This window comes from Polypterus senegalus, chromosome 12 (genome assembly GCF_016835505.1).
Source record: "Polypterus senegalus isolate Bchr_013 chromosome 12, ASM1683550v1, whole genome shotgun sequence".
Taxonomy (NCBI): domain Eukaryota; kingdom Metazoa; phylum Chordata; class Cladistia; order Polypteriformes; family Polypteridae; genus Polypterus; species Polypterus senegalus.
In genome coordinates this window covers 133,849,142-133,921,230 of record NC_053165.1, presented here as the reverse complement: position 1 = coordinate 133,921,230, position 72,089 = coordinate 133,849,142, and the positions used below count along the sequence as shown (strand labels likewise).

General features: G+C 38.2%; 1 protein-coding gene across 1 annotated transcript; it reads left to right on the top strand.

Annotated features, from left to right (window-relative positions):
* The first annotated feature begins 19,572 nt into the window (after positions 1–19,572).
* On the top strand, positions 19,573–60,987 carry snx22 (sorting nexin 22). The gene is made up of 6 exons (XM_039773487.1): positions 19,573–19,880; positions 26,740–26,823; positions 31,004–31,108; positions 43,100–43,194; positions 46,089–46,156; positions 55,746–60,987. Exons 1-6 carry the CDS (start codon positions 19,815–19,817, stop codon positions 55,856–55,858), a joined length of 531 nt encoding a protein of 176 aa, XP_039629421.1. The 5' UTR covers positions 19,573–19,814; the 3' UTR covers positions 55,859–60,987.
* The last annotated feature ends 11,102 nt before the right edge of the window (positions 60,988–72,089 follow it).

Sequence of the window (72,089 nt, the reverse complement as noted above, 5' to 3'; positions counted from 1 at the left end):
ATGCTGTAACAATACATTTCTAAAGTCAACCATTCACTGTAGATATTTAACTGAAGAAGAAAACCCCCAAAGTTACTATTTGCCTAAGTATTTAAACTTTTGTGCTTTGGAAGCTCCAGGTTTACACAAATGACAAATTAATCACAAATGACACAAAGGTGACAGTCATAATTAAATATAATTAGGTACAACTTGTGAATTCTTTATATTTCTCTGGATATAAAAAGCCCCCTTTATAAGGCCCGTAGTCTTGGCAAAAATGCAGACAAAGAGCAGGATAGATACACAGTCACTGACATGCACAAGGCAGGACATGGCTACAAAAAAATATCAAAGAGTTTGAATGTCCCGTTAAGCACTATGGGCTCTGTTATCAGAAGGTGGAAGGTTCATCACAGCACCCAGACTCTTACTGGAACATGCTGTCCCTTAAAACTTAACATCAGAACAAGACATTGACTGGTGAGAGAGGCCACTAAAAATCCAAACCGTTATTCTCAGAAGTCTGCAGTGCTCTTTGGCTAAAACTGGAGTAAAGGTGCAGTGGTCCACATTTTCAAAGGCACTCCATAAAACAGGCCTCTATGGGAGGATAGCAAGAAAGAAACCCTTCCTTAAAAAGGTCTACATAAAGCTCACATAGCATTTGCTACAAAGCTTGAGAAAGGCCCAGTTAAGAGGTGGCAGAAGGTTTTATGGTCAGATGAGACCAAAACAGAACTTTTTGGCTAGACTTCAAAGAGGTATGTGTGCTGTAAAACTAACACTGCCTATGCCTCAAGAAACACCATACCTATGGTGAAAAATGTTGGTGGTAACATCATGCTGTGGGGATGCTTGTCATGTGCTGGCACTGGGAATCTTGTCAGAGTTGAAGTGACACAGGATGGACACAAATTCCACACAATATTGCAGGAGAACTTGTTGCAGTCTGCTGTGAACCTTCAGCTCAGGAGAAGATTCATCTTTTAACATGACGATGACCAAAGGCATAAGGCCAAAGAAACACTGTAATGGTTCAGAAACAGAAAGGTGAATGTTTAAGAATGGCCAAGTCAAAGCCCTGATCTTAACCATACTGAGAATCTGTGGCACTTTCTGAAAAACTGTTCTGAAGTGCCATCCCACCAGCCTATAAGATCTTTAGTAATTAAGCCAAGAAGAATGTAGAAGAATTCTTCCTGAACAATGTGCAGAACTGGCACATACATACCCCAAACGAATTAGATAGATAGATAGATAGATAGTGTCACATGCGGCTGGGGGTGGAGCTCAGCCGGGACGCCCAGGAGGACCGGAGAAGGGCTTCTGCCTCCTCCAGACCGCGAGGGGGCGACCGCCCTGGTTTTGTTGGGGTTCACGGGTAGAGGGCTTGGAAGCCCAACCCTGTAGGGGCCCGTGGCCACCGCCAGGCGGCACCCCGGTGCCTGAAGAAACCTGGAGCCCGGCACTTCCGCCACACGGCGGTGTGTCCGCGGAGGATTTCCGGGAAAGCAGCTGGAGCTCATCTGGGTTGCTATTTAAGGGGCCGCCTCACTTCCGTCAGCAGCAAGAGTCAGGTGGAGAGCTCAAAAGTGGAGAGGAGGCGGCCAGAAGGAAGGCAAATTGTGACTGTGAGGCCTGGACTTTGGGGGATCAGTGCTGGAGGCACTGGGACGTGCATTGATAAAACTGTAAATATAATCTGTAAATAAACATGTGTTGGGTGCAAAAATGATGTCCGCCTGTCTGTGTCCGGGTCACGTTCCACAATAGATAGATAGATAGATAGATAGATAGATAGATAGATAGATAGATAGATAGATAGATAGATAGATAGATAGATAGATAGATAGATACTTCCCAAGGGGAAATTCACAGAATTAAGGCTGTTATTGCAGAAAAAGCGTTCTTGACAAAGTATTAATGTGTAGGGCTTGGATACTTAGGCAAACACTCACTTTGGAGTTTTCTTCTTCAGTTAAATATCTACAGTGAATAGTTTATTTGGACTTTGGAAATGTATTGTTACAGCATATGTGAAATGTATTGTTACAGCATATGTGAAATGTATTGTTACAGCATATGTGAAATGTATTGTAGACAGCACTGTACATGAGTTACCAAATCTAATGACATGGAAGTCCTATGCAAACAATCTTTTTAGAAAAGGTTAATGACCTAAGGAATGCTGAAGTGGCAGATCAAGAAGGCTTGTGATCTCAAGTGGCCCAACCGTAGCCTGGGCTTGACCTCACTGAAGAGCTGAGCAAAGAGCTGAAGATTGTGCTTTACCAGCAACCCTCACTCAGCATGACAAAGCTTCAGGAAAGATGTCTGTATGAACTGAGTTTATTTTTAAGTATCACTCAACAAATTTACAAATATACCCAACACATATATAACACATGGATTCTGGACTTTTTAACTAACAGAACACAAAGAGTGAGCATTAAAGGTTACTTCACTGATAGTCTTAACTAATCCACGAGATAATCACCTCTAGACTGCTGTCTGTGTATTTTATTCTGTTTTTCTTATACACAAAAGACTGACAGAATATCATGCCATTTGCAGAAGAACCTGATACTGTTCAATGGTGTGATTGCTCATTTCTATTTCTAAATATCTGTAAGACTGAAGATATGGCTGTAGATTTATTTTATGTGTTCCCCTTCTCCCACTCGCTCAATGATAATTAAAGGGAAGAGTGTGGACACTACAAATATCTGGGGACAATCACGGATGACAGGCTAAACAAAAGCCTAAGGCCTCAGGGGGCATTGTAACTGACCAAAGCGGGCCCTGACTGCCCCCACATTTACACACTCCTGTACAGCTTTCTGTTGCTCACCTTTGGATTTTCTTCTGCCAGCTCCCCACTCCAAGTTCCCCGTGAAAGTGGCCAGAAGGACATTTAAGCCTGAGCCCACAAATATTTCTGGATTACTTTGTCTATTCAAAAACCTTGCTGGCCCAAGATATTCCTGAGAATATTAAAAAGCAATATATAAGATAGACAGATAGTACTTTATTGATTCCCAAGAGCAATTTTACAACAACCATCTTATCATCTCCAATTGTAAATGTGATCTTCTGCCAAGAGTCCCTGTGGGTTGTCATAATTTGAGTCACTATTATTGGTAATCATCTGAACTTTTCCTGCACATTGTGATCCAAGATGGATAAAAATAAACATGCTTACTAAAATGAAAAACAAACTTACTGTGATTAGTCAGTTGCTGTATTTCACAATGCTAGTAGTGAACCCATCTATCTACTTTGATAAAAAGTCTTGCCAACAGGTCTTAGTTTTTGTTTTATGAATTTCTGTTTTTGTGAATAATGCAATGTATTGTAGTTTCCAAGGTATAAAAATACTGCATTCTTGTTTTGAGTGTTACTCCTAATTTTAAAGTTTTACAATTGAGTTTTTCAGTTTGAAACTGTATTGCTTGTAATTTTATTTTCTCTTAAAGGTTATTTGTGAAGATGCATGCTTTGAATGGCACTGCATACCTGTTGTGATGTTGAGATTTTGCATATAACTTGATAAATATTTTGTATGTCTTTATATGTAACTTAGGCAAAGCAATGTAATGTTAGTGTTACATTATTAATAATAACAGCAATGGTTTGATGGTTTAATAACCTCGTCCCCCTTTTACAACTGAGTCTCTTTGTAATTTTATGACAGGATTTGTGGGAAGTGCCTTAAACCAGTTTGGCAAGTGTTTCTCTGCTAAAGTCTTTCAACCCCTGCAGGAAAGCCAGGCTGCCTAACTGCCAAGCTTTACCTTAACATATGGTCTTGGGGGGTGGCAGGTGTTAAGATGTTCTATCCCCGCCCCATTGGTCTGATGTATGGCTGTTTGGAACTGGCTCTTATCAGAAGCCTTTAAGTACCATGACATCCTATTGGCTCTAGGGGTAGACAGAACATCTATAAATTTATTCACTCCCTTACTCTCTCTCTTTCCAAACTGATGACCATCACACACCATGAATTGAAAAGTGTAACACAATAAATAGCACATCTCGGCAGCCATATCGAGACAGGCATATGGCCTGTTCTAAAGAAAGCTGACCACAAATGATGCCTTAACTAGAGAGATTTTTAAGTAACTAACAAGTCTGTGTGCTGTCTGAAACTACACATCACCATTTAATCAAGTTATATGGTTGCCAATATTCAAATGTACTTTGCATATTGTTATTATTTATGAATATTATCAATAATACATTGTTTAAATTGTAACGTAACTCCTGCTTGTCTTTTACTACACCTAATTGCCTGAGGTTATAGATGTAGGAGGGAAGGTGGGGAAAAGTTCTATACTATAATATCTTATAAACAGTGGTAACCCTGTGAGATTTGAGGCGTTCTGACAGAGGCTACATATTAATAATACAAAAGGGGAAAGTAGAGTAAAATACATTACTCTACCAAGAAAAAACAATACACAACAATTAAAAAATAAAAAATGAATCTCAATCTTTTTTATGCTTAGACTAAACTAGTATAAATAAAAGTGTAAAAACTGCAAAAAAACTTGTGAGTAAGAATGAATTAAGGATATGCAGCACTTTCACATTTGATTTGATTTAGGCCAGGAAGTTCAGGTTTAGTGTTCTTCTTTTACTTCCCTAAAGCAATTTCCCTTATGTGGAATAGGATCTGGTTTTCTGATATACAGTGATACCCACATTGTACATTTCAGCTTTATCCAGAGCCCAGCCTAAAAACACCTCTTGTTTAATCAGCCATCTCTTTCTTTGTTCCTCTTCAATCATTTACTGACTCTGTACACATAATGGAAAAAATGGATTGTGTATTGAAAAGGTGACTAGGTGGGTGTGCCACAAAATGGCTGTGTCAGATCCGGGGACAAAGCTTGATAACTGGCAAGTGTGCCACAGCATGACATTGTGAGGGGTAGATACCTTTCAGTGGCATAGACATCAGCAAACAAAAGAAATCAAAGCAGCAGGAATGTGCTGAGCAGCACAGCAACCACAGACAAAAGGCTTTGAGAGCTCAGGAGCTGTGCAAACTCAGATGAGTCCTTACTAATCTCACTCTCACACCCCATCACATCTGCCTAAACAAACTGCTCAAACAGTTTACTGCTACTTGCAAGTGAAATTAAATGTAAAAACTTGTAAAGCCAAGGATTAGGTAACATTATTTTATATAGTGTTTTTTTTATAATTTGCACGGTTTGGATCAGTTAATAAATATTTTTCAAAGCGGTTAGAGATGACCTGGTTCTGCATCGAGGCTGTTTCTGACATATCAGGTGGGTAGTGTGCTACAATGCCTCTTTGACACAATGGCAAGCTTGCACCACCTCCTTTAACTTAGCTTCTCGGGAGAGGAGAGCAGACCGAAAGAGCTTTAGACATTGCTCATAATATGCTTTATATTTATATGTTAATTACTGTATTATATTGCTATGCTACAGCATCATGAAACGTCTAACATATAATATATCATTTAAATGTTATTGATTTTCCACAGATGCTGTACATATAATATTTAAGAAGAAATTCAACACTGGCCACTTCAGACAAACAACCCTTTACATACCACTAAGGATTATAGAAGAGCTAAAGATATCAAAAATGGCTACAAAAAGCAAGTCATTGTTTTATTTTTGTGGTTTCTGTGGGCTGATTTTGAGTTTTTTTTTCCTTTAGAGAAGGACCCCTTATGCAAGGAAAAAAATGAAAAGATAAACATAAAATTTCATGGCTAGTTAAGTTTTATAGCAGATGCCATGTGACACTTATTGTACTACAGAATAAAGTTCATTTTAACTATAGAACCTAAAGTTAAACCAATTAAAATGTTACAATCATTGTGATTAATAGCGGCTCACATAAAGCGATGTCATATCACAGTACTCAAGAAGTGCTCTTTTAATATTTCTTAATAAATATGGCCTTTATGGTACAATAGTTTGGCACTTAGCCCTTGTTCTTTAGGACAGATAGATAAAACTTTACTTGTCCCCAAAGGGAAATTAAGACTTTACATAAGCTCAAAAAATATACATATAGTAACAAACATCAACCCCCAAAACACACACAAGAACGTCTTCCCTGGATAATGATAGGAGAGCTGTTGCCGTTGTTGTGGATGGCCAGGATCCCTGCCCGGTCGGGACACCTCTGCCATGGAAGGACCAGGGGAGCAAGTGTGGACAGAGCGCTACCTCCTCCAGAACGCTAGATGGCAGCCCCCCTGGGTGTCAGCCGTGCCTCAGACTCCCGCAGGGCTTCATGGGAGATGGAGTTGGATGCAGCCCTGTTAGGATCCGGGGATGCCACCTGGGGGCACTGCAGCTGTTCCTGAGCCTGTGTGGGTGGTTCTTCCACCACACCCGGAATTGCTGCCGGAATTGGGGCAACGAGCACCTGAAGCACTTCCGGGTGCCTTATATAAGGGGCCAGTGGACAGTACTCGAGGAGCCAGAGTCAGGAGGAGGGAGACAAAGCTTGCTGAGATGGAGTGGAAAAGTTAAAGAGAAAGAGAAGAAGAATTGTGGGGAACTATGCTGTGTGAGAGAAGAAAAATAAAAAAAAAATGTGTGTATTATAAGTGAGCCTCCTGCGTCTGTCTGTGTCGGGTCGGGTGGCTGGCACACCCCTAGTGGTTCTGTCACACCATCTAATAACAGGCTTGTCGGTGGGAGTAAGATAGATGAGACTGTGGTCAAATGTGCCCTGTAGTGCCACAGATTTACATTTAAAGATGTTTAACATCTGTGATGGGTTGGCACCCTACCCAGGATTGGTTCCTGCCTTGTGCCCTGTGTTGGCTGGGATTAGCTCCAGCAGACCCCCGTGACCCTGTGTTCGGATTCAGCGGGTTGGAAAATGGATGGATGGCTATTTAACATTTAAATAAAGAAACTTGTATCCAAAAATAGAATGTGATACATATTGATGGAGGTTTGTCGTTCTTTCTTCCAGAGTTTCCCTGGTTGAACTAACTACCATTCCATGGTCGGAATGAGTTTTTAACGTCAGTAAAAATGGTCTTAATCATGGTCTTATTGTGTCTTTTGAGCCAATAGTTCTATATTAGAACATTAGATTAGATAAACTTTATTAATCCCATGAGGATATTCAAATGGATACAGCAGCAGAAACATGAAAAACAAGAATATAGACTCACAAGACAGATAATGTATACAATCAATCAATCAAAAAGAAACTTAAAGAGTACATTGGGTATTGAATTGTCTGATAGCAGTGGGCAGAAAAGACCCCGGGGCGTTTCTTAGCACACCTTGGTGGAATGAGCCTGTGGCTAAAAGTGCTCCAAGAGAGCGCCACCTGGAATGAATGGAGGAGCTTTTTCATGATGGCTTCCAATTTTGCCACCATCCTCTTTTTCACAGCAGCTTCCAGTGTGTCCAGAGTTGGCCCTGCGATGGAGCAGACATTCCTGATAAGTTTGTTCAGCCATTGTGTTTCTTTTGTGCTCAGGTGTATTTCCCCAGGAGACTGCAGTGTAGAGCACCACACTGGCTACTTTGGGCTTACAGAACATTCCCAGCAGCGTCCTGCACATATGAAAACACCCGAGTCTCCTTAGCAAGTCCAGTCTATTCTGTCCCCCCTTCTTCACTGCCACTGTGTTGTCAGACCAGTCCAGAACCCCCAGGTACTTCCATGTCCTCCCCTGGATGGTGACTGATTTCAGAGGCATCTTGGCTTGTCGGAAGTCCACCACCAGTTCTTTTACATTGCTGATGTTGAGAATAAGGATCCCCATCAAGGAGATCCAGCACAAATTTCAAAACAGGGTTCCTCTATTCAAGCTTCAATGCTAGACGTGACCCCATTATACAGGTGTCTCTCCCACGGGTGAGCTTTCCTCAATTTGATACTGTCTTTCATTTCCAACTGACCTTTTTGGACATACAGTAGCTCTAGCTGATGTCTCCTGGAATTAATTACCGAGCAGTTTTTAACGTTATGACTGGCCTGTGCCCCTGAAGAAAAAGACAAATGCACATAAGAGTCCTCTTTACACTCTCTCAAGGGTGCTCTCTGACCTCAGGAAAATTTGAATGGAATAACAAGAAGAATATGGCAAGCCAAGCAGCCTCTATCCATCTCTCCATTGATTTTTGTGACAAGCTTATGACATGATAGGTTTACAGCACAGAGAACACCATCTCCAGATTGCACACTTTATTACAGAGCACATTGGTGCCTACACTCATTCTCATTTTTTTGCATTAAGCTTGCCAGTTTATCTAAAGTGAACCAGAGAATCCTAATGAAATGTACAGTACATGAATAAAAGGAGACTGTGCAAACATAACACAAATAATGGTTATGACTTCCAAAATATCCCACACCAAATAGTATTCATCATGCATTAAGAGAGAAATAAGTGACACCTCCACAACAAAGTGAAATACATCAAGGTGGACACCCCATCCACCGTACACTTCCTAAATTGTGATTCTATATTTGGAAGTGCTAATGAGTAATATCACACCAAGACTGACTAGAAAGACCCACACTGAAGTGAAAATTGATGATTTGTGTGCAAAAAGTATTGAGCAGCAGGAAAAAAATTAAAGACCACATGAAAGTATGCAAAATGGCTTCACAATTAAGCAAAGATTGAAGGTAAAGTTCTTATTTAAACTGTAGACTTATGATAATGAAGTAAAAAAACAAAAGGGGGTTTATCAAGAACAAAAAAAATAATCATAATAGGTAACAAGGTGCAGGAGCACAAACTGGCAAAAATAACAAAACCTGTGCCCTCAGGCCCCAAGTACAGAATAGATGAACTTGACCACCCTGTGAGATGGCCAGACCTCCCACCCTCGTCTGCATACTGATCTCTGGCCACCTTCTCTCACCAAATCACTCACTTGTTTCCTGAGAGCACTACAGTCCAACATCAGTCTTTCCTTGGAACCCATTCTCTTACAGATACAGTTGTTAGGCGCACATCAAGCAAAACTTCACACATCATTTTTATAAGACGTAAATGATACACATTTTGCAGAACTGGTAGTTCATAGTGAAGTTCAGCCCAGCAGGTGAAAATGATGGGAAAAGTGGACCTTTGCGTGGTATAAGAAAAGGATCTTATTGAAAGTAAAATCTACAATATCAACATGAATACTGTTGCAGTAGGGGGCACTATTGCTCCCTTGAACCCTCAGGTACCACGCCAAACACCAGGTAAAAGGGCTACAATAATTATTTTTATTATAATAATGTGCACTAAGCACCCTCCACTCCACACTATTCATTAACCACAATACAATAATAATAATCACAATACCAATCCTCCGACTCGTCTGGGAGTTCCCAAAGTCCTTTTATACCCCATGAACCGGAGGTGTTCCTGCCCCACAGTCCACCAGTCCTTATCACTTCCGGGTCAGGGTAAAAAGTCTTTCTCTTCAAGCTGGAAGTACGTCATTTCTCCTGTTCACGTGACCAGGACGTACTTCCAGGTGATAGGGCACATAAGAGTCCACGAGCCTCCCTAAAGCGACTCCCTGTGGTCCCCAAGGTAGCCAGCAGGGCTTTGTAAAAAACCGACAAAGTCCATGAGGCCCTGCTGGAATTCAGGTCACGTCTATGCTGTCGGGAGAGCTCCTCCTGGCGGCCTGGGGATGAGGGCCGGGAACTCTCGCCAGACATCCATCACAATACTAAAAAAAAAATAATGTTTCATCCACTAAGGGTACATCAAGTTTAGTGGTTGGTTTATTTCTTAGCCTGAATATACCCATGCTCCCTGTGTATGAATGTACTTTTCTATATATTCCAGCTTCTTTTCATATATCTGAGATTACATGTTTAGGTAAATTAGCAGCTGTAAACTACGATGAGATGAGTGGACTGGTATCTAATGAAGGCGTTTTGGAATAAGGTTATTGTGACCCTTGTCACACACGTGCGCATGGGAGGCAGCTAAAGGGCTTAAATCTGACCGGGATGGGGCAGAGTGCACTGACTCTTTTTCTCGCGTTCCTACAGACCATTCACAGGAAGTTTCACCTGGCCCTGTTGACGTCACTTCCGGGTACGGAACTCTAGTGGAAGACCTTGCCGACTCCGGCCCCCTTGATGTCACGTCCGGGCTCAAGCCTATGGCTGAAGACCTTTCCGATCCCGGCTCCTTTGAAGTCACTTCCTACCCTGATCTTTAAAAGCCGCTACCTTTCCCCAGTTCCCTCAGTTCTGTTTTGGACTCCAGTTTGTGCACATCAGTACTGTCATTTATTTGCAATTTGCAGCCAGGAAAATAATATACGGGTGGCTGTCCCAAACTTTGCTATGGCTCTTTGTGGAGTTTGTGACACCCTGTATTAGAATGCGCTGGTTTGAAATATTGATAGTTGCATTAATCACTAAGTGTACCCATCACTCCATCCCTTCATCTCCTAAATTGTTAATCCAGTTCAGGATCACAGCAAGCCAGTGTCAATCCATTACTAAGAGAGAAAAAAGCGAAGTATAAAAATGCAGTAAACCTGAATTGAAATGCATTTAAAAAAACTGCCTAATAATAAAACTCATGTATTACTTTGTCCTGTTTTCATTTCACAAAAGTGCAAATTTGCTGATAACAACTTAAATGGTGTAAGAAGTTAGTGCCTTTGCTGTCTCAGACACACTTGCTCTTGTTTCTTAATGAACATTCAGTTAAATTTAATTACTTATTTCCTGTGAAATTAGCCATGGAACTGGTATTATTGCTGGTAATTAGAAACTGGTTATTGAGTTTTGCTGCACCAAACAGCCTCTATGTCTAGCCAATATTCAAGGAATGGACGTAGAGGTGGTCCACTCCTACAAATACTTGGGGGTCCACACCAATGAAAGATTAGACTGTTCTCATAACACAGGGGAACTACTGTATATAAGAAAAGGAGGAGCAGGCTCTTTTTATTTAGCAAACTGTGGATAGTGACATCCTTCACATCTTATACAGTTCTGTGATAGCCAGTGTGATTTTCTATACTGTGGTGTGCTGGGCTGGTAACATAACTTTAAGAGAGGCCCACCGAATCAATAAGCTGATTAAAAGGGCAGAGTCAGTTATGGGATGCACTCTGCACCCCCTGGAGGTAGAGATGAAGGAGAGAATTAAAAGAAAACTGAGTGCCATTATGAACAATGCTGCACATCCTCTCACTGACACACTAACACGGAGAGCTTTTAGCCAAAGAAGTATTCTGGAGAAGTGTCAGGAAACACGATGGGGGTCTGCATAAGGCCTCACTGGGACTGTCACTGCCTAGTCAGAACTTTTCTTTCTTTTTAATTTTCTTCCCTGGTGTGTGATCAGACCAAAGTGTGTGTGTGTGTGTGTATATATATTTATTTATTTGTCTATCTGTTTATTTATTTAAAGAGCTTCTATAAAAAGTCAGATGTACCCCTGGGCATAAAGAAAGTCTATCTATCTATCTATCTATCTATCTATCTATCTATCTATCTATCTATCTATCTATTTATCTATCTATCTAACTTATTAACTGTATATAGTGCCTTTCACTCACTATTTATCTATCTATCTATCTTGTTAATTGTATTTAGTGCCTTTCACTCTCTCTCTCTATCTATCTATCTTTCTTTCTATGAAAGTCTATCAATGGTGTCACTTAAATCAAGGAAGAACACTTGATTCCAGCTTCCTAGAAATGTTTTTCCACACATTAAGTCGCTTGGATTATCATGTGCTTTGCTGTGGCGTAGCTTCTGTTGTTTAAAATTATTTGTTTCCCTATTGCATTATTCTCTGTTTTTAACGTAATACCTTTTCAAGGTTTGCTTTAATGTTTATCAACACCACATTCTTTTTTTCTACTACACCTTTTTAATCTGTTTCTGTTTATCATTACTGTATTTTCATTCTGTCTTTTATTGGTTCATACTGTTAATGGTGTTAAAATGAAGATTTGTTTTCAGTTTAAACAAAGAAAGTCCAAGAGAAAAAACATGTAGTGTGATGTAGCGGCAGGAACACTGGACTGTAAACCACAAGAATGATGTTTAATGTTTACCTCTGCCTCACTGTTCTTTTTCATGCCAACTCAGCATTCATTTGTACTCCAATTGTAAAAATATATGTTAACTATTTCAATATATGTCCTTCTTCATCCAAGTGTCCTAGGGTAAAGGGGTTTTTCTGAATGTCTATGTGGAGTTTTCCTTCAGATACTCCAGTTTACTTCCCTAATACCAAATATGTTCAAGTTGGGTTAATTGGCAAGTATATACTGTATGATGATTATGAATGTGTGTCCTGCAAGGAATGAGCTCCTGGCTGAAATAAGATTGTCTGTACAGGCTGTGGTCCTTGAAACCTTGAACCAGATGACAAGGGTTGAAAAGTCAATGGAAAGCTCCTACCATGATGATATGACTGCAGGGCATGAAAGCCACTGAAAGACTGGAGAGGCAGAATGTCTGCTACCTAAGCAAACAGAGCCTAACAGGAAACATGTCAGGAACCTTATGAAGGAAGTGAGTAAGGAGGATGGCAGACATCACTTCAAATGAGATCTTTAACAATGACATATGGGCATTCATGGACAATTTTTAATAGTATGTTTTATGTAAGTATTAGAATTATTTTTTTTTACACAGTTAACACATGGAATATGTTATAGTACCCAGCTGTCTAGTTAAAAGTAACACCTTGGTAACTTTCATGTCTTGAAAACTTAAATGAACAAAAACTGATGAGGTATTTCGGACTGAATAGGCTATCATTGCCAGTGTTTTCTTGTGTTAATGTACTCTAGAAAATACTTTAAATGCCCCCGATTTCCTGTCAAATTGAGCCATGACCTTTTATGTCAGTCTCTGAAACACACACAAAACTAAAAACAAAACATGATGAAAAAAAACACTATCATTTATTTGTATCAGTTCCAAAAAGTGCTCCAATTTATTTACTCCTACACGTCTGCACACAATGTTCCTGTAATCTGTTGTTTTTTATAACATCTTCTTGGCTCCACTCCCATATATTATTTGCTGATTTTTGTCCACTTGACTGGAGATGCAGAATATCTGAAAATGCTCTGTAGCAATTAGCAAGTGTGAAAATATTTGAGGATGATGGAGACCAAAGGTGAAATCAGGAAACAGCTTTGGACTGATTGCCAGTGGGACTGAACCTGATGTACTGTATGTAGATGTGACCTGTAATGATCATAAGGAGTTCACAAAATGGATGGATGAAATTAAAATAAGTGAAACCAAAAGCCAGAGTTATAACCAAACATGGTTGAGTGAAAAAAGGTCTGTAGGCAATCAGTAAAAAGCCTAATGAAGTAAAAATGGTGAAGATGATGGGTTTGTGTGTGTGTGAGAAAAAGTGAAGTGTATTTTTGAGAGGGGTTGATTAAAAACTAGAGTGGATTTATGTAAGTCTGGAGTGTCTACAAGGACGAGCGTTCTATGAATTTGAAATTCACGGTTGATGTTTTTCTTTTATTCACAACTAGCAGAATACCCGCGCTTCGCAGCGGAGAAGTAGTGTGTTAAAGAAGTTATGAAAAAGAAAAGGAAAAATTTTAAAAATAATGTAACGATTGTTAATGTAATTGGTTTATCATTGATATAAGTGTTGTTCTCATATCTATATATATATATATAGCAAAATACCCGCGCTTGGCAGCGGAGAAGTAAAAAGAAAAGGAAACATTTTAATAATAACGTAACATGATTGACAATGTAATTATTTTGTCATTGTCATGAGTGTTGCTATATATATATATATATATATATATATATATATATATATATATATATATATATATATATACGAGTATATATATATATATATATACATACATGTGTACATATATACACACACACATATACTATGGGGTGCTAAACAGGCAATTACATTGATTTTGTGAATATATAAAGTTGGCGTCAGAATATATAAAGTCAAAACTTGAATATATAAAGTCAGCGTCGGTATACATAAAGTCAAAACTTGAATATATAAAGTCAGCGTCGGTATACATAAAGTCAAAACTTGAATGTATAAAGTAATCGCTGGAATATATAAAGTGAAAACTTGAATATATGAAGTCAGCGTCAGAATATATAAAGCGCTGACTTTATATATACCGACGCTGACTTTATATATTCAAGTTTTGACTTTATTTATTCTGATAGTGACTTTATATAATCAAGGTTTGACTTTATATATTCGGGAATGACTTTATATATAAAACTTTTGACTTTATATAGTTAAATTTAGTCATCATTGCATAACTTTTTCTTTACCATAGAAATTTAAAGACAAATTCAACTTCCATTCCTAACAAAGATATTTTTGGCGACTAAACAGAACCTACTTATATCCAAATTCGAGCTATTGAGCCATCGCCTGCCTGCCTGAATAAGTCACCCTTGTTTCGCTGTTACTTTTTTACCGTTCATTTAATCATGGCTAGTGGCGGAAAAATTAAAAAATGGAAGGAGGATTACACTGAGTATGGCTTTTCCAAAACAATTATTGATGGCGAATCGATTATTCATAAAGCTTCAATTGGTGATCTGTTTTTCTGTGTTAACCTCATATCTTTTCATACTTCTTCTCAAACCAAGGGGGTGCGAGGGTAAAATGAATCGGGAATCGCTGATCAATGTAATCGGTGTACCAGGAAATCATGCATTGACAGAAGTTCCCCTTTGCTTGAATTGCAAAGTGCGATTAAATGCGTGATTTTTTAAAGCGTTATGGAGCACATGCATCGAAGCTTCTCAGCTGTGCTTGTGCTAAGAAAAGGAAACATTTTTAAAAATAACGTAACACGATTGTCAATGTAACCTTTTGTAAGTAGTGCCTGGAGGATTCAGTGTGGAGAAACTGTAGAGACAGCGTGTGTATTAACTTGTGGATTTTTCTGTGAGTATTTGGTGGCAGCGTCACAAAGTCGCTTCCGTAACACTGCGTGCGTCAGCTGTGGAGCTCAGCTCAGAGCGAAATGAGGTGAATGGGAGGGGAGATGATGACGTAACTGTCAATTCCCCACAAACACAGTCTCTCGGAATTTGCATAAGCACACCCCTTCACCTACAATTTTAACTTAGTTACAAAGTGATCAAAACTCTCGTTTATATCCTGCGTCCTCTCATTAAATTTGTATCCCGCATTACCTGTGGGCATGTGAAACGCCAGCGGTAGCCTGTCTATGAACTTAATTTAAAGTTTAGGTTTACACCTTGCTTTGTTTCCGAAGTAGCAGCACTCATGAATATGGTTGTATATGTCACTTGCTCGCTTCTTATTGTTTCGCTTCCTTCTCAATTATATAATGCATGTTTTCTTCAGAGCTTTTTGGAGCTCTTCTTGGTTTTCTACGCACTGCGTTGACAGTCAGTTCACATGATTACGTGGGAGGCATGATGATGTCACACGAAACTCCGCCCCCATGGCTTTTGAGCTCAACTCCATTACAATAAATGGAGAAAAATAGCTTCCAGTTATGACCATTACGCGTAGAATTTCGAAATGAAACCTGCCCAACTTTTGTAAGGAAGCAGTAAGGAATGAGCCTGCCAAATTTCAGCCTTCTACCTACACGGGAAGTTGGAGAATTAGTGATGAGTCAGGAGCGAGTGAGTCAGTGAGTCAGTCAGACAGTGAGGGCTTTGCCTTTTATTAGTATAGATTGTGGAAATGATGATTTGATTGCAATAGTTTATTCTTATTGATGAGTTCTGTGTAAATTATAATGTGTTCTGTAAGTAGTTAATTATATGTGTGTGTGTTTTTTTGTATTCTGTTTTTTAATGAGAACGCCTTTGGTATAAGGCACTCCAGATTGAATTATTAAGTACTATATTTTAATGGGATTTATTTTGTTTACGCACATCTGAATCTATTCCGATCTGTTCTATTCAGCGAAGAGTCTGAGTGTCCCGATATCTATGCAAAAGGACGAAGGTCCAAGTCTTTAGAGTCCTGGTGCTTCCTGTCTTGCTATATGGTTGCGAGACATGGACGCTATCCAGTGACCTGAGACGAAGACTGGACTCCTTTGGTACTGTGTCTTTCCGGAAAATCCTTAGATACCATTGGTTTGACTTTGTGTCGGATGAGCAGTTGCTCATGGAGTCCCAAATGAGGCACATTACCTGCATTGTGAGGGAGCATCAGTTACAGCACTACGGCCATGTGGCGCGTTTCCCCGAGGGTAACCTCATTGTTAGGGACCCGAGTGGCTGGACCAGGCCAAGGGGTCACCCACGTAACACCTGGTTGTGGCAGATAGAGCGTCATTTCCGGAGGATGGGACTGGACCGCGTGTCTGCCTGGGGGGATGCCAACCAGGATCCCGAGTTGTTTCGTCATGTAGTTGGTGTGGCAATGCACTGTACCAGTGCAAGCTTCCCAACTTGACTTGACTTGATTTTGTTTGATTATTAAGGTGCACAAATTGTTCAGACCCAAATCAGACCCAACCAGTGATAAGCAAAAGTGGTTGCAGCGAAGACAAGTTAGCATCTGCTCTTGTATGGCAATTTCAGTTATTACATTATCATTACTTACAAAACAGGGTGCACATTAAGATTTCAAGATGCCAACCTACTTAAGATTCCAAGGATTAATATAATAACAGTGGAAGGTCAGGTTTTATTTACAGAGCCCAGAAGCTGTAGAAGGATATGTCTGCTACTATAAGAGATGCCCTTTCAGGCTCATCTTTTAAATCCAGGATGAAGACTCACAACTTTAGTCTAGTATACCCTGACTTGAGCTGCTAATTAACTTTGCATACTGCCACCTCTGTTTGTTATTCATTTTTATACAAAAATATAGGTAATACAATATTTAATTACCATTACTACCCCTCCTATATTCTGTTTCTATTCTCTGTATCTTGATGTGGCACTTGGTGCCATTGCTCTGCTGCCAAGTTGCTCTCCTGCATATGGAAAGGTCATCTCAGATACCAAGGGCATTGGAATCAATGGCTGGAAAGATTCTACCATCAGATTGGACAGCTAACACAGATTCCACTACAGAATGCTTGGGTGTGGGTGGGGGGTTAGTTGGCCGTGGTCTCCAGGACTGTGACAGTGTCTGTCTTTGTCTTTGACTTTCCCTCTTACAACTGACCGTGGACCCCCCAAAGGTTAATATTTCCAGGGATGTTGCTGACTGAGTTTTTGTTCTTCACTCCTTGTCAACTGGCCATAGTTCAACAATTAATTAATGGAAAGATATTAATGATTTCCATTTTTTGTAATCAGTTTTTAGTTTGTTTTCTGTATCTTTATGTTTACTAATTTCAGATTTAGTAATTTGTGAAATCTGAACTTGTCACAGCTCCCTGCGCCTGCACTCAGTGAAGAGCAATATACAAAAATAAATGAAGTAAACTGAAAAAATACTTGTTCCTTGATTACTTCTAATCCCTGTTTCTTCATTCTAGGTTTGGCATTTTATTCTCTTTTCATATTTTGCTATTATTGTTTGTAGTGCTTTTTCATGTTTTTTTTTTTTGCTTGATTCTCAACCTGTGGGGCGGGACCCTCTAGTGGGTTGCGAAGTAACAAAAAGGGGGGTGCGAAGATGCGAAAAAAGAAAACAAGAATCAAAAATATGAAAAAAACATCTGTTAAAACCAAAACAAATTAACTTAAACTACATTCTGATACTAGAACAATAAATATAGAGTTAGATAAATGTCAATAAAAGTTAAGTAGATATAATAAAATATGCATCTACATTTCAAAAAAATGTTGGGGGGGGGGGCGTGATTAAAACTGTTATGAAAACTCGGGTCGCAAATACTTAAAGGTTGAGAAATGCTGTGTTAACCTATTTTTTATTCCCCATCAATTCTTCTACTGATCCCGGATGTTTAATTTTGCCTGATGGGTTTCTAGACTTTTACTCTGCCTTCTCAGCTTCTTCACCTCATGATCTCCAATGCAGCTTTACATAATATCACTAGTGACCCGTGTCTCTCCACACTGGCAGTTGTCACAAATGCAGGTGAACATTAAGACGGCCTGTCAAACAGAGAACAAGGGTATAGGTTTGTTTCTGCCAGTGTTTTGTTCTGCAGTACAGTATTTCATAACCTTTACTGTGTGTTTGGGTCAAATGTGACCCATTTTCTGTGTCTGAAATCAGTAAAAGAACCTCAAATGTCATCTGTTCAGGTTGAAACTTTATAATGTTTCCTACATTTCCCCATATTAATGAATAGTAAAAAAGTAGTTAAACCACCTACTTTAATTTACTTTCTGCTGCATTTTAGGTAGACCATGTGGTATGACAGCAGCAGTCTCCGCATTATTGTATAGCAGTAATGGCACACTGCGCGATAACGTCCAGTGAATACACTTGACTTGACCATTCCTAGTTTTCATCCTCTTTCTCTGTACGTTTACCATTCATTTGCTCAGAGGTTGATGTGCTTGTTGCTTCCTGAGCAGCTCTTCTTTTCTACACCTTAGCGGCCCTCTTCTTCTCCTTTCGCCTGCATATTTTCGTATTAAAAGTGAGTCAGTGTTTGTGCTGCAATTACTTTGTACGTTTTCCTTAATTTTTCACATAAGCTGGTGCTTAAGTCTTCATTCTGCCTCAAGAATGATTTAAAATATGAAGAGGTAGGGGAAGTGGCGGCGAAGGTGGTAGGGATGAGAACAGCGCCCGTACACATGTGCCTCACGGCCACTGCCAAGAGTTGATTCTACAATAAAATAAAAATAAAAAGAGGAATAACCTTGGAGGTCAATTGTCACCGTGAAAGCAGATAGTAGACGTCACGTAGTATATGCAGATCAATAGGTCAAACCGTTTGTGAGCTTCAGGTGATTTAAAATCCTGGACAGTCAAATGGACTGCCACGGTAGTCTATTATATAAGAAGATCTTCTTGTGGTCTGTCGCTTAGTTCCTCTCACCTTTCTCTGGTGTTTTCCAACATTCTTACTGCTCTCCTCCTGTTCTTTCCCAGTTAGCTAATTCACTGTTGTTAGCAATCAGCACAATACCAGCTGCCCAGTACTACCAGGCTGGAACGGCCAGATATGCAACACATCATCTGCAGCGCTGAAGTCACTCTTCATACTTTGCACCTTTACGTCTCATAGACCCCCTTACTTCCCTTTTTTCTCCAGTTCTATTACCTCTCCTATGATCTGTTTTTGACCCTGGGGATCATAGCACCATATCTGGCCTTCGTGATGTTTGAACCATATCAGGAAACTGCATTTGTCTTCCAAGCACCATGCTCATATTCCACAATGGAGCTTTGTGAAGGTTGAGGTCCTTGATTTTACCTCACATGAACCTTTTCATTTTGTATGCCGCGCTTTCCAAGCTATCGTGTTCCTCTGCTTTCTGACTTTGCTGCGTATCTGATGTTGGCAGTTTAAACTCCGGAAACAGTTTTCAAAAAGGTGTTTCCCTAGTGTGAATTAGAAAGTACATGTAACACAATCTACGCTTAAATGAACGTATTAATAACAATGCCCTAGACCTGACGCTGCGGATTGACACGCCTACAAGTCGTGCCCAGGCACTCCTATGACCAGCGCGCTCACGCGGGAAATCCTGAAAGACGGTGCACGCGCCCGTCCATCCGCCAGTTCACCTTACAGACGCGCACACTGCAGGCTGCCTGTCAGTCATTCCACGGCCGTCGACCAGCAAAGAAGCAGACGCGGAAAGTCTCTCCAAGAGATGGGTCGTGCAGACGGCAAAAGTTAACAACAACGAGACGAGAATAAAACCAGAATATGCGGCGGAGTTTATGTCTTCGAACAAAGCTTATATTGTAGAAAGTCGCAATGATTGAAATTTACATCCCTTCACTGGAGAGCAGGGCAGAAGAGAGCTCTGGCAAGCAGCGAACAGTGAGTGGCGTGTGATTCGCGATGGCATTTCAACTGTACTGGCGTTAGTGGCTTTGCTTATGACATAGGACTGCGTCTTCGCCTTAAGCACCTCATGATAAGTGTTTTAAAAGTGACAGTATCTTTGAACTAGCAACCTTTTCACGATGGCATGCTGTCAGATGTGAAAACATTTGTGTAAAATAGCTATTTGTAGTCTTTTTATTATGTTTTATTTCGTTATTGAATGTACTAAGGACTATGATCTGGATAAAAAGTTAAAATGATGTTTACTGGTATTATATAGCTGTTTGTAGTTATTGACTTAAATCTCTTGAGTGTCACTTTGATAATATTAACTGATGTTGAAAAAAGTCTGATTATTTTCTCTTAAAGAGAAGTATAACCCATCTTAGGGACTGTTATTATTATCCTCTTTTAAGTTAATGCTAGCTTTGTACAAATAGAAAGAAAGTTAAAAGTAAAGTTAGTAAAGTGTGTTTTTTTTCTGAATGCCTTTGATTTTGTGTGGTTACGGGAGCTGATTTATGACAACTTTTTTTTAATACCTTGGCATACTTGTCGACCACCCTACACCACAAGAGCATCTTTTTGTTTTCTAATATAACATGGCAGGTAATTGTAGGATGTCACAGATAGTATGATTAATGAACACAAGTTGAGTTTACCTTATTGTCAGAACCATTGCAGCTTAATTAAACTTACACATCATGTGTTTTACTAGTTGTGTTGATGAAATGTATGTGTCATTTTTTAATGGAGAAGTTTAAAGAGTTGAACGTGAACATAATTAGTAAATTGAAAATAAATATGTTCTTTAGGTTTGAGTAAATCAATGCATTTGTAACTATTCAACAACACAAATTTAGACTAACCTAAGTTTATGTATAAAAGCGCAACAAAATGTTTCTTGCAGATTAATTAGAAATTACACATGGAAACTGTTGACATAACTATATTAAGAAATTCCAACATTTCATTTTTTGCATTTTAGACTCACCATTAACCTATCATATGTATTTGTGAGGAAATACCAGGTACTTACAGTGAAAACTCAACAAAGACCGCAGCTGAAATGGGGTTTATTGTATGAGGCAGCACCCTGCCATCAACTCTCAATCCAGGTTAAAGACTCAAAAGCAAAAAGTTAATTTCTAGTTTTAGAGTTTTATATGCCATTTTATGAGAACATTTGAATTTTTGCTTGTGTTTGTTCTGTTGCTAATACAGTATATTAAAACTGGTATCTGACTATATATATAGTATAATACAACAAACAATAAAATACTTTAATTCATACCTTTGTTCGTTTTCCTCAAGGTATGGGCCAGTCCTGGATAGGGCATTTATAGAAACAATACACAAGAACCTGCTGTAATAAACACTATACTGTGCAAAAATAGAACATTAAATAGTTAGTGCTTAGAAAATTATGCTGCTTTCTACTTTCAAGATGTATATATAAGACTGTGTGACCTGTTCTGAACCATCTTTTCTGCCATTTACTGTCTCTAAGACTATAGAACCAAGCATAGTTTATGTATGGAGTATCCTGCCATTTTGATTACACAGATAGTCTAAATTGTCCAGGATGGCATATCAATATGTGCCATTGCCAGAAGGTTTTCTGTGTCTCCCAGCACAGTCTCAAGGTTGTGGAGGAGATTTCAGGAGACAAGACCAAAAGAGTGTCCTTGGCCCATCAGCAGGACCAGTATCAGCTATTTTGGACAAGGAGGAACAGGATGAACACTGCCAGAGTCCTACAAAATGACCTTTAGCAGGCCACTGGTGTGAATGTCTCTGACCATACAATCAGAAACAAGCTTCAAGAGGGTGGCCTGAGGGCCTGACGTCCTCTAGTGGGCCTTGTGCTCACTGCCCAGCACCGTGGAGCTTGATTGGCATTTGCCATAGAATACCAGAATTGGCAGGTCCACCACTGGCACCCTGTGCTTTTCACAGAAGAGAGCAGGTTCACCCAGAGCACATGTGACAGACAATAAAGGGTCTGGAGAAGCCATGGAGAACTTTATTGCTGCCTGTCACATCGTTCAGCATGACCGGTTTGGTGGTGGGTCAGTGATGGCCTAGGGAAGCATATCCATGGAGGGACGAACAGACCTCTAACAGGGTAGACAACGGCACCTTGACTGCCATTAGGTATCGGGATGAAATCCTTGGACCCATTGTCAGATCCTATGCTGGTGCACGACAATGTCTGGCCTCATGTGGCGAGAGTATACAGGTTGTTCATGGAGAATGAAGGAATTAATACCATTGACTGACCCCCACACTCGCCTGACCTAAATCTAATAGAACACCACTGGGACATTATGTTTTGGTCCATCACCTCAGACTGTCCAGGAGCTCAGTGATGCCCCGGTCCACATCTGGGAGGAGATCCCCCAGGACACCATCCATCATCTCATTAGGAGCCTGCCCCGACGTTGTCGGGCATGCATACGAGCATGTAGGGCCATACAAACTACTGAGTACGATTTGGAGTTGCTGCAATGAAATTCTGCAAAATGGACTAGCCTGCTGCATCATTTTTTCACTTTGATTTTAGGGGTGTCTTTGAATTCAGCCCTCTGTATTTTCATAATTTTCACTTCCATCAAACGATGTGGCATCCTTTCGTTCCTAACACATTACCCAGTCTATATCAGTATAGATATCCAGGAGGATTTCGTTTTCCTATTGAGATCTGATGTGTTTTCAAAGTGTTCCTTTAATTTTTTATTATATTATTAAATTTATATTATATATAATTATAATATATAATATATATATATATTTATTTTTTTTTATTTATTTATTTTTTTCTGTTTTTAGTCTTCTTGTTATTTAGCAGTAACAGCTCCTAGTCCATACCGTTCTTGGCCAGTTGGTCATTCATATAGATTCAACATGTGCATGGGTGTGATATTATTTTTTACCTTTTATAAGTAGTATATGGTCTCATGGGTTTGAACAAGCACTTTTCCGCCAAAAAGCACTAGGACCCTGGTTTCATTTTTTTGGTTAGGAGATTATATGATCTGCCAAAGTTCACATGGTTTCACCTGACATTTGACAGTCATGCTCCCTTTATACTGACAGTTTTAAATTGTCCATGAGCGAGTAAATGTGGTTGTGAGTGAGGGGCTAACCTTCTGCAAAGGCTTTGTGCCCGCATTCTGCACGTTTCTAACTGGCCAGGTTCTGACACTACTCAGTAAAATTGTCAATACTAAGTTAACTCTTTAAGTGCTTATGTGGACCTGCTTTTCCAAGAGTGAAGCCATATAAAGTTTTAATACAACACTGGCAATTGTATTATGTACACAGTCACTTTCAGAATAATGTGTGATAAAAAAAATAAGATCATTTACATCACAAGCTACATTGTCATTTGAAAACATAAATTATTATTATTATTATTATTGATGATTTTAATTGTAAATTTCAGCGTTAAGGTTGAGACAGGAACATTGGCCAACAGAATCTGATATGCTGCAGGTAGCATGTTGGATACAGAGGATCCTATTTGTTACGGATTTACATGAGGTAGATATTTTAAAGATGATTGTGAAGCTGACAGGCAGTGAAGTCAAGCTGCTAAACCAGTAGGTGCAAATATTATGGTATAAGACTCTGGCATGTTGTACTGTATTAATGCATCTTGTAAGAAGACCATCAAATATGGAGGAATAATAATCCACATTAGAGATATTTAAGGTGTTATGTGTACAAGATGGATTGGTAAAATCAGACTTTGAAATAAGCCAGAAGAGAACATACTGATAACAATGTTTTACAGTAAATTCTTTATCAAGGCTAAAAACTATAAAAAGCTAGGAGAAGATGTTAACAAATGTTCACAGCATTTGTAGTTTGTTTTTATATTTCATGGTTACTTTTTTGGATTAATTACAAAACCTGAAGCTCAGTGGTTTGCTGTTTGGGGCGACTGCACTGTAAGATCATCTCAGTGTGCCTGGAATGTTTCCAAGCCACATTAAAGCTTCCAAAAAGCATTCTCCGCTTCTTATAGTAGAGTTTGTATCTACTGTGATTGTTTGACAGAACACAAGAATCCCCAAATAACTGTTGAGGCACCAACCAGGAAACCTCTTTTAATGCATAAACAAAACCAAAAGAAAATGGATACACAATAGCACAACAAAAATGTCTCCTGCAGTAGCCCAAACAGATTTTCCAGCTTTTGGAAAAGGGGTTTAAAGCGAGGCTACACAGGAGCTCTGTCCTTGATCCGGTTTGGGTCTGATATGAGAAGCCTCCTTCCTGGGCCGCCCGGTTTTAAGGCCTTCTCTGAGTCCCTTAGGCGGGGTTGGGACCCTCACTTGGTGTCTTCTTGGAGTTCTGTGTGAAATGTTAGAAACAGCATTAGCACCCCTTTTCCTTCCAGAGTGGTATCTCTTACCATAGCTGAGCCAGGAAGGTGATACCTAGGGGTACATGCATGACACCACATTAATATAAATGTTACTCAAACTTGATACATTTATAGACATAACAATATGTTTATGAAATTCAGTTTAATTCAATGTATACTTATAAAGTGCTCCTTTCATATATAGTGCATTATACACAGTGAGAAATGCAGAATATTCACAGATTTTTTAAAAAGCTAATATGTAATGTATCAGAAATTATTGCAATTGTCCTAGGCTACCTTGTCGACTTGTGCCACGATTATCACAGGCAAACATTGATGACTCCAGTAGCATATCACAGAAGTCTGGCAATGGGTCCTTCATTGGAAGCCATACATTCACTATGTTAAAAAAAAAAAATTGCACTCAATCTATAAGAGAACTCGAATAGTTATTAGCATGGCCAGGTTTCAGATGACTAGGTTTGTTTGTATGTCTGGCACAGGCAGATGGGGAACAACAGAAAAAAGGAAGTGGCAATAACTAGGCTATTTTAGATCACAGTGACCATGTTGTGTTTACACTCCAACTGCAGTACACTAATAATAACGTGTATCAATACCTTAGTTTGATTGGGACTAAATAAATGAGATCAAATAGTCAGTCCAGCTTGATTGCAACAGATGTTGACCATACATATGAAACAGTTAGATGACAATGATTACATAAAAGCTTTCATGACCATAGGAAAGTATTGAAGAAACCTAGAAAGGCAACACTACAATACAACTATCAGACTTTACAAGAGGGTATCAATGGCTGTGTCAGTGCTTTCTAATCTGCAGAGATGTGGTGCCTTATGTGGATTGACCGATAATGTTTTAATCATCATCTGGTGATTCTGACAGTTGGGGCTACATTTGCAGAGTCCATTACATAATTTGTCAGTGACTGTTTGTTGTCGTCCAATCCAGTGTGTCTAGAGTGATATATGGCTGAGGTATCCTGGACTACTATGCACTGGTCTTTAGTGGTGGGTTTTGCTACTGTCTTGGATCTGATGACCATCAAATTTACACACAGAAATAAGACAGGGAATGGGTTTAGACCATCCAGTCTCATAGTGTCTGGCATCATCATCATCATCTATGTGAGACTGTTGTTTGTCCTACTTAGTAGGAGTGTACACAGTGCATTCTGTCATCTGCTGTGCAGTGTTTCTTTCTAGGTCTTACTACCCATTGCTATTTTATCTAAGCCCAGTGACCCTTTTGTTGTGTGTGTGTGTGTGTGTGTGTGTGTGTGTGTTGTCTTGCTTTATAAGATGGCATCAGCAAAGGGCACTCTATCATCTTGTTATGCCCAGAAACTTGTTCAACAACTAAGAAATGAGCCTGTCTTGTAGCAGGAGAGTTTGAATGAACTTCGCACACTTGGATTTTGCTACTGCCCACAGACTTCATTTATGCTTTCATATTTTGAATGGTTCATACACAAGGTAAAGGGCAGCACGGTGGCGCAGTGGTAGCGCTGCTGCCTCGCAGTTAGGAGACCTGGGTTCGCTTCCCGGGTCCTCCCTGCGTGGAGTTTGCATGTTCTCCCCGTGTCTGCGTGGGTTTCCTCCGGGTGCTCCGGTTTCCTCCCACAATCCAAAGACATGCAGGTTAGGTGGATTGGCGATTCTAAATTGGCCCTAGTGTGTGCTTGGTGTGTGGGTGTGTTTGTGTGTGTCCTGCGGTGGGTTGGCACCCTGCCCTGGATTGGTTCCTGCCTTGTGCCCTGTGTTGGCTGGGATTGGCTCCAGCAGACCCCCGTGACCCTGTATTCGGATTCAGCGGGTTAGAAAATGGATGGATGGATACACAAGGTAAAGTGTTTTTATTGGTGAGTTGTTGTTACTTATGATTATAGATTAATGAAAGTAACATTTTTAATATCTTTTACCTTTAATTTAAAACATAAGATTAAATGTGTTTATTTACTTCTCTGCATTCCTGTAGACAGTAAAACTGGACAGTTTTTCAGATGTACTGTAATCCCACAAGTGGATTGTACAGATTAAGCGCAACCTGGACTAAGAAAATTTAAGTACTTTTAAAAACCCTGTGATAGCAGTTAAGTCAAATTGTAGGAGCACATTTTTGATCAGAAACCAAAGCTGTACAGAAAAAGAGCATATCAAACAAATACAAGAAACAATTCTGCTGGAGAATCATTATTTAACAATTATAACTGCATCTATAGATTATAGGTATGTGTCTGTTATAGGTCTCTGCTTTATCAATAAGCCAAAAGCAGTTGGAAATGATGACTATAATTAATAGATGATGGTAACCCTAAGAAGTGATTTATACAGTAATACAATGTGTACATGTTCTCTGTAATAAGAAGATAATGTTGTTTTTTAAGTGCATAAAAATTAACTTTTCTCATTTTATATACATTTTTAAACGTACAATTCTCCTAATTTTTTATAGGTTTTTAAAGTGGAAGTTCTTTTCAATGGCAGGAAACATTTTGTATTGAAACGACACAATGACTTCCATGTTCTTCATAAAAAGGTAAGACTTAGAGCACTTTTTAATCACTGTACCTTTGTTCACAAATGATCAACTCAGAATGATTCTATAGTGGCCAAGGGATACAAACATAAATTTAAGTATTACTGTATATGAATAAGCATATAGGAAGGTAAACCCAAAAGAAATACACAGAAAGCAAACAGTCATCCTGCCAGTATGAGTTTATGTCTCTATTTGCCAGTAAGGATTGCTCATCCTTTTGTTTATTTTAAAATAACTCACCGACACATTTCCTTTTATACTGTACTTCCCATCTCTCCCTCTCTTGATAATGGACCTCTATTCCTTCTACTAGTTGAGTGTTTATCTATCCTCTCCTCCGGACTCCACACTCACAGAAGTCTTGGCTTAAACCCTATGTTGCAACCACTTTTTGTCAAGCCCGTTCACAAATTGCAGGTCAGTCGTCACTCTACCTTTGTCAAGGAATACCAGGCTAGAGCTCTCCCTACATCCCATTAAATTATCAGGTCTGCAAGGTACCTCCCCAGCTGCATTTTCTAAAAGAGGCTCAGCTGAATTTCATACATTCAATTCAGGGACGATGTGTCTTCTAGCATTGTTGCATTCAATTTCGTCTTTGGACTCACTTTGTCTATTAGCAAAAGGTCAGGCAACACTGGTAGTTGGCAGGTTGCCTGCTCTGTAGCATCCTAGGGAAACATGGCATGTGCCTACCAAGGTTACTCTTCTCTCTCTTCAATGTTTTTACCCTTACATATTGCACTTCAGGGAACCCTGTTAATAAAAATAGTTAGGTAGGGCCTCTTAGTGATTTCCATGTTCTGTCACCGACATGGCAACTTCTATTACCAGTACATATTTCCTTCTTCCTTTTACAGCTTTGTAAGGCCTTGCCTATCCAAACTTTTCGTCTCTGTCGGCCTGCATTTCTCATTTTGATGGGGCCATTACAGTATTCATAAGTAATATTAGTTTAGTTGAGTTTTACATTTATAATTCTGCACAAGAGAATATTACAGTTTATAGCTATTTAAAAAATCAGAGGGCTGAATGGCTACTTTGTGTAAATATGCCTTTAACCCATTTAAATAGATATTGGATGAAGTGAAAAGGGGCAGATAAACTGCGTTCTTTATGATCATAATGACACTTTTTTTTTTTTTAATCTTTTCTGTTTTTTAAAAATCATTTAGGGACCACTAATTATTTCTAAGTGTAAACAATAATGGTTCGAGCCTTTTCAAACTGGATACGTACATTTTCCATATTGTACTGCATAATAAGGTATAATAAACTTTGTGGAATGTACTTTTTTTAAAGAAATTAATTAGAACAATTAAAGAGCGAACTTATAGCTACCAACCTGAGAAGAAACGCATGTAAAATTGGCAGAGAAAATCGGAGAAACAGAACTCGACTAAAGATTTTGTTAAAACCCTGAAGCAGACTTTACTGCACTTAGAACACCTTTCGTGAACATTATCAATAGACGTGTATTGACAAGAACAGTAGATGGTGTACTGAAGTGACCTTATTAGGGGAAAAAAACATCTAGATCCAGATATGTTTAAAATTGTACACCAACTTCAAATACACTTTTCTTAAATTCTTGAAATATTAGTAGCCTTGTAGATTTTGTAATCATTAAACCCCATCTGAAATACCACACTACAATATGGCTTTTGCACCAGTCACAGTAGAACAGAAACAGCCTTAAAATGTTGTATATGACATTCTAATATTTTCTGATTGAGGAAATGTCATTGTTATTATGCTGTTTGCTTTAAGTGGAGCTTTTGTCAGGGCTCTGTACCAGAAGCATTACTTTATCCATTTACATTCTTTTGATATAAGATATAGTCCAAAACATAATCATCAATTTCACTTTCTTTCAGACCTAATGACATTCCTCCTGTTGTATCAGAAAATGCCAAACTTCTAATGTTTCCAAGGTTAAATGAAACAACCCTTTTCTGACTGCCTGTCCTCATTGAGCTCAACATATACATGTAGGATAAATTCTCATTACTTACCCCTATTAGATCTGCTGATTAGGTTCTTCATACTACAACTCTGTTAGTTATTTGTTCAAAAATAGATTATTCTACTCCTGTCACACTCTCTCCTATTCTTAGTATCCTACTGTGTCATTTGTTGCTACTCAAACCTTGCCAAGCTATGTATCTTATCCTCTGAATGAGACTTCAGAGTACATAGATTGGGTGCTGACACAACAATAGACCATTTAATTTTACTTTAGTTTATTCAGTTGTTAACTTAAGCATGTTATTATAAGATAAAAATATTTTTGGATGCTGGTGGGGAGGCAATCTGGTGGTCTATGTCAACAGAACTGTATCCTTATTTGTTTTAAACAACCATGGTGTACTGAAAAAAATGGCAAACCACAAAAGCAGAATTAATGGGAATGGATCAGGAGGTGAAAGTGAAAATCTTTTTTCCAAAAGCAGGGGTTTAAGCCAGAAGAGCAAAAATATAGTGATATATCAAAGCCTAAGATGTTAACCAAAAGTCGTGATTTAAATAACATGCAAGATCCTGACACCCAAAAAATATTTACATTAATTGTACGCATGACAAATGTTTGTTTTCTAAAGCAGGACAGTATGCCACTATCTTAAATATGCTGTTGTCTGTGACGTCATGATTGACTTCCAGGCATGTGGTATCTATCAACAGCTCAAGCAGCCATAAACTGCAGCCATGAAAAACACAAAATGGATGTGTCCATAACATAGTAATAAACAGGACACTAATAATTAATAGCAAGTTCAAAATTAAATGAAAAAATATAAAGTACATAGAAATGTACATGGACCCTGATGGAGTTTTATTTTTCCCAGGAATGCTGTTTCTTGAAGTTTTTTTTTTTTTTTTTTTCTTGGAATTTGTTCTTAGCTCATATGTTAGTGAAGTTGTATTATACCATTAAGATTTATTTTCTGTTTACTGTTTTTTTACCTTGGTGTATGTGCATTTGTATGTAATTGTTGTAGGGTTTTGTCTACAACTTTTACTGCATTATATTTATACCTCTGTTTAAGTGCCTTAAACCTGTATTCGGCTCAGGATACAATAATAGTCTGCATTGAGCGGACTTAAAATACTGCGTTTCAGAGGTGATTGAGAGAGTTAATTTTACTTGTGGTATTATGTTTTGGCTGGCAGAGTAGTAAGCAAGCCAGCCAGCCTTACACTGTTGCTAGAGATTAATTATCAACACTAATGAAAAGTCTGGGTGCCAGAGATTTAATGAAAAGACAAAAGGAAGGATTGAAACACTTAAGATCTGCGATGAAGACACTTCATCCAAAGGCATAACTAAATTGTAAAAACTTTTGCTCAGTCAAATCCTATAATATAGCACATGCAATCTCCGCAACCAGCACACTTAATCTTGACACCCATGAGGTATGCATTATAATGGGAAGCAAATCAAATAATATAAAATGCACCAGTTGTTAAATCTTGACACCTTATAGTTGGGGACCAGACTCTGTTAAGCGCTCTGTTAAGAATTAGCGCAAATAAGATTTGTTTTGGTTTATTTTTTAACTTAGCTATACTGCTACTTCATATTGCTTCTTTTGTGTCAATAAGAAATGTGCTTTTCATTACCATCTTCAAGTTTGGACTGTGGGAGTACAAAACTTTATTTTAGAGTGTATAAAACCAGTGATTTAGGCAAGCAAGACAAGAGATAATCATTTTGTGAGGGTACTCCGACTTTAATTTTACTTCTCTCCCCATCTGTGAATTTCTTTTGATATATGTATTGCCCACAATAGTTGTTTTTAGCTGTTCCTTAATACTAAACTTAAGAATATTTTAAAATTGCAATCTGTAGAATTTACTTAATAAGCAGTTATAAATTTATTTCAATTTTCAATGAGAAAAACAGGTAAGATTCCTACAGCCCCAATTGTCTATACATTTTTATGTAAAAAAGCATCTAACTAATGCATCCTATTATAAAGGACTTGTACTAATGCTAAAGTTTTCGTAAAGGATCAGACACCATTAAATTCAGACTTTTCCTTAAAATCCATTTCACAGATGGACTAAAAGTAATTTAAACTTACATAAAAAACATGTATTTTTTCTAAATAAATATGTTACTACATTTATCATACAGATGAAAGGAAATAATTTATTTTTTTCTTTTTTGGATTAGCTCAGAAAGTTAATGAAAACTCCAGATTTCCCGAGTAAACGAAGCCCCCACTGGAGACAAAAGCCTTTAGACCAGAGACGCCAGGAGCTTGAAGAGTATCTGCAGGTGTTTTTTTTTTCTTTTTTTCTTAAACAACATATACATATGCAAGCAAAAGTAGTCAAAATTTGTATTTTCACCACCAAAGAAATTTTACAGATTAGGACATTTATAGAGATTAGAAATTATACTGAAATAAGAAACTTACTCTACTGCAAAAAAATGGAACATATTTTGACATATTAGTTTAACATTGTTCATTAATTTATTTTTAATGCATTTAGAGCACATTTTTAAAATAAAGTCCTCAGTATTTTGCTTTAATTCCATATTTTTTACATGTGTTTTCTAAAATTAATTCAAAATGTGTGCTTTCTGACTTTGTACATTGCCCTTTTTGTCAGTACTGTACCTAGCTATTACCAGCTTGTTGTAGCAACGCTTTTTTAAGTGGCTGAAGACTACGGAATTCTGCCACCTTTGGTAAAGATAATGAAAAAAGTCTATGAAAAATGTCTTTTATTGTTCATAAGCTTGATCTCCGGGCTATGAGGGAAATCTGACCTTGCAGTGAGATTATTTAAGGAAGATAATTCGCACAACAGTTAAACATTTTTGTCTCAAAACATATCTGTCACAATGTTATGTCATCCCTTCATTTAGTTACTTTGTGCACCATTTCTTTGACATGATAACACAGAATCTTTATTTATAATGCTGGTTTAGATGTGATAACACATATAAAGAGATCTGAGACCACTGAACTACATAGTCTCTCAAGATCCTTCAAAGCCCTTGGACCGTGCTTTTTTTGTGAGGTTTAATCTGTTGTTTGTCAGTCAGGGGATAGGAATGGCCACTATAAAAGCTTGATTCTGTAGTCCGTGAACCATTTTTTGTGGTTTTGGAAGTATTCTTTGGACCATTGTCCTGTTGCAAGATTCAACCATGATATATAATGGAGTTCTTGATTTTATGTATCCTAACAATATTCCTAGGGCCCCTGAAAGAAAAACAGCTGTTAGTCTTCACGATCATCGACTTATTTTGCTTCAAAACCACCTCCAGTGTTTGTTACAAAAGAGAAGTATTATATTTTTGTTGTATCTGACTATAGAACCTGATTCTACCTTACAGTCGTTTAATAATAATACATTTTATTTTTTTATTTGAAACATTTTAATTATTGTTTTAATAGCAGAAATGGGGATTTTCAAGTTCAAGCACTTTATTGTCATTGTGTAACACAAAGAAATTACTTTTTGTGACAGCCCCAAGGTACATTTAAAGAAAAGTCAAATAATTCCAAATATGTCATATACAGTGTTAAGTGATCAAGTAACCAGAGCAAATTATTACTGCTCAAAGTACAACAGCATAAATTGTTATTGCACCTGTTAATGAATAGTACATTACATATTATATATTATATTACATTAGTTTATTGCACATTACCAATATAGCTTATTACACATGTTCAATTAAAAAATGATCTCAGACTGAGGAGATTCAGAGTTCAGAAAGTTTATGGCAGATGGGAAAAAGCTATTTTTTAGTCTATTTGTGTGTACACGGATTGACCTAAAGCGTCTTCCTGATGGGAGGAGTTCAAACAAAGAATTTCCAGAATGAATTTTGTCCTTGAGAATGTTTTTGGCCCTTCTCACACAGCGAGTCTTATACGAGAGTTTGAGTGATGGCAGTTCAGTCCCAATAATGGCCTCTGCTGTTTTTACGACCTGCTGCAGGGCTTCTTTAGCAGCCTTGGTGCAGCTGTTGTACCAGGCCATCATGCAGTTAGTTAAAATGCTCTCTATAGTGCATCTATAGAAATTAACCAGCAGCTTCTGGGGGAGGTCAGCTGTCCTTAGCTTCCTGAGAAAATAGAGGCGTTGTTGTGCTTTGCCAGTTATAGCCAAGTTGTTGTCAGCCCAGAACAGGTCCTCTGAGATGGTGACTCCTAGAAACTTAAAGCTGGAAACTCTCTCCACAGCATCTGCATTGATTGTTATTGGACTGTGATTAGTCTTTTTAGTGGTCCTAAAGTCCAGTATAACATCTTTGGTCTTTTTGGTATTTAAGGCCAGTCTGTTGGTGTTGCACCATTCAGGCATTTTTATAACCATTAATGTATTTGTAAAAGTCACTGCTCTTCTGTCTCATTTCTTTTGTATTTCTTCTGGTCTTACTCAGACAGATAAATGACCAAAGAGGCCTGTAGGGAGTCATGGATCACCATTTAACCACCATTTAAGAGTGTGTAAAAAAAGAGGTATACTTTTAAAAGTTGAAAAATGAAAAAATTAAAAGCTGAAAAAAAAATAAAAAGTTGAAAAAAATGTTAATAAATAAAGTATGGTTAGATTCACCAATAATTGTAACATGTATAAAGTGAAAAAAATGTTAAATGTTTTTTTGAACGATTTTACCTCAGTAAAGATTAGATTATATATCTCATTATTTCAGTGTAATAGCACGCTTATGAACAATAAAGACATTTGTTACTGGCTTTTTTTGCTCATCTTTATCAAGGATGCTTATGATTCTTGAAGGAATTGTATTTTGCTGATTTGTAGGCTCTTTTATATGACTGCTTGTTATATAGCTATCAGCTGGTTTTGTGTACAACAAAAAACAAATTGCTCATACTAAGGTACTGCTAATTTTACTACTGAAACCAAATGTATATAAATCAATGATTTTTGGTGCACATGAGGATGCTGAGAGGGAGTGAAATATAAAATAATGAAGAGAACATAACGTAATTGTCATGTGAGATCAATAGAGATTTAGATAGGAGCTTATGGCATAGACAATGAAGCACTGAATTTTTATAATCTTACTCTGGAATGCAACAACACACAATGATGAAAAGGAGTGTAAACACCTCAAAATGAACAAAAACCTTACAAGGACTTCACTGGTCTGCCTCAGAAACAATTTGTACCCCCAGACAGCCAGTTCTCAAACTTCAGAGACCGGCTTAGAGGCCTGTAAAGTTCAAGTTCAAAGTTTATTGTCATGCGCACTGTAAGGAAACAAGTTTCCCTGTACAGTGAAATTCTTTCTTTGCTATCCACACCAAATGCCAAAACCAACGTAAAAAGATAAACATAAATAATAAGTAGCAGATAGATAATACGTAACAGAAGCAGCATAAAGTATAAAAACAGAATAGAAATATAAAGTGTAATGTGCAGGTAGGTGTGTGATGGACAAGTCCAATACAGTTGTGTGAGGTAAATAGAATGAGGTGAACCATGGTTATAAACTCCAATCAGTTATTTAGGAGTCTAATGGCCTTGGGAAAGAGAAAGTTCTTTAGCCTGGAAGTCCTGCATTTCATTTTTAAATACCTTCTGCCTGAGGGTAGAAGTGTTAACAGTTCGTGTTGGGGGTGAGTGGGGTGTGTATGGTCCCTGAGGATTGAAGCAGTTCTCCTTCGCACTCTGCAGTTGTAGATGCTCTGCAGAGAGGGCAGTGGGGTCTTGGTGATCTTCTTAGCAGTCTTTACCACTCTCTGCAGGCGTTTGCGGTCCATAGCAGTAGTGTTGCCGTACCACATGGTGATGCAGCTGGTCAAGATACTCTCAACAATGCAGCTGTAAATGTTGGCGAGGATCTTAGTCGACATACCAAACTTCCTCAGCCTCCTCAGAAAGTACAGCCACTGTTGAGCCCTCTTGACCAGCTGTGTGGTGCTAAGTGTCCAAGTGAGGCCCTCCCTAAAGTGTCAAAAATACACAAAATGCCCTTCAAGGTAGAAGGAAACCATTAAACCTCTTCAAACAAAAGACAAAGAAAAACAATGTTGGTCAAAATTATACATTTTATTAAAATAATAAAAAAAAGAAAAACAAAGAAAAGATACAGCACATAAATGAGTCAAGAAGGTATACATAAAAAGGTAACCCAAGGTAAACTAGTCCAGTGCAAAATCCATGAAGCACAGAAAAAACAATGTAATACAATTATGATCTTTACTTCACCAACCTCAATGACACTGTACTGGGACCATTGCCTCAGCTTCATTATAAAGGCTGAAGGCACTCTCACAGTAGTGACATGATGGTGACCCAGTGATTCAAACAACTTCAATACGCAATACATAAATGGTAAATAATGAATAAAAATATCATATTAAAATTACATAAAAAGAAAAAACACATGATAAATAATGAATAAAAAATGATAAAAATAAGACAATTCAAGAGTTTTATTAGTCTCTCACACACAGTTATACAGGTGCAATGAAATGAAAAAGCTAGCTTGGTACAAGATTGTGCAAAACAAAAGCAAACACACAATAGAAGAATATAATAAAATTAAGATTAACATAATAAACTTACTGTAGCTAAATTAAATTAACCAAATTAACGTAAACTACATTGAAATTAAGTTAAAATCTGAAATAGTCAAATTTGTAAAGTGACTGTGCAGCAAGTTAAAGTGAGTATGCAATGAATTTTAAGATTGAATGTTTGAATTGTCTGAGTTCAGGGTCCTAATGGCCTGAGGGTAAAAGCTCCTCTGTGTAACAAGTATATTCTGCAAGAACTGTAGCTTGTGAGTAGGTGTGCTAATTTTAGTTTCATTTTAGTTTTAGTTTGCAACTGCTTAGGTGCTGTTATATTAAGGATCAATTCAGAGGACGGCTGAGTTTCATTGTTGTAATTTTCAGTTAACCATGGACTTCAGTAAGAGAAGATTGGCTGGTAACTTATCATAGTTACTAATCTGATTGATAGGAAAATTTTTTAATATCTGCAAAATTGTCCAGTAAATATGTAAAACTACTGCTAACAGAAGCAGTACCTGCAAGGACAAGAACAGTCACTAGATGCATAGTTTCAAGAGGTGATAGTTAAAAGGAAGTTGAAAACTGTTTTTCAAGCCATCAACTGCAAGAGGTACACTATACTGATTGTTTATAAAGACTACATGACACCTCTGAAAACGAACAATGGACAACAAACAGTATATCAATGTCATGTTTGTACACTTGAGTAGCATCTTAAGAAACTTTGTGGTCTTCAGGAGATTTAAGGCCCCTAAATAGCCTACAAATCTTGAAATACACACCTTAAGCAGGGATAACAAGAATGAAATGCAGAGTGAAGGAGATCTAATTTGGATTTGGGCAATGATATGCAGGACTGCAAAAACCAAAACAAAAATACCTGCACACTCTCCTGAATCAAGTGATTGTTCAAAATCAAAGTGAGAGGTAAAAAAAAAAGAAGTGCTGGTTTGGACATTTCATTCAGAGGTGCTGGTTTGGACATTTCATTCTCTGCAACACAGCCAATTCTATTATTTAGCTAAAATGATAAATTGTCTACAGTGTCCTGTCTACTAGATTTATTGTTTCCCACATCACACAAACAATATACCAACTACTGGCTAATGCAGTCTTTGTTCATATTGATATATAATATACATTAGTTGATCAAATGCCCTTGTCTCATGTAAGGCTAAAATAAAATCAGTTTTCTTGTGATATAAAAGTTACTGTATATGCTATGAAATTACTGTTCAATCAAGTGCATGATGTGAAGATAGGGGTTGTAATTTTTCCTAAAAGACAGAAATCCTTTTACCAACTAGGTAGATTTCATCTGCAAAAAAAAGAGATAAGATCTGTATTTTCCCTACATAAGTGTATATACAAGAAACACTAAGATGTCATTTTTATGGCAGAATGCCTACATTTAAATACTAGGTTCATTAGGAAAAAATACAAGAACGGAAAAATAGTATTCACTTACAGAATCATGTCTAAATGATGCCAAGGAGTAGATATATTTTCTACACATTGGTCTTAAAAGGTAGCAAACGAGGAGGTGTAGCACTGCATTTCTAAAACAAAATTCGATGAGAAGTGGTGAAAATATTTGGATCTCTGAGAATATGTAAGGAAGAAGTGCAAAGATTGTATGATTGGAATTTGCTATAGACCCAGAATTTTGATATTTCAAAAATAGTCTATTACTTAATGAAATAAGACATTTATACAGCAAAAAGATGACATGACCGTTGGCGATTTCCAAATATCGACTGGCAGCACCTGTTGGAAGAACAGAAGAAGAAGAAACTGACATAATTGCTCATGGCAAATGGCTGTTTTTGTCTGTAGCCTACCATGGTGCAGTGCCTACACAGACCTTATCTTTTCTAATAGCAGAAATAGTGAAACAGTATTGATTTTATCTACGAAGATCACAGTATGAGAAAATATGAAAGAGTCTTTGAAAATATGCAAATATACCAAAATATTTTTAACTTGCATCATCTACATTTAGATAAATTTGGACAGCAGGAACTTGTCCTGGTGTTACTTGGCTTACAAGCAATCGCCAGTACTGGATGAAAGAGCAATTTAGAACAGGGATTGCTCACGCATACTGATTTTATCAACCAAACCAGCAAATCTTTGCAAGTGTGTAAAGGAAGCTGGAGTACCAAAAGAAAATCCCATACTGACAAAATGAAAACCTGCAGAGTCCATACAGACAGTGATAATATTTAAAGATACTTTTCTAGAGCTGTGAGGCATCAACATAAACCACTGGGTCATCATGATATCCTCACACCTAAAAACAAAGACATGTAATTTTTGAAAAGCAGACTTCTTGGAAATGAAAACACATCTGGAAATGGGAAAAAATAGGAAAACAAAAAACATTTCTGCTATTAATAATAGATTGTGTCCCTTCAAGGTCATCCTTATTCATGTACAGAAAATAGTGTGTTCCAAATGTAAACAACATAAAAGCATTTTAAGGAATTGCTTAAATGGATTAATAAAAACATTCGTTCAATTGTAAAACTAAAAACATTACTGTGAAAAGGGGACATGAATATAAGTCAAGAGAAACAACAGAAACTGCAGCTATATATCAATAAATTATGTAAATGATTGATGAAGATAAAATGCAGTGGGAGTTAAAACAAATACAAAAGCAATCTACTACTGCTTGGCTGAAAAAAGAATTAAACAGCTATTTTAAATCCTCAAAAATATAATATACATAGGAAAATTTGCTAAACATGGCAAATTAGTTAAATAGATGTTTTATCCAAGTTTTAACAATGTAGAAATAAAGAGAAGAGAATGTCACAGGCAGGAATGGCTGTCTTTTTATAAATTTTGAGATTGAAAACTCAGATGTACTTCATGTACAGGGTGTACTGAAGACTAATAAAACTCCTGAGCCTGACAGAATTTTATCAGCAGTATTAAAATCCTAAATAAAAACTATTATTGACGCACTTTTACTGTGCCTGGTTTAGCAAACACTTCTAATGGGACATATTTGATAATGACCTCAAAGATGAAAATTTAGTCCAGTCCAAGATTCCACCAGTAATTATTCACCAATAAGACTTACCTCTGTCCCATGTAAAATTAAAGAAACAGCTGTCAATTAAAAACTATCATAGCATATAAAAAGAATATTGCAAATAATGGGTAGCATCAGTTTTGTACATGAAGATCTTGCCAAGCCAATAACAGTACATAAAACTAATGTGAAAATGTCTATGGAAAAATTACTTGTTACACACAATTCACTATTTTTGTTATCCCGTTGCTAGCTCAAAACACATTTTTTTGCTACTTCCTGAATTACCAGTGTGTAAATAAGCAATAAATTCAGAGACTTCGTAGGATTGCCTTTTCAACTTGAATACCTGCTTCTCCTCGTCATTTGTTGGTCAAGAGTCCTGTCTTCAAATTCAATAAGTCTCCTTTAATGTTTCTTAATATTGTTGTTTTTAAGCCATTCTTGTGTATCTTTGGCTTTATTCTTGGAATCTTCTCCCAGGTGGCAAATTTCTTGTAGACTGCATCACATTTACCTCTTGGATTTTCTTGTATTTTGCTGGGGTCATTTTACTCTCTACCTTCACAAGCATTTGAGGGCCTGCTGCAGATAAGCATTACACAGCATGATGGTGCTACCACCACGCTTTATGGTGGAGATGATGGGTTTTGATGTGTAGTGTTTAGCTTATACTAAGGTGACCAGAATTTTTTGGGCCAATCCGGGGACATGGGGGGGCTGGAGGAGCGTAGACTACTCCCCTCGTGTTCCGTGATTGAAGTTCTCCCACCACTACTGATGGAAAACTTTGAGTCGCACACGCTGCAGATCACAACAGAAGCATCCGGGGTCGGACACAAATACGAAAATTCACGCTGAGGCCCATCATTGAACTGACACTTCCTTTTAGCACTCATGTTGAATCACAGGGATCACCACGCCAAAATGCAGAAACAACAGGTGGAAGAAAAGAGCCGCCACACTGCTCTCACACCCAGAAGCAAGCCACGCGTAGACACTGGCAGAGGCAGAGGCAGAGCACGAGTAGGGACTCTAAACACTACAGAGTACAAAGCGAAAGCTTATCACGTGATTTCTCGCCAAAGTTCCAGAATGTGGTAAAGCATAACCTCCGTCAAAACGCTGCGCACGTGCACCGAGTTCAGATTATCGTGGTGATGAGATACATTCAAAAAAGTGAACCAGCTGAAACCGGGGACGAAATCTTAAACTGGGGACAAAACGGGGACATGTTTCTGAGTGGGGACAGTTGTCCGAAAATGGGAACAGATGGTCACCTTACTTATACGAAACATGCCAACATGCTGTTTAGGCTAATAGCCAAAAACCTCATCAGAACATCTATCCTTTTTACAATTAACTTCAGAGTCTCCCATGTATCTTCTGGAAAAATATTGTGTGTGTTTTTTTTTTGGTTTTTTTTTGCTTTTGTGGAAACCAGAGTGGGGGGGGTACTCTGTCTCTGTCTTCTCCACTGGCAAGCTTCATCCCTCTTCTTCCTAATTCTGGCTCCTTGAATGGAGTGATGCGCCTTCTTTTTAGCAGGTCATGGGAGTGCTCCAGGCATTACTTGGAATCACTCCCAGGTATGGTGGAAGTCCACTGTAGGGCTCTACAGCTCCACCTGGCAGCCCTCACAAAACACAACAGTGCTGTACCAAACTCCAACTCCCAGCGTGCCCTGTGGGAATCCGTGGTGCCTCAGCCGCCCAGGAGGGCTGCCCTGTAGCATCCCAAGGAAGATAGTGCCCTGTGAATACAGTGATCCCTCGCTATATCGCGCTTCGACTTCCGCCTCTTCACTCCATCACGGATTTTAAATGTAATCATATATAAATATATATCATGGATTTTTTGCTGGTTCACAAATTTCTACGGACAATGGGTTTTTTAATTTATAGTACATGCTTCCTCAGTTTGTTTGCCCAGTTGATTTCATACAAGGGACGCTATTGGCGGATAGCTGAGAAGCTACCCAATCAGAGCACTATTACGTATTAAATAAAACTCCTCAATGATATGCGATATTCTTCCCATGCGGTGCTTCGCACACTTAAAAGCTCTAGCAGCACGTATTGATCTTTGATTGTTTGCTTGTCTCTGTCTCTCTCACTCTCTCTGACATTCTCTGCGCCTAATGGAGGGGGTGTGAGCAGAGGGGCTGTTTGCACAGAGGCTGTTTGCCTAGAGGATACGGACGCCCCTCTCAAAAATGCTGAAAGACTACTTTCACATTGCTCCCTTTTTCTTGCAGCCGCTTTATCGCGGTGCTTCACATACTTAAAAGCCCAACAGCACGTATTGATTTTTGATTGTGTGCTTTTCTCTGTCTCTCTCTCTCTCTCTGACATTCTCTGCTCCTGACACGCATTCTTTGAAGAGAAAGATATGTTTGCATTCTTTTAATTGTGAGAAAGAACTGTCATCTCTGTCTTGTCATTGAGCACAGTTTAACTTTTGACTAAAGGGTGTTCTTTCATGTCTAGAGGGCTCTAATAATGTTAAAAAACTTATTTAGAAGGTAAACAGGTTTTCTATGCTCTAACTGTGAAAATATTAGATTTATAAATAAAGAATCCTACTTCATGGACATTCATTTATCGCAGTAGAGTCTGGAACGGATTAACTGCGATAAACAAGGTTTTACTGTACTCTCTCCTCTGGTCCTTCCATCCAGCTGGCATCCCAGCTGGGTAATGGCAGTGGCCACCTGTCACACTTTATAAAAGTGGCTTTCTGTTAGCCAATAAAAGGTGTCATTTTGCTTGAATTCTCACTTCACTCTTCCGTAAAGCTGAGATTGGTGAAGCACATGGGTAACAGCTGTTTTCTGAACAGTCTATCCAGTCTCAGGTACTGTTGTTTCAAGTTCCTTCAGAGATCTCATAGGTCTCTTGGTGGCCTCCCTCACTAGTTATCTTATATGCACGATCACCGTTTTCTGTTGATGGCCCACTCTAGGCAGATATACAGCTATGCCATATTCTTTCCTTTTCTCAGTGATTGACTTATCTGGACTCCAAAAGATGTTTTCTCGACTTCATCCCCTATATTGTGCTTTTCAATCACCATTTCACAGAGCTGCTTGGAGTGTTCTTTTGTTTTCATTGTGTAGGTTAAGTAACCATACTAACTCGCCACAAGCTGGACCTTGACTCAATTTAACTATTTATGTGACTTTTAAAACCATTTGGCTGCATCAGTGATTTTTAGGTTTATCATATTAAAGGGGACAAATACTTATGAAATCAGTTATTTTGTGTTTTATATTTGTAATTAATTTGGACCACATTGCAGAGATCTATTTTCACTTTGACAGCTGAGTTTTTTTTCTATTGATCAGTGTCAAGCAAGTCAATTAGATTCAGTGTTGTGTAACAATACAAATTTGAAAAATTCCAAGGGGTATATAATTTTTATATGCACTATATATTTTGAGCTTTAATGAAGGACTGGGCATTTTTTCTTATATTCTTGCACTGGGAATGCATAGGTTTCCTCTGTGAAGTATTATATCTTCTGTAGCTTCTTAAATACTGTGATATCAGGACACATTCCAGCAATAGAATTGAGCCCAAGGCAAATACATTCTTGAATCCAGGTTGAGCCCAGGAAATCTGCTGGAATTAGAAAGTCAAGACAAAACTAGTTTATTTAAACATTTGCTTTGATTGGATGTTGCGGCATTGCCTTATAGATATAAAGAAATTTTTTATGCTACAGCTGACCAAATTTGCTAAAAAAAGCAGTCAATATTGAATGAAGAAGTATTGTTTTTTGTGGTGTTTGTTTTATTGTGCTCTTTTTATGTTTTTATGACTTAGATAATGATCCTATCACATTTGTAATCACATGTGTGCAGAATCAAAAAAAAAAATCAAAAGGTTTCACAAACTTTCAGTTACCACCATGTGTGGACTAAAGCAGTGTAGAGAATTTGTCCAGTTTCAAATTACTGGGATATAGAAATGTAACCTACTGGAACTTTGCTTTATCTAGTGTGTCATGCTATCACATTGTCAAAACTCTATTAGTATGTTACAGGGACTTAAAGTGAAAATAACAATATAAAATGAAGCCACATTGAACAGAAAATATAAAGCAATTTTAAGGAGACAAAACAATCATACTTATAGTGGAGAAAGTAGTGCAACTGAAGGTGTGCCCATAAAATGTGGTTGATCAGAACAGGATGGACAGGTTAGAAGTTTGTTCTTACCTTTTAGAGTATGTGTCAGTAGTTAAAACACAGATATTAATACATGTTTTGGTACTTTATTTTTATAAAGAGCTACAGCAGAAAAGGGTAAGAGTGCTAGTTATTGACTGATGAGGATTACTGTCAAATAGTTAAATACCTTTACCATTTGTTTTTCATTATTTTATTAAAACATATTTTCATTTAAAAATGTTACAATGGTATATCAATAAATGCAGGTTTTAAAAATGCTGAATAGGTTTTAGTATTCACAAAAGTATATATATTTTCACCACAGTAATTGGCATTGTGTCCCCAGGGACCCCAAATTGGATTTAATGGATCAAAAAATGTTTGGATGAGATTATACTGTATATGTGTTTAAGGTTCATAATAATAAGATATGGAAATTGTACAGTAAACCATATTGCAATAATGTAGTGTGGTCTCAATTAGATTAGATACACAACTAAGTGATTGTTTTAAATTACATATACTCTGATTTCTGTTTAGGATATACTGCAGTATAAGGATGAGGCTCCAAAGGAGATCTGGGAATTTCTGCATTTGAAGCATTTACCTTTAATGAATAAACCCTGCAGGACTGAGTAAGTTTTAGAAATTGTTAGGAATGAACTGTGACAAAATACTAGCTGTACAGTATGTTGTAAGTAATGCACTTCAACATTACTGATATTTTCATCTTTCCTCCAATTGATAGTAATGAATTTTTAAAAAGTCAGTGTTAAAAATGCCACCAATGTTATTTATTACAGAATTCTCGAATTGTCTTGGACTACTAGACTCTGCTTTGGTTTTAGTTGCAAAATGGCAGTTGTTTGTGCTTAATAAGAACATATTTAATTATTGTAATGTTTGCATATACAGTGGGTACGGAAAGTAACAGTGTGGCAGAAAATTAATGAGACTGGCAACACTGCAAGCGATCTGGCAACGCTGCGCTGTTGTCCTTGATAGAGCACGTGCATCAGTACCCTCCCATAGCTCAGTGCAAGTTTTAACTCCTTCCGTTAACTACGTGATTTTTGTGACTGCTATTAGCGAAGTTGTGTTTTTGGTTGTGCATCACGCAAAATGGAACAGCGGAATTTGGAGCAACGTTGTGCCATTAAACGGCAAGTGTGACGTTTGAAAAGTTAAAACATGCCTATGGGGAACATTCTTTATCCCGAGCTCAAGTTTTTCGCTGGCACAAATCATTTTTGGAAGGCAGAAAACACGTTGAAGATGAACACCGTTCAGGGAGGACTTCAACTTCGAAAACCAATGAAAACATCGAACGTGTGAACACTCTTGTGAGATCAGACCATCGTTTAACATTAAGAATGTTGAGCGAACAATTAAATTTGAACAGATTTACCGTTCATCAAATTTTGACTGAACATTTGCACATGCGAAAGGTCTGTGCCAAAATGGTGCCGAGAAACTGCCCTCTCCATAACAGAATTTTTGACCTCAAAAGGCATTCCTGTGGTTCCCCAGCCCCCTTATTCACCTGACCTCAGTCCGTGTGACTTTTCCTTTTCCTAAACTGAAAAATGTCCTCAAAGGACGTCATTTCGGGACTTTAGAAAACATCCAAAAGAGTGTAACGGACATGCTGAAGACCATACGGTTGAAGACTTCCAGTGCTGCTACCAACAGTGGGAACAACGTCTCCATCGGTGTGTAGCTGCCCAAGGGAACTACTTTTAAGGGGATAACATTGATGTTTGAAAAAAATGAAAACTTTGGTAAATAAAAAATCAGTCTCATTACTTTTCTGCCACACCTCGTATTCAGACCCCCTTCAATTTTTCACTCTTTGTTATATTGCAGCCATTTGCTAAAATCCTTTAAATTAATTTTTTTCCTCATTAATGTACACATAGCACCCCATATTGACAGACAAAAAAAAAAAAGAATTTTTGAAATTGTTGCAGATTTATTTAAAAAGAAAAACTGAAATATCACATGGTCCTAATAAATTATATATATAATAAATTTGTAATAAATATATATTATAAATTTGATTAACTTAAATATGCAATACAGTGGACCCTTGACTTACGAACTTAATTCGTTCGCGAAGGCTAACCCATAATGCGTTCCGAACCTCCCACTGCAACACTTACTTAACCTTTTCATAATAAAAAAGGGTTGTATAATGTGCATAATTTACCAAAACACCAAAAGTTTTTCTAATGTACTAACCAAAAAGTTATAAAAAGTGCCTAGCCTATCAGAAGTAGGCTAGATTAAGCTAGGAGCATGGCGGTGCATCTGTTTCGAGTGTTTTTCATCACACGCACAACATCCCAGACAACATAGCGAGACCAGCTAAAATACATACATAAGTAAATAAACCAAGAGAAAATTAAAAAAAAAATTGAAAACTGATACATATTTAATGGAAAAATATTAAAACACAAAAAGAAAGACATTACAATTATAACAAAAAATATATAAAAATCAGAAGGATAGACATTGGTTATAAAGACTAAAGCTGGGAATTAAACTCCTGCAAAACCATAACAAATACAATACTAACAAGAGGAAATGAACACTGCAACATATGCTAAATGCAACTGCAGGTAATATATTTAAGAAACACACATCAGGTATGCTCTCACAGTTGGCAGTATGAGCAGCTGTTAAAAAGTCTAATAGTAAAACCTGGAAAACATCACAGCAGACAAATCATAGCAGGTTTCCCTTCGTCATCAACAGTGGAAAATGACCGTCAAGTCTAATTTTCAATTTTAAATCTTAATACCTTTAAAATCACTATTTTAAGATCCTTTTAAATATTGGCAGCTCTGTTTTTAGCTGCCTCCTACAACACACAGTTTCTCAGCAGTGCAGGTATATTTCCTTGGATGACAGAAATGTGCCCCACTGTATAATTTCATTAGCTGCAGGGTTGGCAAGCACTCCCAGTAATAGCTAGCTGTATTTTCAAAACAATAATTCAAATATGTTACATACAGAAGCTGGGTGTGAGTAATATGATCTCTGGAAAAAATGGTGGCTTAGACTTTTGTCTTGTCTTCAAAACAACAAATTCTTCTTATCTGGAAAACAAAATTATAACTGTATAAGCACTACCATTTTATACGATGAGTAGTTCTGCTACTGTTAAAACATGTGGAATGTTGATTTTATTATGTTAGAATTTCCTGTCCTTCACAGTGCTAGCAAGTATTTACCCAATTCATCTTTACTAAACCAAATCCTGATAGCTGAAAGGTTATTCTTGCAGGATAAATGCTTTGTTTACTCTAGAGGCACTGTTTCAAACTACAGGGAATTGTGTTTTGCTTAATTTGTATAAGTTACAAAAGTGCTACTGATTCACATTTTATTGAAGATTTGTGAAAAATGGTCACTTCCCAGTGAGTTAAGTAAATTGAAATAGACATTCTGATAAGCATTAATTGCATTTAAACAGAATTTCTACATTATATTTCACCTTCTTTATTACTCCTGTATTTTTCCCCAGCGTCTATCCTTCTCACCAGCATGTGATTGGATTTAGCAAGGACCCATATATCCTTACATCCACATCAGGTAAGTTGTTATTGTTACCACTGATCCAATACATATCCATGGTGTATTTTTCATTGAACTGTAAAAAATTCAACTTATGTACTTTATGTAGATTTGTACTGTTGTATATAGGTAAATATTAGGTTCAACAATGCTTCACCAGTCCATTGAACTCAACATTGATAGAGAAACTCATTTTGAAATTATTAGCTAGACACAGCCAGCAGAGTGAAGTCATGAACAGAAAAGCACATGCTGCAGTTCCCTCTGTTGGGTCCTGATGTGCCTGCACTTCTTAGCTCTTATGCATACCTGAAGTATAAAGTTAGTATTTTTTAAGTCACATTTATTTATTACAATCATATTATACTGTATATTAATTTGCCACATAAGATTTAGTTCTAAAATGATTTTAGAAAATGTAAATGATTTTAGAAATTTTAAAAATAACTAGTCTGTTGTTAGATTCTATAATGGAGCTAATGGGTACCAGGTTCCCACTATATAGAGAAAACCTTAAATCTTACTGAATACTTCAACTTTGTAGTAGCTAAGGTTTCGATTAAGGAAAACGTGGCTTTCACATTTCTGAGGCATGCTTGTGACAACAAAATTAAACTGGAAATAATATTTTATATCATAGCTTCTTGGTACGGTTTTCTTGAGGTAAGAATATGGTGCTTGTTCACTTCCCTGCTTTCAGCTGCCATCATGGGTGGAGACAATCCATGGCAATCAGTATGCATGTACAATAAAATATATATATATATATATATATATATATATATATACTGTATAATAGAAGTATTGAATTTTTAATGCATTTCAATGATTATCCTCACTTTTGATGAGGATATGGTTAAAGAACTGAGGACAACATTACTCAGTGAAACCTTACTGACACTCTCTAATATCCATCCATCCATAAATACAGAAGGACAACATGCAAAACCTGATACTGAAATACTGGAATGACAGATCTGTGCTACCATTCTGCCTATGCCAAAATATATGTGGTAAACTTACTAAACTTTACACTATTAAACTTCTGTGAATTGGTGTTGCTAAAGTGGTCCATGTGTGTGCGTTCGCCCTGCAATGAATTGGCACCCTGGCAAGTGTTGTTTCTGCATTGCGTTTGATGCTTGCTGGGATAGACTTCAGCTGCTTCACACTCCAGCTGTGGATAAGTGGGTTAGGAAGAAGGATAGATGCCTATGATAAATGTTCAGTTCTTACTTGTGTGCTCAATATTCTCTCTTCTCAAAGCACATGGGTGCATTACAAATCCAGCTGCAGCAGGCAGGATGTGAAATAAAGAAATGAGTTTCCTTATAGTGAAAGAATATAAAGTAAGTGATCATAAGTGTAACTTTGTTTCTCTTCTGGGGCTGAACGTTGCAGTGGAAAAGGATGAGCGGTGAAATAAAGTGCATAATAAAGTGCAATCATTGAATCTCATAACAGGAGTTTGCTTTTATTTTTTTTCTAACCAAAATTGACAATGATGCATTGTTTTGCTATATATGTGCAATCTCAAAGTGTGGATCAATAATTCATCAAATATTTGCCTTGAAAAATGAACACATTTTTCAGAGAAGGACTTGAACAGAAAATATCATTATATGCAGATGATGTGGTAATATATATATACATATATACACAGTGGAACCTCGAGATAAGATCACCTCTGTATACGAGAAATTCAAGATAAGAGGCAAGTATGAGCGAAAAATTCGGATCTAAATACAAGCATTGGCTCGCGTAACAAGCCACGAGCCAGGCTGTGGTTCTGCGTGACGCGTTTCCCGATCCGCCTCGACTCGGGGATTCACCCAAGTTGACGCTGCCAGCCTGTCAGCTCACTCAGTGGTCCTTGTTCTCCCGTAGCGTGAGGATCTACGCGTTTGTGTGCTTGTGATTTCATTGTTTCGCTGTAGCAGTTCGCCGTATAAGCATATCCAAAAATATCGCGGACATGCAGATGGAGAATAGGAGACGATTGCCCTCAAGAGTACTAGGGTGTTGTACCGTGTTAGGCATTATGAATGTAGAGAAAAGCCAAGCAAAATGACACCTTTTATTGGCTAACTAAAAAGATTACAATATGCAAGCTTTGATTACATCTTGCCTGAAGAAGGGGCCCGAGTTGCCTCGAAAGCTTGCATATTGTAATCTTTTTAGGTAGCCAATTAAAGGTGTCATTTTGCTTTGCTTTTCTCAACCCTCAAGAGGAGAGAGAGAGAGAGAGAGAGACGCGCATGAGAGAGAAGAACCATCAGCTCAGTTATGATTACATGACGCTCAGCAGACAAAGTGTATCCACACTTATATATCAGTGTTATTTGTTAGGAAAATTTGATTTTTATGTTGATATTTTTGGGGGTGCGGAACGGATTAACTGGATTTCCATTATTTTCAATGGGGAAGTTTGTTCTAGATACGAGAAATGCGCTATACAAGCTCAGTGCTGTAACGAATTAAACTTGTATCTCGAGGTTCCACTGTATATATTGTGATAAATAACGTTGCAAGACAACTTTTTAAAGAGTTGGGGAATAGCCCCGTATATTGCTTTTTTGCAATATCGTTGGTCAAAGTAAATGAAATAAATCAAACAATCGACAGTAAATGGTGGCTTTTATATACACAAGACAAAATGGCTGCAGGAAATGATCAGATGGGAAGTGATGTCATCAAAGGAGGGACCGGATGTGACGTCATCTCTAGGAGCCAGAAGTGATATCACAGATGAGGAAGTGGTTGATGTCTTAGTCTCGATAGTATTGTTTATTGCAGGTATGATTGTATTATTTTTCTTCTTTAATTCAGAGAGAGAGGCTTTAGTACCCTGAAAGAAACCCTCATCTGTTAGTAGGTCGCTCACCTTAGGGCTTTTTGACTGCCTCCGAAGCGCACGTGTGTGACAATATATATATATATATATATATATATATATATATATACTGTATATATATATACTGTATATCTGACCAAAAAAATTCCATGCCAGAGTTATTAAAAGCACTAGCAGATTTTTAAAAGATATATGGATATGAAAATAAATTTGAATAAAAGTGTGATTTTTCCAGTGGAATATCTGCAATATTAGAGTGGACACTTTCTCATTTATCTTAGATCAGTTTAAATATGTAGCGGTAAATATCACAAGTAAATACTGTATAAAGATCTTTTTCAACAAAATTTTGCTTTATTTAACAAGACTTGAATAGAAGGTCTACTATCTTACATTAGCAGGGAGAATCAAAACTGTTAAGATAGAAAATGAAGCTTGGAAAGGATGTTTATTTCAAAGCATCCCATATACATTAACAAATCTCTTCTGAGGCAAATAGATTGAATCATAACCTCATTAATTTGGAATATGAAACATCCACACATCCAAAGGGTGAATCTACAATAACCTAAAGCACAAGGGGGCATGGCATTACCTATCTTTCAATTTTATTACTGGGCAAAAAAATATACAAGCCAAAAAGACCTGAGCATTGACACAGATTGATGAATATACACTAGCCTGGTCTGCAACAGAATTAAAATCTTGCAGTACTTCTCTGTGCCTCAGTAAATACAAATTATTGTCAATACACTAAGAATCGAATGGCCCTTCATTCACTCGGAATATGGAACCAAATTAATAAGCACTTTAAGACAGAGAAGGTTTTAACTGTTGCACCTCTACATGACAACCACTTTTTTCCACCTTCTCAAACATTACACAGTATTTAATTTTTAGAAACTTTTTGGGATTAAAACAGAGACTTGGGTGTTCAGCCTAGGCTTGTGTCCTTGCCCTTTACACACTGAAATTCCTCCAAATTCCTTGAATTGTTTAATGATGATATGCACTGTAGAGGGAGAAATATGCAAATCCCTTTCTGTCTTTCTTTGAGGAATATTGTTTTTAAACATTTCAATAATTTTCTCATGTGTTTGTTGACAAACTGTAGATCCTTTGCTCCTCAAAGACTCGGCCATTTGTTTATACTGCTTTTGTACCCTATCATGATTATTACAATCGACTGTTTCAAACCACATCATTAATTTCTTATTTGACCTCATTACTGGCCCTACTTTACCCCTGTCCCAACTTTTTTTTGGAAAGTGTTGCAGGCCTGAAATGCACGAATGGATGCAAATTAAACAAAGATGACCAGACAGAACGTGAAATATCTTGGGGTCATATTGTTTGCAATTTAATAAAAGTCAAAGTAAATTTAAGAATCACTGTTTTTTTGTTTGTTTTTTTTGCATTTTCCATACCATCCCAACTTTTTCTGATTTGGGGCTATTCTTTGTATAACAATTTCATGGGTGTGGAAGTGCTATACATATACATTTTTACATGTATGCTTCTTGAAATAAATGTGTTATATTTTATAAATTCATTATGTTTTATTCCGACTTAAATGGAATCAGTCATGTGTAGCCAGATCTTGATATATATATATATATATATATATATATATATATATATATATTTAGCAAGAATTATTTATTTTTTTATTAATTTTATTACAATCCATACAAAGCAATCAAGTTTTTACAAAGAGAAAAATTAAGTTAAGAACAGATCGATCCCCACCCCTGAGAGAGAGAGCAAGCCAAACGGCGTTAAATTTAAGGCTTGTAAACATACCTAAATTAATAAATTCTCTGTGCTTTATGAACTTATTTTAAAATATTACTGATTAGATCCTGCCATGTTTTGAAAAAAGTCTGTACGGATCCTCTAACTGAGTATTTGATTTTTTCCAACTTCAAATAATATTACACATCGGTTTCCCACTGACTTAAAAGAGGAGAGTTTGGGTTCTTCCAGTTTATGAGAATAAGTCTGCGTGCTAAAAGTGTAGTGAATGCAATCACAATTTGTTTGTCTTTCTCCGCTTTAAACCCATCTGGAAGAACACCAAACACAGCTGTTAATGGGTTAGGAGGGATTGTGAGTCCAAGGCTATCTGAAAGGTAATTAAAAATGTTTGTCCAGAATAATGTTAATTTGGTGCAGGACCAGAACATGTAACCTAGTGAGGCTGGGACTTGGTTGCAACGTTTGCAGGTTGGATCATGCCCTGGAAACATTTTGGAGAGTTTTAGTCGAGACAGATGTGCTCAATATATAATTTTTAGTTGTATGCTTTACGCATATGGAGCTCGAGTGAATTCTCTGCATTGCTACTTTCCATTCCTTTTCTGATATATTAATTGAAAGATCTTTTTTCCCAGTGTCCTCTTGGATCTTTGAAAGGGAGGGATTGTAAAATGATTTTATATATTGTAGAGATGGAGTCTAAGTCCTTGAGATTGAGCAATATTTTTTCCAGCATGGATGCAGGGGTGCCACAGATAGAAGCTTCTCCGTCTTAAAATGCTTTCTACATTGGTTCCAGATTCTAAGTGAGTGGAGCACAATTGGGTTATTAGTATATTGCCGATAACGTGTGTTTATTGGAGCACAGAGCAAGGAATACAAAGAAGTACTGCAGGATTTTACTTCTATTGCGGTCCAAGCCTGTGTATGTTCTTCTATTTGTGTCCAGGTTCTTATCGCCTGTATATTTGCTGCCCAGTAATAAAACTGGAAGTTAGGTAGAGCCATGCCGCCTTTTGCCTTTTGTCTTTGTAAGGTCGCTCTTTTGATGCGTGGATGTTTTGAATTCCAAATAAATGAGGTTATTGTTGAATCTAATTGCCTAAAAATTATTTATTAATGTATATTGGGATGTTTTGAAATAAAAAAGGAGCTTAGGAAGAATATTCATCTTAACAGTGTTAATTCTTCCAGCTAGTGTGAGATGAAGGGTTGACCATCTATGCAAGTCTTGTTTAATTTTTTCCATGCAGATGGTGAAATTTTGTTGATATAGAGCTTTATGTTTACTTGTGATGTTTACCCCGAGGTATTTAAACTGTTCTGCAATGATAAAAGGTAGGGTATCTAATCTAATATTATATGCTTGAGAATTCACTGGAAAGAGTACACTTTTATTCAGATTAATTCTGAGACCAGAGATCTTTTGAAATTCTGTGAGTGCTGCTAAGACTGCAGGCACAGAATTTTCTGGGTCTGATATATACAGTACCATGTCATCTGCATATAATGAGATTTTCTGTTCCAGTCCAATCTGATCAGTATTTCGACAATGTATTGCCAGTGGTTCAATGGCAATCGCAAACAACAGCGGTGACAAGGGGCATCCTTGTCTAGTGCCACGCTCTAGTTTAAAGTAGTCTGAGCAAATGTTGTTGATGCAAACTGAAGCTTCTGGGTTAGTATACAGTAATTTAATCCATGCACAAATGTTGGGCCAAACCCAAACTTCTCCAATATAGTAAAAGGTATTTCCATTCAATCATGTGAATGCTTTTTCTGCATCCAATGATAATAATATTTCTGGGGTGTTTGATTTAGTTGGTGAGTATATTACATTAAACAGGCGTCGAAGATTTGAAGATAAGTGCGGCCTCTAATAAATCCAGTTTGGGAGCACTTTCTCCATCCTTCTGGCTATGATTTTAGAGAGTATTTTAACGTCGTTATTCAGAAGTGAAATTGGTCTGTATGATGCACATTGTAATAAGTCCTTATTTTGTTTTGGAAAGACAGTGATTAGTGCTTGGCGAAAGGTTTGTGGAAGAGATTGGTTATCTCTGGCTTCTGTAAATGTTGCTAATAGGAGGGAGCTAGCTGAGCGGAGAATTTCTTGTAAAGTTCTGCAGGGTAGCCATCAGGGCCTGCTGCTTTCCACCTTGGAGTGACTTTATAGCATCTAGTAATTCTGATAATGCCAGAGGTTTATCAAGTTCCTCCACACTAAAGCGTCTATTTGTGGTATCTGTAATGTATCCAGAAATGCATTAGATTGTGTATTGTCTTCTTTAAACTCAGTAGTATATAGGGATTTATAGTAGTCTCTGAAAGTGTGCATTATATTTTTGTGTTCGATGATTTTATCTCCATTCGTGTTAGTGATTACCGAGATTGCGTTGCGCACTTCTTGCTTGTGAATTTGTTGAGCTAAAAGCTTATTAGCTTTCTCCCATGTTCATAGTAATGATGTCTGGATTTGTAAATTAGTTGTTCAGTTTCTTTAGTTGTCAAGAGGTTTAATTCTGAATGTAGAGCCTGCCTCTCCTATGTAGAGTCTCGCTTGGTAGTCTGGCATGTTCTTCATCTATTTTAGTAATTTCGCTTTTTATCTCTGCTACTTTCTTGGCTCGGATTTATTTCTGTGGGAAAGATATGAGATAATCTGTCCTCTTAAGAAGGCCTTAAGAGTTTCCCAGAGTATTCCTGCAGAGATCTCGGGGATGTATTTGTCTCTAGAAAGAATTTGATTTGTTTGGATATAAATTCAGTACAATTCTCGTCAGCTAATAGAAGCGGGTTGAGGCCATCTGGGGTGAGTGTATGGGGCTTAGTAATTTTAGCTCCAAGATCATAGGTGCATGGTCAGAAATAACAATAGCATCGTATTTGCAAGATTTAATCTTAGGCAAGAAGTTATTGTCTATAAAGAAGTAATCAATCCTTGAGTAGCAATGATGTACTGGTGAGTAGAAAGAATATGTTCTTGAATTTGGGTTTAAAAACCTCCAGGGTCTGATAAGTTGTGATCAGTTATAAACTTTGTAATTATTTTGCAGTGTTAGATGCCGTTCCCCTGTGGAGGAAGTCCTATCTAAAAGTGGATTTAGAACACAATTAAAGTCCCCAGCCATTATAACTTTATGAGTGTTCAGATTGGGAATGGATGCAAATAAATTTTGTATAAATTCCTTATCATCAACATTAGGTGCATAAACATTTATCAAAATCATTTTACAGTTAGATAAGTCTCCCATGACCATTACATATCTCCCTTCAGGATCCAATACTACATCTGATGCTACAAATGGTACTGTTCTATGTATGAGAATTCCCACCTCTAGTTTTCTTTGTAAAACTAGAATGGAACATTTGGCCAGTCCAGTCTTTTGCAGCCGGAACTGATCCTTGCTTATTAAGTTGGGTTCCTGTAAAAATACTATTTAAGCATTTAGACCTGTTAGGTGAGAGAGTACTTTCTTACTCTTTAATTCTTGATTCAGGCCTTTAACATTCCAGCTTACGAAGTTAACTGTCCCATCATGGAGACACTGATTCTGAGTTTTTGATGTCATTTTATAGTCTTATTATAATTATAAAGACTGAGAGGATAGATTAGGTATAGATCAGGTCTGCTCTCTTTCTCTCCCCCCCTAAATTTTGCCTCCCCAAGTGAGGCTAAAACCCACTTCACACAGTCCCAGTCCTCTGACATACCCAGAGACAGAGTACGTCCAAAGCAAAGCAAGCTCCAATGCATCGGCGCTTTAGGGTTAAAAGACAGAGATATCTCTAAAAAAAAAAAAAAGGAGTTTTGAACTTAAAATATATATATAGTCTTCAGCAATTTTAGTGCATTAAGATGATACACCCAGATAATAAACCCGGGGGATGGTGTTAAAAATGTGTCCAGAAGAAGCATAACAAGTCTTAATGCAGTAATAGCAATAACAGTAAACCAAGGGTATGATATTGAACAGTCTTGTTCAGGGTAGAGATGAAATAATTAGAAAAGAAAAAGAGAAAAAAAAGAATAATTAAGCACAATAAAACATAAACAGATAGCGCCCTAGTAATGCTAAGTAATAATGAGAATATATTAGAATATATGCTGATAAAAACCTGTATTTTAAAACGAATAGATCAGTCAAAAGATTATTAATCTTTGCTTTATCATTAACCGCCACGACTCACTATTATGTATCAGAATAGTCCCGGGATCAGTTTTCTTAATTCCTTTTCTGCTGCTTCCTTGCTTAGCAAGACATAGAATTGACCTTGCCATTCCACTTTCAGTTTTTTTGGATACAGGAGGCTGTATTTGACACTGGCTTGCCGTAGCCGCTGTTTAATATTATAGAAGGCTGCGCGTTTAGTAGCTGTTGCTGGAGAGAAGTCAGGGAAGATAAGAATGTGGTTATTTTCATATATAATATCTTCCTTGTTTCTGAGGAGTGCCATCACCTCTAGCTTAAATGATAATCGTTCAAAACGAACTATAAAAGATCTTGGTCGGGGTCTGACGGTGTTTGATCCGCATACGCGGTAAGCCGCTGCTATCTCAGATTCTGCTTTAAAGTCGTCCCCGATTATTTTAGAAAAAAGTTCAGCTGCGAATTTCACAGGGTTTGAACTTTCTCGATTCTCCGGCAGACCTTCAATTCTGACATTATACCTTCTACTCCCATCTTCTAAAGCAGCCAGTCTGTCTCCAAGAATTCTTTATTATATCTTGTGATTGATTAATTGAAGTATTATATTGAGTCTGATTTTCCTTTTCCCATATAATTCATATTTACCTTGTTAGTCCAAAGACCATCTGTTAAATGAATTACTCACATTGAATTATTATTTTGTGTGTACTGTACTGTATTATATTGACCTCTGTTAAGATATGTGGTTTATTTATCCTGACTTGAATTAATAAATACATTAATTTATTTTTTGTTCAAACAAGTTTTTTTTCTGACAGCTTGTCATTTATTTTTTTTATTTCAGGTTCTCTTCCAAATATTATTGAAGATGGTATTCTTGGAGGCTTCTACACTCAGGAAAACCCTTGTCTGTGCATCTTTGATTACACCAAGAAATACAGTGCAAAATCTGTTTAAGTCTCCAGGAAGACACCATTAGTCCAAGGTCCTCCTGAAGTCACATCCTTGTCTTTTGGTCTTCCATCATTTCATACAAGCTTGCCAGCAGCTGTTCTTTTATCATGTTGTACATATTATGAAACATTTTTTATGTTTTTTGTGAATCCATAAAAACATGTAAATGAGTGTAAATAATAACTTTAAAATGCTCTTTTCACGTATATTTATTGTTAGTTTGAATTAGGGGCCTGCCACTGTAGAGTTGCTGATCTTGTAACAGAAAACTAAGTAATTTGAGGAATTCTGTGCCAACACTAACATATACCTGCAATTCAATGCCAAACATCTAGTTAATAAGAAACAGCAATGCCAAGAATGAAGTTTGATATTACAAGGACAAAATATTAAATTGGCAAAAATATTAAAACATTACAAGTTTTGTTTGTACTAATATTGCAAGTTTATTCAAAACGACAAAATATTATCTTTGTCTTTTAGCAACATTGGAAATCTTCAAGTTATTTTTGTTATCAGTGAACACTGACTAGTTTCTCAACATGTAGAGTGTGTCAGTGCTAGGACATCCTGGAGGACTGCACACACAATTGGTCATTTTGCCTGAGGAATTACATATTAGGTGAACTGATGAGTCTAAACTGACCTGCATTTGAGTGTGAGTGTGGTTTGGCTGGACCTCCAGTTCACCAGTGCCTAATCAGAACTGGTGGTAAAATCCCTGTAAACCAAGGAAATGGATAAAGTAAGCAGTTGCTTACAGAAATGTTTGTCCAGCACTCCAAAATATTTGTCATTGTCTGTTTATACACTATAAACCTGTTAGACAATTCAGTTTTCAGATGTTCGCAACCAACTCATTCAGGTTTGTGACTGTGATGCTTTCTTTCCCAGTCTATGTTTCTATGTTTGAGCTTCATCTGTAATAAGGTTTACCTGCTTTTCTTTTCCTTTTTATTTGTTGCTTCTTTGTATTTGAGACAATAAGAACAGTCATCACAATTAATGGTCATATTTGTCATCTGGTAATGTTACTTGGACTTTTTTAGTTGTATGGTTTACCTTTGTTTTATTTCAAAAGCTATGTTTCAAACCCGCATTTTAAGATCAGTTGGGTAACTTTCCTGTGCCCTCCTTGTTTATTTTTTATGTCTGGTACATTATTGTATCCTTCTTTTGCCTGTAAAAAAGCACATTCAGGTGGTTCATGCCCTCAATGGCACTGAATAAAATAAAGAATGAAGGATTTATTGAGATGCGCATGTAGCAGGGCTACATAATAATAAGTATTTGTTTTTTTGTCTATGCTGAGTGCGTTTTGTTTTCATCATCCTGTTTACTGTTCGTTATATGTGCGTCAGTAAATGTTGTTCCCATAAGTAAACAGGGGAAGGATGATGAAGGGATACCGCAACCCATGACAGAAATCACCTGTTGGATCCACCAGTTACATCCGGGACATTCTGCATTTAAACAAGAGGAGCGAAACGAAGAGAAGAGGGAAAGAGTAGAGAGGAGAGAAATCAAGGAGCGAAAAGAAGACAAATTAGCCATTCATTTACCAACTCATCACTGGCGATCATTGCTTTATTCCATTGCTTGCTTTTTCAACATCCGATTCATCATCACGACATCCAGTACCGAGGAACCCCGGGGTTCAGATTCATCCCACCCATTGCCAGGACTTTCACGGTGAGGTAGGACGTTTTACCGGATTTTACACTGCAGTGTGGAGTGATGTAAGAACCTCAGCGGCAGCCCCTATGGAGGAACAGCACGAAGAGGTAAGGCCAGTGCTAAAGAAATGGGCCGAGGTGTGGACTGAAAAATTAGGAGTCACCCATGGGGTTACCCACAAGATCCACACCTAAGACAAAATTCCAATAAGGCACCAAGCCTACCGAGTTTCTTCCCTGAAGAAGGGCATAATTAAGGAACATCTGGACTGAATGCTCGCCAAGGGAATAATCGAGCCATCTTCCTCCTCCTGGGCGTTTCCTGTAGTCCTTGTGAAGAAGACGGATGAGACCTATTGTTTCTGTGTGGACTACAGGGGGGTTAATTCAAAGATGAGCCTGGATGCATATCCCATGCCCCTAGTTCACGAAATTTTGAAGTCACTGCACGGGGCCGTGGTTTTCAGTACCTTGCACCTCCGCAGTGGCTACTGGCAGGTGTCAGTGGACGGGGGAGTAAAAAGAAGATGGCAGTCATCACCCCCAAAGGCTTTTGGGCTTAAAAATGCTGGTGCCACCTTCCAGCAGCTCATGAAACAAATGTTGAGGGGGTTGATAGGCAAGATCTGCTTTGTGTACATCAACAAAGTCATTGTTTATTCCTCTTCAATAAAACAACATATCCGTGACTCAAATACCATCTTCCAGGGACTACATCAAGCGCACCTCATGCTGAACACCAAAAAGTGTACCTTCATTCAACCCCACATCCGCTTCCTCAGGTACATTCTTTCATCGGAGGGAGTCCCTGTCCGGGACTACCCCATGCCTACAGATTTAAAATGACTACAACGTTTCCTTGGGTTAGTGGGGTGGTATCACAAGTTCATCCCAAGGATGGCCAATATAGCAGCTCCCTTGAATTACCTGAGGAAAAAAGATGTCCTGTGGGAGTGGACGAAGGAGTGCCAGGACACGGTCGAGCAACTCAAGATCCACCTTTAAAAGCCACCCGTTCTGTCCAGCCAGATCCACAGCTGACTTTCCAGGTATAGACCAATGCCAGCAACCTGGGGCTTGGTGCAGTGCTCACGCAAAAGGTCAACAATGTTGAACTTGTCATCTCGTATGCCACTCAAGCATTGCACGGCGCTGAGCTGAATTATTCGACAGCTGAAAAGGAATGTTTGGCCATTGTGTGGGCTGTGGAAAAATGAAGACACTATCTGGAGGGGGTTGAGTTTGAAGTGTAACACGGACCATCACGTTCTGAACTGGGTGTTTAACCACCCGAAGACCTCCTCCCTTCTAACCAGGAAGGTACTCCGCTGAGGTGACCTATCGGAAGGGCTGTGGCAATATTATGCCTGATGCTCTGTCCAGGATGTCAGAGCCACAGGGGATGGTGTGTTTGGCAAAGGCAAAAAAGATGGTCCTCCCTTTGCCAAAAAGCCTGCAGGATCTGGCTCAAGCACAAGCCCCAGTCCATTCTGCCAAAACATCAAGGAGGGATTGGAGCAGCAGCGCACCAATCGGGTGCACTTCGTGGACCTCCAGGGGGTTCTGTACAGGACAATTCCATCCTCCCTTGAAGGGTCTACAACACAAACTAGTCCCGGAGGTGCTCATCTCCAACTTCCTGGACTATTACCACAACAGACCTTTGAGTAGTCACCTTGGAAAGACGAAGACTCTGTTGAAGATTTTGGGGGTTGAGTGGTGGTCGTCTGTCCAGAAAGAAATTTGCCACTACGTGAAGATGTGCTTAACTTGTCAAAACAATAAAAAACCCACCTGGTAAACCGGCAGGATTCCTTTAATCGAGGATCGCTGATGGACCGGAGGAGACTCTGGGAGTCGACCTGATGGGGCCATTACCTGTTACCAGCTCGAGGAAGACCATCCTGATGGTGGTAATTGATCATTTTTTTTTGGGTGGAGCTGTTCGTAGTAACGGATGCAAGGACTAACAAAATATGCTCCACCCTGAAGAACGAAATATTCACCCGCTGGGGGGTGCCGAAGAACATTGTTTCAGACTAGGGTCTTAAGTTCATGAGCTCTGTATTGGATGAACTTTATACAGCCTAGGGAGTGAAGAAAGTCCTGACAACAGCTTACCTTCCCCAGGCCAATATGACAGAGCGAGTGAACTGGACCCTGAAGAGCATGGTCGGCTCCTATGTGGGTGAACACCATGAGGACTGGGATAAATGGCTCCCCAAGCTCCAGTTTGCCCTGAACACTGCAGTGCATGAAACCACAGGTGAGACACCTGCTTTGGCAGTGCTGGGCAGACAGCTGAAGGATCTGCTTGACCAACTCCTTCCCAGAGACCCTAGTCCAGAAACCAGCAATTACAATAATCGAGCTAAGGTTGAGGAATTTCAGCGGAGAATCCAACAGAGGTTGGTGGGTTCGACATCCAGACACTCCAAATTATATAATGCCCGGCGTAAGGAAGTGCACTTTCAGCCTGGTGATTTGGTCTGGATTAGAGCTCACCATCTCTCGGATGCCAGCAAGAGATTATCTGCCAAGCTTGTGCCTAAATGGTTAGGTCCAGCCCAAATCATTTCACAAACAGGTCCTGTCGGAGGGGTATTGGGACTCACTCCAAGACAGATGCAATTCATGTGGCCAATTTCAATATGTACTTCGGCCCTCCCTTGTCCAAGGTTTGGAGGGGGTGGGGTGGAGGGTAAAGAATGTAGCAGGGCTACATAAAAATAAATATTTGTTTTTTTTGTCTGTGCTGAGTGTGTTTTGTTTTCGCTGTCCCCTTTACTGTTCATTATATGTGCATCAGTAAATGTTGTCCCTGTAAGTGAAGAGGGGAAGGATGATGGAGGGAGACTGTAGTCCCGAGAAGAAAATCACCTGTTAACTCACCAGATACATCCGAGTAATTCTGCATTTAAACAACAAGAGCAAAATTGGGGGTCGTGTGTGGGAGAGAGAGAGACAGAGGAGAAGTAGAGGAGAGAAATCAAGGAGCGAAAAGAAGACAATTTAGCCATTCATTTACCAACTGCCGATCATTGCTTTATTCCACTGCTTGCTTTTTCAACATCTGATTCATCACAACAGCCAGCACCGAGGAACCCCGGAGTTCGGATTCATCCCAGCCATTGCCAGGATTTTCACGGTGAGGTTGTTTTGTTTTCAGGAAGGAGCACAATAACATTACAGCCAGTATCAATACCGCCGGACTTTATTATCGTTGGACTCATTTCAATTGCTGTGTTTAAATAATCTGTGTTTGTATTTGTGTTCCTTGTTTCTATGTATTGTTTAGGTGCAAAGGAGGGTTTTTGTAAATATTTGTATATTCGTGTTTATATATATTAATTAGGCACTGGTGTAATTGGGATAGTGGTGTTTTGCGTGCACATATCTATGTTATTGAATATTTGTTTGTCCTTATCATTTACAATATATCCGTGTTTGATTTTATATTCCTGTCTACTGTTTGTTGGTTATTTCGTCATGTGGGAAAAAAAAGTACAACTTGTAAGAAGTACGGCTTGTTAGTAGATCAAGAAGCCTCAGGTTATCCAAGAAATAGTCTTGGTAGTGTAGTGGCCGGGCCGGCCGTTACGTTACACATTATTCTTTCAATTATCTGATAGATGCTGTCGGTCATTTAAACAGGCAGGGCCTCTGGAGAGTGCCTGGCATTTTTTTCGTAAATACTTTCCGTAGGGATGGTGTTTGTAGCGAAGAACATTCCAACTGCTATGGGCAACCCTTACCAGGTGACGTGGTTAGTTTTATATTTTCATGACAATAAATATTATTCATCTTTTTTTTTAGCAGACATGTTTATTATCTGTCTGTTATAAAAAAAAAATATTGGAAGGAGACGATACGTGATGTTTTCGGAGACACTTTAATGTCCCGCGACACAAAAGGACAGCTGCTGTACAGGCTTTTAAATGATCGACACGCAGCTCAGCAGCAAGCCAGCAGCTGATCAGACCACATCTCCATAGCATGCATTCAGCCCTTCACAACACAAGCGGCAGAGGCGTGAAGTGGCTGATATGCCCTCTGGGGAGGGGGTGGGCGAGGTAAGAGAGTGGGGGCAAAGCCCCCTAGTATTATAAAAGTCTAATGGATGTCCTATCTGCTCCCCCTGCACCAGCAGCCACTGAGGTTTTCGATATGTGAAGTTCCCTTTCAGGTTTAGGTAGCATCATTTGTTTGTCAGGACTAGACTCACCATTGTATGCTGCTAATCAGACCTCTCTGAAATCAGGGTTAACACGGCTTCTTACTAAAGGTAAGCTTGTAGATAATATTGTTATATTCAAAAAAATACAAATTGTACTTGAGCAATGTAAAAAGTCTGCCTGTAAACACTGATCTGTATGCAGCAGCAGTGCAGTGTTGGGTTGCATGATGCACTTTTCCATCTGTCTACTGTAAGGTCCTTGCTGATGATTAGGATTTTTTTTAATGTATGAGCTCATTGGCAAGTCACTTCTGTAAAATATTTAGAACAAAAATCCATCTGTTCATCTTAGAGCCCATTTAATCCAGTATGTGTTTCTGTGTGCCTGGTGTCTGTCCTGGCAAGCTCAGCACGAGGCAGGAACAAACCTTTGGGAGTGTGCCATTCTGTCACCCTGCCAAATTATACACTCACTCCTCACGCACACTAAATCGACACAGCAGCCCGGGTCTCCTGAAGGTGTGCAGCTCATCTCTGTGCCTCCATGTCACCCATATCATATAATAACTCTGCGCTTCCACATAAGCGCCCATCATTTTATCTTATTTTTGCCCTGAAGAAAGTTTTTTTACTGAAGTGTTGCTGGTGTTGTTACATTGAAGACGCGTGTGACATTAGCCAGTCCACCTTGTGTAGGATAAATATTGGCACTTGCCTATTCTTAAGAGAAGAGTTTGTTTAACTAGTTTTGCCACTTCTGATTCAGCCAGTTTGTTTATTTGTGAATCTACAATAATAATGGAATGTAAAAATGGTGTGCAAAGGGCTAAATGTAGTGCTTTCAACACGACAGTGTCGGCATGTAAAGCTAAGCAGCTCCTGGACGAGGGTACGCTGGAATCAGGGTTCAACCCAGACGGTGACGTTTCAAGGATCATATTACAAGATAAAGTTCGATCACAAATGTTATATCTCAAAACACCTTTTTAGGGCATCATGTAAAGAATTGACCAACTTCATTTGACAGTAATTCATTTACAGTAGGGAGAGTCTCAATGTTCTTTAGAGTGTCCATCTTTAAATCACAGGGGGCTGCTGTCTGACCCAGTGCACAGAGCAGGTTAACAGTCACCAATAAAACTAACCTGGTCAAAAAATCAAAAATAAAATCACAACACACATACAGACACAGGGAGAAAATGCTGACTCCACACAGACAGGCACCAGACTTAGACTTGAACCCCGGACAGTTTTATATTTGACAGTTTGCTGTTATCCAGCACTGGTCACTACTGACACCACTTATATCGAAAACGTTATCATCTCCAGTCTGCATAAAAAATATGAGATTAAATGTTTTTCTTGGCCATCACTACAAACCACATAAAGAAAGTAACCTATAAAAATATTTTAGGGTGGAGTATTCCTTTCAGTTCGCAAAATATGTGTTTAGCTAGAAAGGCCTTTTAGTTTGCAGGACCGAGTTTTGAATCTGCTGAGGTATTTAGAAGATCATTTCAGGGTGAGTGAAACAGACGAGGTTTATTTCACATTCGATTTTGCATTCAAAACATACAGTAAATATTTGAGTCAAACAGAAGTGGTGAAAAATGTAGACATTGGTATTCTATTTAGGTGTGTTCTTAATGAATTAATTAGTTATTATTATTTTGCCAGTTGCTGTTAGGAGTAACTACTGTATATTATGATAGTACTGCATTAATACTCGATGTATTGTTTGTGGATTAAGAGTATCGATTCCTGTCTATTAAGTATGTGTGTGTGTGTGTGTAGCAAACCTGTGCCTTGTCTTAGGCAGCGTTACTTATTTAACACGCTGGCCCTGTCTGCATAAAACAAAGGCACAATAATGACCAAGAAATGGAAGTGTTTTAAAGAGTATGTGAAAATTAATAAACAGACAAAACATCATCTGAACCCAAAAAACTTTAATCAGAGACTGAGCTGAAAAACAAAATCGGAAAAATCAGAAAGCAGAAGAATACATCTTATAAAAATGTGTATTATGTGAGAAGTATCCTAAAACTAGGAGGTGCACACTACTACCGAGAATCTGTCCTGTCTTTCATCTAAACCAGGTCTTTGCACCAAAAATCAAAGTCAAAGCCAGAAAAATGGGTCTCCAACACCAATAAACCACAACAACATTTATTTATATAGCACATTTTCATACAAAAAGTAGCTCAAAGTGCTTTACATAATGAAGAAAAGAAAAATAAAAGACAAAATAAGAAATTAAAATAAGACAGCATTAGTTAACATAGAAAAGGAGTGAGGTCTGATGGTCAGGGTGGACAGAAAAAATAGAAAAACGGCTGGAGAAAAAAAAATAAAATCTGCAGGGGTTCAAACCACGAGACCACCCATCCCCTCTGGGCATTCTACCTAACATATGAAACAGTCCTCTTTGTAGTTAGGGTTCATACAGACTTCTGGCTTTTAATCCATCCATCATTGTTGGAACATCACGGTGCTTTGAGTAGATGAGGACACCAGAAATGGAAACAGAAGAGAGTAGAAGCAGAAGTGGCAGAAGTTGCCTTTCTTTCTAATGCAGGTCCCAATACAAATGGCCATTTCCAGTGAGTGCTCCAAATATATAAAGATATACAGTATATACAGTACATAGATATAGATATATATATACAGTTAGGTCCATAAATAGCTGGACAGAGACAACTTTTTTCTAATTTTGGTTCTGTACATTACCACAATGAATTTTAAATGAAACAACTCAGATGCAGTTGAAGTGCAGACTTTCATCTTTAATTCAGTGGGTTGAACAAAACAATTACATAAAAATGTGAGGCAACTAAAGTATTTTTTAACACAATCCCTTTATTTCAGGGGCTCAAAAGTAATTGGACAATTGACTCAAAGGCTATTTCATGGGCAGGTGTGTTCAAGTCCGTCGTTATGTCTTTATAAAAGGTCTGGAGTTGATTTGAGGTGTGGTGCTTGCATGTGGAAGATTTTGCTGTGAACAGACAACATGCGGTCAAAGGAGCTCTCCATGCAGGTAAAAGAAGCCATCCTTAAGCTGCGAAAACAGAAAAACCCCATCTGAGAAATTGCTACAATATTACGAGTGGCAAAATCTACAGTTTGGTACATCCTGAGAAAGAAAGCAAGCACTGGTGAACTCAGCAACGCAAAAGACCTGGACGTCCACGGAAGACAACAGTGGTGGATGATCGCAGAATCATTTCCATGGCGAAGAGAAACCCCTTCACATCAGCCAACCAAGTGAACAACACTCTCCAGGGGTTAGGCGTATCGATATCCAAGTCTGCCATAAAGAGAAGACTGCATCAAAGTAAATACTGAGGGTGCACTGCAAGGTGCAAGCCACTCATAAGCCTCAAGAATAGAAAGGCTGGATTGGACTTTGCTAAAGAACATGTAAAAAAGCCAGCACAATTCTGGAAAAACATTCTTTGGACAGATGAAACCAAGATCAACCTCTACTAGAATGATGGCAAGAAAAAAGTATGGAGAAGGCATGGAACAGCTCATTATCCAAAGCATACCACATCATCTGTAAAACACGGTGGAGGCAGTGTGATGGCTGCCAGTGGCACTGGGACACTAGTGTTTATTGATGATGTGACACAGGACAGGAGCAGCCGAATGAATTCTGAGGTGTTCAGAGACATACTGTCTGCTCAAATCCCGCTAAATGCAGTCAAATTGATTGGGCGGCGTTTCATGCATTCAGTCACCTGATCTTAACCCAATTGAGCAGGCATTTCACTTGTTGAAAACTAAACTTCGGACAGAAAGGCCCACAAACAAACAGCAACTGAAAGCCGCTGCAGTAAAGGCCTGGCAGAGCATTAAAAAGGAGGAAACCCAGCATCTGGTGACGTCCATGAGTTCAAGACTTCAGGCTGTCATTGCCAGCAAAGGGTTTTCAACCAAGTATTAGAAATGAACATTTTATTTCCAGTTATTTAATTTGTCCAATTACTTTTGAGCCCCTGAAATGAAGGGATTGTGTTAAAAAAATGCTTTAGTTGCCTCACATTTTTATGTAATTGTTTTGTTCAACCCACTGAATTAAAGATGAAAGTCTGCACTTCAACTGCATCTGAGTTGTTTCATTTAAAACTCATTGTGGTAATGTACAGAACCAAAATTAGAAAAAAGTCGTCTCTGTCCAAATATTTATGGACCTAACTGTATATAATATAAAGCACTTCATAGAAAAAGACAGGCTCTGCATTCAGAACTCAACCTCTTGACAACTAAAGAAGCAGAACAACTCATTTTTAAAATAAGACATCATTACTATGAACACAGAGAGAAAGCCAATCAACAAATCCACAAGCAGGAAGCTCACAATGCAATCCCAGTAATCACCAACACAGACAGAGACAGAATAATTGATCATGAGAATATAATGCACACATTTAGAGACTATTATAAATCCTTATACTCATCTGAAGACCGTGGTGTTTTCCGAACAAAGATTTTTAGTGAAGCAGTATTTAGTTGTATGAAATTAAATCAAATGTGAAAAACTGGCTGTGCAAAAATGTGGGTCCCCTTGTAATTTTGCTGATTTGAATGCCTGTCACTGCTCAATGCTGATTACTTGCAGCACCAAATTGGTTGGATTAGCTCGTTAAGCCTTGAACTTCATAGACAGGTGTGTCCAATCTTGAGAAAAGGTATTTAAGGTGGTCAATTGCAAGTTGTGCTTCCCTTTGACTCTCCTCTGAAGAGTGACAGCAACTCTCAAAAGATCTGAAAACAAAGATTGTTCAGTCTCATGGTTTAGGGGAAGGCTACAAAAAGCCATCTCAGAGGTTTAAATCAGGAAATGGAAGGCCACAGGCACAGTTGCTGTTAAACCCAGCAGATCTGGCAGGCCAAGAAAAACACAGGAGCAGCATATGTGCAGGATTGTGAGAATGGTTACAGACAACCCACAGATCACCTCCAGAGACCTGCAAGAACATCTTGCTGCAGAATGTGTATCAGTACATTGTTCTACAATTCTACATCTGTATGGCAGGGTGATGAGAAAGAAGCCCGTTCAGCACTCACACCACAAACAGAGTCGCTTGTTGTACGCAAATGCTCATGTAGAGAAGCCAGAGTCATTTTGGAACAAAAGTGCTTTGGACTGATAAGACAAAAAGTGAGTTATTTGGTCATATCAAAAAGCCCTTTGCATGGCGGAAGAAGAACACCGCATTCCAAGATAAACACCTGCTACCTACTGTCAAATTTGTGGAGGTTCCATCATGCTGTGAGGCTGTGTGGCTAGTTCAGGGACTGGGGCTCTTGTTAAAGTCGAGGGTCGGATGAATTCAACCCAATATCAACAAATTCTTCAGGATAATGTTCAAGCATCAGTCACAAAGTTGAAGTTACACAGGGGTTGGATATTCCAACAAGACAATGACCCAAAACACAGTTTGAAATCTACAAAGGCATTCATGCAGAGGGAGAAGTACAATATTCTGGAATGGCCGTCACAGTCCCCTGACTTGAATATCATCGAAAATTAATGGGATGATTTGAAGCAGGCGGTCCATACTCGGCGGCTATCAAATTTAACTGAACCAGAGAGATGTTGTAAGGAAGAATGGTCAAAAATACCTCCATCCAGAATTCAGACACTCAAAGGCTATAGGAGGCGTCTAGAGGCTGTTATATTCACAAAAGGAGACTCAACCAGGTATTGATGTCATATCTCTGTTGGGGTGCCCAAATTTATGCACCTGTCTAATATAATTATGATGCATATTGCATATTTTCTGTTAATCCAATAAACTTAATGTCACTGCTGAAATACTACTGTTTCCATAAGGCATGTCATATATTAAAAGGAAGTTGCTACTTTGAAAGCTCAGCCAATGAGAAACAAAAATCCAAAGGATTAAGAGGGGTTCCCAAACTTTTTCATATGACTGTATTATATATATCTATATCTATATATATATCGATATGTCCTCTTTAATGCTAAAAACAAGAAATCGACAGCAGAAACACGAAACGCAGTGTACAGCATTCCATGCAGTTCATGCTCAGCAGTATACATAGGACAAACGTTTAAAAGAATCGCAACACGTATACAGGAACACCGCAACGCCGTCAGAAGAAAGGACTCACTATCATTGATCTATACACACACTAAATCAACAGGACGTACATTTAACTGGGACGATGTACAAGTAAAATTCAAGGCCAGTACGAAAAGTGCCAAAGAGCTGGCTGAATCCTGATTATCAAATGAGAACGCCATCAACAGACACTTGGACATAAATCCAGCATATGCAAACTTAAGAAGAACTTATTCATAATAAACAAGACTTCACACCCAATACCGCCCCCTCCTGACCACACTAACTTAGCCACCTCTAAACATAATTTTTTTTTTTTTTGCTATATATTGCCTTTGATTCTTGTAAGTCTAAGCATTATCCTCTGATGAAGACCCCTGGTAGGGGTTGAAAGCTCAGGAATAAAAAACTACTTTATGATACGTGATTCATTTTCTCCCTTTGTGGATCTCCAGCTGCAAATATGCAAACCGTATCACAGACCTTCTCCTCCATATATATACAGCATATATATAATAATATAAAGAGAGTGAGATTCTCCAGGAAGGAACAGAACTTCTGGGAGTGCCCAGGAAGAGAGGTCAGGCATCCTCTTGGCTCTGCCCTTTGGAGTTGTGTATGCAAAAGGATATAAAATTAGCCACAGTGCCCTCTTTTATCCTGGGGTGGAACTACATACCTCCCAGAGGCCTTGAAGATGTCCCCTAAGCACACATGCGTGACAATATAGTAATCCTCGCTACATCGTGCTTCGACTTTCGTGGCTTCACTCTATCGCGGATTTTATATGTAAGCATAACTAAATATATAACGCGGATTTTTCGCTGCTTTGCGGGTTCTACGGACAATGTGTCTTTTTACTTCCTACATGCTTCCTCAGTTGGTTTGCCCAGTTGATTTCATACAAGGGGCGCTATTGGTGGATGGCTGAGAAGCTAACCAATCAGAGCAAGCAGTTAAGTTCCTGTGTCCTGTATGGCTCAACGACGGAGCGCCGAATTCACATCTGTGGCGTTAACCAGGAAGTCTCGTCTCGCTCATTCAGCATCAACGTGTTTCGCTGTGTAAAGAGTTAACTTTTGTGCTCTTTTGTGTTTATCTTTGTGCATAGTCAAGCCCTTCATTATGGCTCCAAAACGATCTGCTCCTGCTGCTGCTTCAGGGGCCGTGCCCAAGCGCCAATGGAAGATGTCAACGATTGCCGAAAAGGTAAACGTTTTGGATATGCTGAAGGAAGGGAAAAGCTACACCGCTGTAGGACGCCATTACGGCATCAATGAGTCCAGGATTCTTTTTATTTAAAAAGTAGGAAAGGAATATAAGATCTACAGCCGCAGTGTCCTTTTAACCAGGGTCCAAAACGAGTTGTAAGTGGATGTAATAAGGCAGTAGTCTGGATGGAATCTGCTTTAGAGATTTGGATTGAAGAAGAACAACGGCAGTGCTACACATTTGCCTGAAGTGGCTCCTTTAAGAGCTGTAACGCTCTCCTTTGTTGTGCAGTAAAATTAAACTCATTGTTATCGAACAAGTCATTGTGTCATTGTTGGTGAGTAACCATAATTAATTTTCTACTTACAGTACTTAGTACATGTACGTACGTTTTAGTGTCACTGTACACACATTTACTGTATACTATTTTTCTTGCATTGTACGTATTTATTGCTGGTGGCCTGTCTATCGTAATGGCTGTAACATATGTGATATCGGAGACACTCGATATCTTTAAAATAATATTTAGGTTTTACTGTATATAAACAGTGTGTTTATATACATAATTTCAATGAATCTTACCTAATATCTAAGAGAATACAAAGGGATTATGCTGTATAACTCTGCGGGGAATATTTATAATAGTGTGGGAGAGTTTATAAGGGCTTAAAATATATAAAAATAACAATACAAACATATGGTTTCTACTTTGTGGATTTTCACCTATCGCGGGGAGTTCTGAAACGCAACCCCTGCGATCGAGGAGGGATTACTGTATATATCATGGTCATTTATTCATGATTTTTTCAAACCCACTTTTAGCATCTTGCTGACTACAGAAAAGACACACTAATTAAACGTAAAGTTTAGCATGAAGTTTTATGCCAAGAAAATTTGCAGCCTTATGGGACCCTAGAATTGCGCTTGAAGCCACAGACACACCAATTAGTTAACAGAACATTATCCTTTACTTTTTTCCTGATCTCAAATCAAACATGATAGTCAATCATTGTGGCTCTTTGCCAATTAATGACAGTGTCCGAGAAATTTTGAATCATTAAAATCTGTACATGGTGAGGTTGTCTTTAGTGTTAACACAAATATCGAGTAGACATTTAGTCACCATAGCATAATGTGCCATCTTTCATACGTTACTACAAGTGCAGTTGCCAGCATTTTTTACTTTGCAGACACGAAGCTCCCGTCACTTACCTGCTTAGATTTCAAGGTGCTGAAGTGAGCTGATGTGATGGATGGAGGTGAGTGTGGGATTAGGCAGAAGTGGGCTGTAAGCACATAATGAGAAATCCCCTGGCATTCGTACAGTAGGAAATATTACCTTGTACAGTGTTGAATAAATGATATCATTAATATTGTAGTGAATAAGTATAGAATATCATTATTAGCGAATTGAAATCCATATCTAATGTCGTACCTTTCCTGTATGGTAACACTTGGCCATCAAACCTCGCATACAATCTGAACTCCGGGCTTATCATGTGTCTTGGCCTTCAGATGTTTCACTATTTTACCATCACAAGCAACTGTCAAACAAGTAAAAGAAAAATATATAAAACGATACAAGCTGAAGTAACTGCACTCAAAGTAAAATTGAAACAGTAAACTAATTTATAATTGAAGTTTCACTGAATGCTTCAGTTTTAACACAGAGGAGTTCACAAAGTCACCAACGCTTTTCAATGAGAGTAGCTTGCTGTAGTCTGGAGATATAAGTGAAAATCATCTCCTTGAAAAATATGCATGGCAGACTTCAGCCAAATTGGTCCACAAGTTGGTTTGTGTTGACAGACAAACATGGCTATCTCAGTAGGTGCTTTTCACATTATACAGAAATGCACCTGACACTCTGTTCCTAAAAGGGTTAACAACTACTTTGAAGATCAAGGAAAAATGCTGCTTGTCAGTCTTATTAGGCCCGATACATAACTCTTATCTCAAAGCCCCTTTCTATACAAGAAATTAAACTACCAGAATAGTTTGAGAAAAACAGAATGGTTACACTGAAGAAAAAAAGGTGCAAATTTGTAAAACAAAGCAAGAAAATAATGAGAACTACCACAAAATGTTGTAAACCACTTTTATCAGGTCTCTTCTAAAGTATATATTCATATATTCAAGTTATATCGAGGTAAGGAGTACAGGCTCAGCATCCCAAAATAAGATCAATCTATCGATCATACCAGTGTCTTGAAGTGTTACCCCTTCGGCTATTTAATCAGTAAAGCTCTGCCACCGTCCACAAGTACTGAAGGCTGTTTGATATATTTTACTAATTGGATTCTTTCAAACTGTTCATTGAAGTGTACAGATTCATGTGATTCATTTCGTTGGTTTGATTCTTCAAAAGAATCCAAAGATGGTGGCAGTAAAAAAAAAAAAGTATGTTATATATTAAATTACATATTAAACAAGCTGATAAGTATGGCACTATGTATATGGCACTGTTACCGGAGAGGATATATTCAATGAGTTGAAAAATAAATTTGCTGATTATAACTCGGACTGGACTAACCTCAGTTGCCTGACTGTTGATGGAGGAAAGAACATGAGTGGCATAAAGAACGGCTTGGTTGGACAAGTGAAGCAGATGTGTAATGACAACCAAACACAACCAATATTCCTGCACTGTAATATTCACCACCAAGCTTTGTGTGCTAAATCTGTGGACATTAGCAGTGTACTGAATCCTGTGGTGAAGATGGTGAATTTAATAAGGTCACATGGGCTCAACCATAGACAGTTCAGAGACATGTTGAAAGATACTGACACAGAATCGCAAGATTTACTCTATTATACAGCAGTAAGATGGCTAAGTTGTGAGAAAGTTATGAGCAGAGTATTTGAATTAAGAAGGGAAATGGGTGACGTTCTGGAAAGTAAAGGCAAGCCACAACCATTACTATCTGATGAAGAGTGGGTATGGAAATTGGCCTTTGCTGCAGACATAACTAGTCATTTAAATTTTCTGAACCTAAAACTACAAGGAGAGAAAAATCTAGTTTCTGATCTATACACCCACCTAAAGGGCTTGAGATCTAAACTTGGAACAAGTA

What these genes read in the sequence shown, in the direction of transcription:
- snx22 (XM_039773487.1), top strand. Translation starts at nt 19,815, where the DNA reads ATGATTGAAATTTACATCCCTTCACTGGAGAGCAGGGCAGAAGAGAGC. An exon ending in TCCATGTTCTTCATAAAAAG is followed by an intron (nt 26,824 to 31,003) that starts GTAAGACTTAGA and finishes TTTTTGGATTAG; the next exon opens with CTCAGAAAGTTAATGAAAAC. An exon ending in AGCTTGAAGAGTATCTGCAG is followed by an intron (nt 31,109 to 43,099) that starts GTGTTTTTTTTT and finishes ATTTCTGTTTAG; the next exon opens with GATATACTGCAGTATAAGGA.